Consider the following 72089-nt stretch of genomic DNA (forward strand, 5'->3'; position numbering starts at 1 on the left):
AGCAGTCACTTTCCTTTGTGTCCTGCTTGTCCAATTTGGACAGCTTATCGTTAGCAGTCAAGGCAAGGGCAGTTTCTTGCCTAGTGGCTAACTTTTGCCACAAAGAAAGGAAATTCTATGTGGAGTTTCTTTGATGCCCTTCATCTTCTTTGAAGTAGATTGGTGCTGCCAGGAACAGACAGATCTCATTGTTATAAAAAAAAAGTCTTATATTATTAAAACATCTTAAATGCCATATTCTGTAGATCTTTGAAGTGTTTGAAGACCACCTGCTTATCTAAAATATATCTATGTTTGACCTTGAAACATACCTAACACTCCTACAAGTTTGACTGTAATAGGTGACTAACTACTAACTTGCATTTCTTTATTATCCTAAACAGTAATAACAACTATCAAGGGCTAGGAATTTATATTACATTGTTAAATGAGTTGCATAGATATGATACCTTAAATAAGAGTAGAAACATGTACAGAATGTTCTAACCAAAATAACCTCAAATTTGTTTCAATATACAAAACATCTTAAACAAGTACAGAAATACATATACAGTATAACAAAATTAACCACAAATTTGTATCAATATAAAAAATCCATACCAATACAAAATATTTAAGACTAGTAGCTACTTTTTTGTTTAAAAGCAGATTCAATAATCTACCCTTTTATCCTATCATTTCTATATCCCCCTTTTTCTTTTCAGAACGAGATCCCTGAATCTAATCTCTTTTGTGTAGTTTTTTTCCCTGACCGTTACCAATAACAACTTGTAACCAAATTCCCTAAATTATAACAAATATCCACAACCCCCTAAACAACCAAAAACCACCCACTGCACCTCTTGGGAATGTGGGTGTTGTGTTTTTAAAATTGCTTCCTGTTGTCTGGGGGCAATAGCATCTTTAGGGAACCCTCAGAAAATCAGGATAATTTTCAAGTCCTGGAAGAGCTAGCTGTATCATTTGTTGTCCAATCTCTGTGTAAGGGAAAGTGAAAAGCATAGCTCAAGGCCTGGCTAGCTTAGTTGGTAGTACATGAGACTCTTAATCTCAGGGTCATGGATTCAGGTCCCACATTGGACACCAGGTGATACATTTATCTAATTATTCTTTATCAATAAAAACCAGGAGTCAGATATCAGGGTAAAGAACCTGAAAGGTCAGAGAAGCAGTGGAACAGCCACCAGTGACCTCCTAACTCTTCAGTTCCTACATCCAAAAGGATCCTCTCTCAGCCCTGCCTTACTATTTCCTATCTCCTATCTGTCCTCAGTCCTCCAAAACCTCTATGGTTAATTTTGGTCAGCTAGTGGCTAGTACCACCTTCTGACTCAAAGCAAATTTTATTGTCAGAATGTGATCAAAATATCACACAATACAGTCTGATCTATATAACAAGTTTCAGGACAACCAGTATTATAGAGAAATATTGGCAAAAAATGGATGAAGGTTCCTTATGCATAGAAACAGATTCCAAGTAATGGTTGAACAAAGGTGTATCCCAAATTAAAAATAACACTAAAGATTTCAAAGGCCTAGCTCCCTGTGAAAGGAATGTGCACATTCAAACTATAAAAGCAGCTCTTGGATTAAGAACAACTTCTTTGGGCTCGCTGTGGTGGTGAACACCTTTAATCTCAGCACTTGTGAGGCAGAGGTGACTTCCAGGCCAGCCTGGTCTAAAAAGTGAGTACCAGAGTACCAGAACAGACAGAGATATTACACAGAGAAACCCTGTCTCAACAAAAGAAAGAAAGAAAGAAAGGGAGAGAGAGAGAGAGAGAGAGAGAGAGAGAGAGAAACAAAACAAAAAAAAAACGATCAAACAAACAAACAAAAAGCCTTGAGTAGCCTCAAGTTTTAAAGGGCTAATAGTAAAGTTCTTTCTGTAGATAGTAAATACAGTATTTCACAGAAATATAATTTAAAATAAGTGGGTATATACAAACTCATTTTCACAGAAATACAAAAAAATCTATAATATAAATGAAAGTTGTTATTGAAAATATTGTAATTTTATGAAATTATAGTAGAGAGGTCACAAGTTGAATATATACATTTTCCCACTGAAACAAATGCCAACCAAAGATAGACAAAAATTAAATAAGTATTTACATTGAATACTGTAGTAGGGTATTTAAAATAATAACATTGTTGATAAATGGGTGTCTATTTCATGTGTATGCAAGTGTACACACTTTTGCAAGACACTTTCATCTTTGAAACCTACACTAAAAATGAAAGAAGTGGGCTGGAGGGGTGGCTCAACCTTTGACATCGCTTGTTGCTGTTCTAGAGTGGTTCACACCTGCCTGTAATTTAATTGTAGAGAATCCAGCACACACACACACACACACACACACACACACACACACACACACACACTGAACAAATAAAACTAGATCTTAAAATAAAATAAAGCAAGTAATGAAAGAAAATAAAATAAATGTATTTTATAGTCATAATCAGCCCTGTAGCAGACCACTTGCGAGGGCTTGTCCTCTCTCTTTGCCTCGACTCCCTGGGGACCCTGTAGAACTTTGTGGCAGACCCAGCTTTCCTCCTTCCTGTAGACCCTCTCTGGCCCCACTTCTAGCCCACCCCCATACCTTCATGTCAGCCCGCAATAACTAGATACATACCTATCCAGAACTCCCAGTGGCCGCATCTAGTGGGAACTCAGAATCATTCCCTATCAGGCAAGCTACAATCACCATTCTCCTAAGATCCAGAGAGGACAATGAAAACCTAGGAAAGGAACATGTACCAAATAAAGACAAAATTAGATACCACCCAGAATTAAAATCATTCCAATCCCAGTCCATAGCCGCTAGTGTAAAGCCACAATCATTAACACCCAAGACAATATGTCTCTACCAGAACCCATAAATCCAACTGCAGGAGGTCTGAGAAATACAATATAGCTGAAGTATAAGTCAAAGACTTCAAATGGCTATTTTGAATATGTTCAAGGGCCTTAAGGAGAATATAAATAAATCCCTTAATAAACTAAGTGAAAACACAAACAGTGGAATGAAATGATGAAAACAGTTCAAGACATGAAGGTAGAAAGAAAACCACTAAAGAAAACCCAAACTGAGATAAAACTAGACATGAAAAATTTAGAAAGTCAAGCAAAACCTCAGGGGTAAGCCTCACCAACAGAGTATGAGAGATAGAAGTGAGGATCTCAAGGATTGGAGATAAGATAGAAGAAATGGATACCTCAGTCAAAAAAAAAATGTTAAACCTAAAAAATTCCAGGCACAAAACATACAGTAAATTTGGGACATTATAAAAAGACCAAATCTGAGGATAACAGGAATAGAGGAAGGAGAAGAAACCCAGGTCAAAGACATAGAAAATATTTTCAAAAAAATCATAGAAGAAAATTTCCCCAATATAAAGGAGGTGTCTATCAAGGTACAAAAAGCATACAAAATTTCAAATAGACTAGATCACAAAAGAAATTTTCTGTGGTACATAATGATAAAAAATGTACATAACAAAGAAAGAATAGTAAAAGCTGCAAGGGAAAAACATCAAGCAACATATAATAGTAGACCTATTAGAATTACACCTGACTTCTCAATGGAGACTATAAAAGCCAGAAAAGCCTGAAGAGATGTTCTTCAAACTCAAAGAAACCACAGATGCCAGGCTAGACTATTATACCCACAAGACTTTTGATCATAATTGATGAAGAAAGAAAAATATTCCACATTAAAAAAACTAATTTAGCACTATCTACCTACAAATCCAGTTCCACAGAAGGCACAAGAAGGAAAATTTAAACTAAAGAGATTAACCACATCCAAGAAAACACAAAGAATAAATAATCCCAGAACAATAAATCAAAAGACAGGAAAAGTACATACCACAGCAATAAACAACAAAATAATAGGAATCAACAAACACTGCTCATTGATGACTCTCAGTATCAATGGTTTCAATTCCTCAATAAAAAGACAACAAGCCAACAGATTGTGTTTGCAAACTGAATCCATCCTTCTGCTCATCCACGAAACATATTAATATCAATGATAGACATCACCTCAGGGGAAAAGGATGGGGAAAAAAAGATATTTCAAGCATATGGACCCAAGAAGCAAGCTGGTATAGTCATTTTAATGTCTGACAAAATAGATTTCAAACTGAAACTAAACAACAGAGATAAGGAAGGCTATTTACTACATATTCATCAATAAGAAAATCTACCAAGAGGACACTGTAAGTCTTAACATCTATGTACCAAGCACAAGGGCACCCAAGTTCATAAAAGAAACATTACTACACCTACAATCCCATAGTGACCCTAACACAGTGATAGTGGATGAGTTCAATTACCCACTCTTGCCAATAGACATCATTTTGACAAAATCAAAACAGAAAAATTCTGGAGTTCAGTGAATTTCATAAATCAAATGGACCTAGCAGATATTTACAAAACATTTTTGGAGGTTTGGTTTGTTTGTCTCACAATAGTTTGAACATTTTTTCCTCTTTTTCTTATAGATTTTTGCTTATGTATGTTATGGTTTCTGTTTTTTATGAATTTTTCTCTGTGTGTGATGTGTGTGTGTCTTCATCTGTATCTGTTTCTAGTGTTACTTCTTTGCCTTTTTTCCTGTTTATTTGTTTTGTCCTATTTTAGTTTATTTCTATTTTATATTACTTTTAATTGCCAGCTTGTTTTTTAATGTAAGAGAGAAAGGAAAGGTATAGATTTGGGTGGATTGGGAGGAACTGAGAGGAGTAGGGGGAGGGGTAATCATAATAATATTTAAAAAATGAAAATATGAAAAATATGTTTTGACATAAAAATATAATATTTTATTGATAATATCAAGATTAACATTTTAAGTTTCTCTTACTCTTACTATAACAAAAAATACATTTTGGTTGTTGGAAATAGTTTAACACTTTAGACATTTTGCCCAGTCTTATTGAGAACAGAGTCCAAAGTCTTGCCCCAAGAAATCATTCAGTTATCCTCATTGAATACAAATGGATATGTAAAACCACAAGTAAAATGTATTAATGTGTGGGATATATATATATGTTATTAATTTATTTATTATGAATTATTTGTTTATTATTAGTCTATTCATATTTATTATGAATTTATACATTCATACATCATGATATGAAACAAGTCAATTAACTATTTTTAAATATATCATTAAATTATGTGATTTATGATCAAAAAAATTTAATAAGACAAATTCCCCCACACCATAAAGAATTATTTATAAAATTTAACAGGTTCTAATCCACCTTTGCACTCATTATTGTCAGTGTCTCTCCTCAAAATCCTTGTCCTCTCCACTAAGGAGTCGTTCAATGAGATAGAACGCACACTGTTGGGAGATCACTACAGAAGCAAACCACTGACACTCCTCTTCAGTCTCCCTGGAGAGAGACACAAGAACAAGCAATCATCTGGCAAACACTGCTTCCTTATAGTCACTGATCACCTCTGGCTCTTACCATCTTTCCTTCTCCATTTCCATATTGACCCCTGAGGCATGGAGTTAAGGTGTGATATACATGTCCCACTTAAGGCAGAGCACTCAGTGCTCTCTTATTTTATGACCAATTGTGGATCTCTGAGTTAATTGCTATTTACTGCAACAAGAAGCTTATCTAAGGAAGGCTAAGAGACTCAGTACTCTATGGAGAAAGTGGTAAGTCATTAGGAGTCGGTTTAATACTTTATCGATTTAGCAGAATAAAAGTAGTAAGTTCTTTCCTACTACAATATAACCACAGGTTCTTTGCCCCAATAACTGTGTCAGGTATGGATTCTGTGTACTAGAATAGGCCTAAAATCCAATTATAATGTATTTGGTTACTCCCATAACATTTGGGCCACTACTGGACAAAGGCCATATCTTGCCAGACTAATTGTTATGATAGTTTGTAGAGTTTTTAGCTTGGTAAGATTGGTGATTACTTTTCTCCTCCAGTACTATACATAGTACTTTCAGCAGTGTGAAAACTAAGTAAGAATGAGGCTTCTTATCTGAAAACCAGGGTAGGCCAGTTCAGGTACCCTCACCACTATTGCTAGTAGTCTAATCTGGGGTCGTTCCTAGGAATGCCCCTAGCACCAGGTTTCTCCCTTACCCCAGAATGTGTCCCTCTATCAAGATATCTCTTTTATTGCTCTTCCACTCGGTCCCTCCCCCACCTTGACCATCCCATTCCCTCATGTTCTCATCCCCCATCCCTTCTTCTCTATTGCCCCCCTCATCCCAAGTTTACTCATGGGGATCTCCTCTGTTTCCCCTTCCCAAGGTGATCCATACATCCCTCTTTGGGTCCTCCTTGTTTCGTAGCTTCTCTGGAACTGTGGGTTGTAGTCTGATTATCCTTTTCTTTACATCTAGTATCCACTTATGAGTGAGTACAGTGAATACCCTGTCATCATAGAGCCTTCATCCAGTAACTGATGGAAGCAGATGCAGAGATCCACAACCAAGCACTAGGCCAAGCTCCAGAAGTCCAGTTGAAGAGAGGGAAGAGGGATTATATGAGCAAGGGAGCTCAAGATCATGATGGGGAAATCTACAGAGACAACTGAACCAAGCTCAAAGGAACTCATGAACTTTAGACTGGCAGCAGTGGAACCTTCATGGAACCAAACTAGACCCTCTGCATACAGGAGACAGTTGTGTAGCTGGGTCTGTTTGAGGGGCCCCTGGCAGTGTGATCAGGATCTATCCCTGATGTATGAGCTGGCTTTCTGGATCCCATTACCTATGGTCGGACAACTTGCTCACCCTTGATGCAGCGGGGAGGGGCTTGGTCTTGCCTCAACTGAATGTACCAGGTTTAGCTGTCCCCCCATGAAAGAACTGACCCTGTTAGAGGAGGACACAGGATATGGGTTGGAGGGTAAGGTAGGGATGGGGAGAGTGGGAGGAGGGATGAGAGGGGGATCTGAGGTTGGTATGTAAAATGAATTAAAAAAATTTTTAAAAATGGACCACATTAAGACAACAAATCTGAGGCTTGGTATTTGACTCAGAGGATAAAATGCTTGACCCCCCAAATGTGAGGACTGAAGTTTAGTGTCTCAGTACCCACAAAAGACCAGACAGGCACGATGGTCCACCTGTAATCACAGCGCTTGAGAAGCAGAGAGAAAAGAACACTAGGGTAAGATGGCTAGGAAAACTAGTCAAGCATGAGACCCTGCCTCAGTAATTAGAGTGCAACTAAGGAAAACACTCTAGGATGTCAAGGTGACTTTTATATGCCCATGCACACACATACATGTTCACACGCTCACATGCAAATGGACATGCATATACCCATGCATATATATCACATACACATACAAAATCTTTATATAAAAAAGGAATGGTAGAAGTGTGAAACTTAAAATGTTAACATTTTGAAAATACAATGTTAACCTTTTGAAAATATAATGTTAACCTTTACATGTTTTCGATTTGTACAATAAATTCATTCCAAATGAAACAATAGAAACTACACATGAATGAAATCAACTTCAAAGAAAAAAAGAATGAGGCTTCTAGAGCAGTACAAGTTTGATGTCTCCATGTTCTGTGACTCTATTATGTAGTATCTTCATAAATGGGGTCTTACCGAGTTCAGGAAGCTAACTAAGAGCAGTGGCAATAGTCTGTAATGTCTTCCAGATACAACATGGCAGTTGCACATATAAACTCAGTGGTTATAGAGCACGCATAAGATTGGTAGAAGCACAAACCAGCAACATCCTAGATGGACAGTAGGTAGGCATGAGGTCTACACTGCTAGATGATGAGCTACTTGATAGCTTCTTGGAGAGGGAGACTCAGTTTTCTTTAAGGATGTGTCACCGATAAGTTGACTGCTCTCCAGAATAAACTTCATACCCAAGAGTCTCTAGGCAACAAAATTAGACTTGATGATTTTAAAAAAGTGATAGTGAACACAAAGTAGGTTGCTAAGGAGGTGGGAGTGGATCTGGGAAGAGATTGGAGAAGGGAGCTGAATATGGACAAAATACATTGTACAAACCAATCAGAGAATTAATAAGAATACTATTTTTAAAAATACCCCCTGAATTGGTGAGAACTTAGAAAGCTCTAATTTCTTTCACTAGAAAAAGTGTCTTTCAGAGCACATTTAGAGGGGCATAAATGCTCCTCTCTCAGTGATGGACTACTGGGTATATCCATATATTTTAAAGAAGAAAGAATTCCTCTAAAGCTCAGGAAACACTGTGGAAGGTGACATAGAATGAATATAAGAGCCAAAAGAGTAGTAGAGAGGCTGCAAAATGCTTTTCCATGCATGACACAGATATAGCCATCATTATCTCACAGTAGCCGCACAACCTGTACTAGATCCGCACAAGATTGAGCTTCTCAGCTGACGGTCTAAGATCACATAGAGGCTTACAGAGTCCTACCTCTCCTTGGTGAACTATTGGCTCTGGAAGTTTTCTGGGGGAAGGACAGTAATTATCTTCCATAGTATGCCATTGGTAATCTCATGAAATTCCAATGGATAGTTTCAAACCCAGGGTCTCCCAGAGAGCCGTAGTCAAACTCAGTGGGTCAGAACACAAGATAAAAAAGAAAGAGGCTTGTAGGAAGGAGGTGGGCGTTGACAGGGGTAAGAAGGTAAGAAGGGGTGGGGATATGAATGGTCAGAATGTATTAAATTCATGCATGAAGTAAAGGAACTTATTTTAATAATAGTTACTGTGGTGATATATTGTCTTCCCACAATATATTATGCATCCTAATAAACTTATCTGAGGTCAGAGGAAAGAACAGCCGCTAGATAGACATAGAGGCCAGAAAATGATGGCACACACACCTTTAAACCTAGCATTCTGGAGGCAGAGATCCATCTGGATCTCTGTGAGTTCAAAGCCACATTGGAAACAGCTAGGCTTGGTGACACATGCCTTTAATCCCAGAAAGTGATGGCAGGAAGCAGAAAGGTATGTAAGGCATGAACACCAGGAACTAGAGCCTGGTTAAACTTTTAGGCTTTTAGCAGTTCAGCTGAGATTCATTCCAGATGAAGACTCAGAGGCTTCCAGTTTGAGGAAACGAGATCAGCTGAGGAGTTGGAGAGGCGAGATTACCTGTGGCTGATTCTGTTTCTCTGATCTTTCAGTGTTCACCCCAATACCTGGCTCCAGGTTTGTTTTTATTAATAAGACGTTTTAAGATTTGTGTTACAAGTTACAAAAAAGATTTTAAAAAATTCTAGGAGTCTCACTGTGAGACAAGTAAGATGTTAATGTCCTTGCCTGGAGTATGCCTCAACTTGGTCTTTCTCAGACTTTTGACACCACCAAACAATTTCTTTTTACCCTACTGCCCATGAACACTCCATCCACTGATGTAGTAAACTAATGCACCATTGTCACTACTCACAAAAGTCACTTGATGATGCATTTAAATGCCTGATACTAGACCCTACTTTGTAAACTGATTCAGTCTCCAGAGACAGAGCCTAGAAGTAGATACTTTTATAAACTCTCCAGGGAATTCTAATGTGAAGGAAAAGTTGAGTTCCCAGGATTAACATAGCATCTTAGCCTACTCAGTCTTTGAAAAAAATAAAGTGCCTTGGGGAACTGACATCTTAAAAGTGAGCAACAAAGCAAGATAAAGTAATAGAAATTCAGGCATTAACTATGGGCCAAATAGAAGAAAGATAAATATAAGGAAAATAACAACATGATTACAAGGAAGTAGAACCACCCACGAGCCCGAGAATTCAAGCATAATAAGTATCAATCTTAGTATTACTAATTTGTGTCCTGGGATGCTTTATTCATTTTACCCACCCTCAACAATTATATAAATTTTCCAGACCTAGCTTCTGCCTAAGAAGAAAGTATCTACAATAGGACTTAGAGAGACTGGGATCATGCTCATGCTATTTGCAATGCACATTGTTTCAATTTCAACAAGACACAAATAATGATCAATTTGTTAACATGAGCAGTTCATTGCCATCACAGATTTGACACATTCCTCCTTGTTAAACGTAACTCAGTAACCCCACACTCTTCGACTTTGTGCCCCAAAACTATTTCTTTTGTGAGTATAGTTGCCCTTTCACAAAACTTAATGTCTCAAGTCTACTTCATATTTCAACAAATGAGCTTCCCAGATAAAATCAAGGGCTTTCTGCTATATTTGAATTTCAAAAAGAGACTAAATTGGGACAAGCTTACACTTTAAACTATTCTTTGTTATCTGGTATTCACATTTAACTGGGCACTTTCGTTCTAGTCTTGTCCTTTTGTCTTTTCTTTTCTTCCGTTTTTGTTTTGCTATTTCTGGAAATCATATACTAAATATATCCCCCCAAAATGCAGCAAAACATTTGGAAAATTTGCTTGGCTTCAGAATAAGAGAGATGAAAACCAGGTAGTATTAGATCACAAGTTAAGTGTAAAAATCAAACCAAGAAATGTAAACTTCAATGTCTAAGATTTTAATTAAAGACTTGAGGGGAAAATAGGCAATCAAGCAATCTTGATGAAAATCAGCCCATGTCAGCATTTAAAAGATCAAATAAAAAAAAATGGGCTTAGAAAGTGTAATTATCAGAATGACATTTCTTTGTAAAGGTTCCTGTAAATTACTTTTCCATTTAGTTAAAAAACTTGGATTAAATGCAAAAGTCACCTTAATCAGTGAGATTTACTTTTAAGGTTAAAACAAAAGGAAAATAAGATTGTGAAAATAACAGTCTGCATGGTCATTTTGTTTAGGTATTTATTTGTAGTCTCTAAACTCCGTCTTTGATTCCAAATTCACTATGTATTCAATGATGACTTTGATCCCTTGTCTCTGCCTCCCCTAATGCAGATACAGTAGGCAGCACCCCACCCAGTTTATGTGATTCTAGGGATTGTACTTAGGGTTTCATTCACTCCAGGCAAGGATTCTAACAGCTTACCTACACCCCCAGTCCCTCAGCTTGTTTTCTATATGCACTGAGAACCCAAAGTTGGATCTTCAATCATTATGAATCCATTGGCTTTAGTTATATTATTAAATGATTTGGCTAACAGTTACATGTTTAGTCCTAAAGCTGTTTTCAGTTTTGCATTTTTTCTAATATTTCAGAAGTCTATTATTGGGGAACAGGAATTCCTAAGAAGACTTTAAGTTATATGATGTCATATAGTCAAGCTATTTGCCTCCTTCCATCTCATGTCCCTGTGGGAATGTTTATATAGTGACTTTTGTAAGAGGATGGCAGACAAAAGTACCCAAATGAAAGTACTAATTATCATTAACAGCAGAATATTCAGAATTTATAGGTCATATATTGAAATAATATAAAGTAATTGGTGGTATATACATTTAATAGCATGCTGTAATGTTTATCAAACTTGAGAACACACATAGTGTAATTCCTACATATAAAACTCACAAGTAGGCAAAATGAAACAGCATATTCTTTAAGTTAACAAATAATTTAATGAAACTAAGAAAACAAATACTGAAAAATACAAAATCCTAATAACAATAAGCTCGAGTATAAAACATGCTGGGCCTAGAGAAGGGAGTGGTGAGCTTCGTGTAGTGGCAATGATCTCCTTAATAGCACGTGGAAGCCATCACTGTCACTATTTTATGTCTCCTATACATTTTATAAATAGTCTGACTTTTGAACCAATATTCATTATAAACATCCACAAATGTAAGTTCATCTTCTCATGGGTAAGTTCTTTCATTTTGAATGTGTGTGTGTGTGTGTGTGTGTGTGTGTGTGTGTGTGTGTGTGTGTGTATGTGTTTTGTCTATTTATGTCTGTGTGAATCCCCAGTCTCAGTCAGCTAGAATTTTAAAGTTTAATTCAGTAAATATGTCTAAATCCTTTTCTATTTTTACTGTTTTCAGTAAAAATAAGAAATTCACATCATAAGAGATTCAGAGCATTTTTATAATCAGTCATCATTTATTTTTTTTTAATCTTTGAAAAATGAAAAATAAAGATGGGAGCTCATGGACTCTTGACTGATAGCTGGGGAACCTACATAAGACTGAACTAGGCCCCCTGAATGTGGGTGACAATTGTGTGGCTTGGACAGTTTATGGGGCCTCTGGCAGTGGGACCGGGATTTATTCCTAGCACATGAACTGGCGTTTTAGAGCCCATTCCCTATGGTAGGATGCCTTGCTCAGGCTCAACGCAGTGGAGAGGGGCTTGGTCCTACCTCAACTTGATATGCCAGACTTTGCTGACTCCCCATGGGAGGCCTTGGCCTCTCTGAGGAGTGGATGGTAAGTCGGATGGGGTGAAGTGGAGGGGGAGAGGGAGAGGGGAGAGAGAAGGACCTGTGGTTGGTATGTAAAATGAAATAAAACTTTTAAATAAAAAGACAGGGATAAGAATCATTACTATACTCCTACGCTGAATACAAGTACAAAGAAGGTGAGCATAGTTCCTGAGGAGGGAAGGAGGATCGCCCACGCTTGAACAAGCTGGTAAAAGGAGGACACAGAAGAGTAAGCCTGAAGAAAGCGAGGCCAGGTGCTCTCACAGTGACAACCCACAGGGCACCAAAAGCAAAGGTTAAGAACTATGACGTCTTGGGAGAGTCGGTGAAGTAAAGAAAAAGGAGGTGTTGATGTCAAGTGTGATAGTCTTGATTACTGACTTGTTCTGTTGAGGTGCATGTAGGGGGTTTGTAAAGCACACCTGGGTATGTCTGGGAGGGCCGTTCCAGAGACAAGCAGCACCTAGGATAGCAATTGGTCAGGAAAGAGGTTCCTTAATTTGGCAACACAGATTAATAGTGTGAGTGCCTGGATCATACAAAGGCAGAAGGAAGAAGCCTATCCACAAGACTCACTGTCTCACTCCCTTAGACTCCTGGCTGCCAAGAGGTGAGCTGCTTTGTTCACAAAAGGCTCCTGGTTATAATGTTCTGCTCCATCACAGGGTCAAAAGTAAAGGAGCCAGCTGACCATGACTGAAACTACAAATTTAAATAAGTATCTCCCCCTTTGATTGTTACAGTGGCAATATTCTAACACATAAATCAAAAATGAAAGAAATAAAAAGTGAGTTTTGAGGACACAAGTTATCATGAATTATAATGTCACTGTTATGAAAAATTGGGATGATGTGGTGATATATTGTGTCCCCCAATATATTGTGCATCCTAATAAACTTATCTGGGGTCAAAGGACAGAACAGCCACTAGATAGATATAGAGGCCAGAAAATGGTGGCACACACGCCTTTAATTACAGCATTCCAGAGGTAGAGATCCATTTGGATCTCTGTGAGTTCAAAGCCACACTGGAAACAGCCAGGCATGTGACTCACGCCTTTAATCCCAGGAAGTGATGGCAGAAAGGTATATAAGGCGTGAGGACCAGGAACTAGAGCGGTTAAGCTTTTAGGCTTTTGAGCAACAGTTCAGCTGAGATTCATTCTGGATGAGGACTCAGAGGCTTCCAGTCTGAGGAAACAGGATCAGCTGAGGAATTGGTGAAGTGAAGTAGCTGTGGCCTGTTGTGTCTTTCTCATCCTCCAGCATTCACCCCAATAACTGGCCTTGGGTTTGTTTTTATTAATAAGACCTTTTAAGACTCGTGCTACAGGATGAGTTGAAAAGAAGAATTTGAATAATGGACTGGGGTTCTTTCAAGATGCAGGTGTATTTGAGGGATGATCAATCATACTATCTGTATGCTATCAGGAGAAATATTAAGGAAAACAAGATATTTCAATGAATGAAAAAATTGAACAAAGTGAATGAAATTAAAGACAAGGTATAGAGGAATGAGTTCAGAATCTAGAGGGGTACAGCAACAGGCAGAGTGCTCAGAGAGCATGTATGCTCATGTTGGTGATGCTTCTTAAGCCTGTGACAGGGCTGACTGGACTAGGGGGCAAGTAGCCAAAGTCAATAGGTAGATAAGCTTACTGGCACTATAAGGCAAAGAAAAGTGAGTGAAATTGCTCACATTGAGAATTTGGATAGTCCTTCATATTTTTTCCAGGTAAGATCCATGGAAAAGTCATTGTGCCTTACTCTGACCAATCATTAAATGTGGGCCACTGCCAGAAAGAGGGTGTAACCTTGTGAAAGGCAGAAACTTTGGTCTAAAAAGATTCCCCCAGATGGATTCATCTAGAAGCACAGCAGCAACCACTCCCCACAGGTTCATGAATGACGTCAGTGGTGCTTAACTGGCATGTACATGCATCTTGCACAGCCTGCTTTTCAAACCCCTCATCTAACATAGCACTGCCTAACTTCTGGCTTGTTTACTTTCCTGAAGAAATTTAGAAGAGGTTCAGAAATGAGCTATAGAACTCCAACACTGAAACAGGACTCAAGTACAGCTGTGCATCCTCTTCTTCCTTTCCTAATCATTCCGGATTCCTCTCTTCCATGTTTTCCACATGTGTGAGTGAGTATAGGAGGATTTCTCAGCCATATCACCTAAAACCTCATTGCCAGTGAATCTAGGTCCCTGCTCATTTACTCTTCTTATCTGTCCATTTATCAGAAAAACACTGGGGTGGAAAAAAAATTCAATAGTGAATTATCTGTGTGCTAGACCTACTATGGATGTCCAGGGACAACTCCTTCTGATAAAATGATGACCTGTCTTCTTAAATGCTTGCTTACTGCATCTGGGTGTACTGAGACAGCAACTATGTTTTAAAATGTAAAGGGCCTCTTCTTTTGCCCTTTGTTGCAAGTATTCTCAATGGCAACTAAAACATCTGGACCCCTAGGTATGAGGAACTTCCAATGGGATCACTGGAAAGGAAGTAAGTGTGCTTGCTTGTTGGCTTTTGGACCATATGTTTTATCACACATCATATAGTGGCCCTGATTCATGTTGTATATTGCTTCCTGAAAAATGGTATCTCGTCTACCCAAAGTATTTATCTTCAATCAGCCACTTTAGTTGTACCTTCAAAAAGCTGATCTTTCTATCTAAATTATCAACAGATTCTAGAAAGTGTTTATGAGATAAATCAGGAAAGCCTTATGCTTATGTACTTACTGTCACATCTCTTTCCCCCCCTTTTTTTGGTCAGATATTATGATGTGCAAAAATTTCAATTACAAATCAGATATGTATTTTTGGTCTGAGGTAGTATTACAGAACACATTTTTATTTCAAATAGTATAAAATTCTTTGTATAATAACCATAACTTAGTCCTCACAGATAGGAAAATGAGGCTTAAACCTGTAATATGTGCTGATAGAATATGGAATCTCTGAGCATTTGGCCTGTTTCTGGAAGGCTGGATGTCCCCAAGTATGGTACCTAGCTCAGTCTTAGTTGAGCAGGGTGTGTTGAGCACATGTACAGTTTCCCACTCTCCATTGTGATTAATGTGCACATGAGCTTATTGAGCTAGGACTAAATTTACCAGAGATGATGATGTCTGGGCATCATCTGAGAGCTGAATCATTCTGTCTCCTTGGTCACTGCTTGTCTGTGCCTGTTTTTAGGTGGATATTTCCTTGTGCCTGTGTAACACAATAATCTTATTTTATGCAAATTCCTCTTAGTAAGTCTCTTTTGCTTTAGTAAATTCAGGCTGGTAGAGCAAAATGCCATAACAAGATGGCTTATAAACAACAGAAATTTAATTTTTACTCTGAATACTGGAAAGCCAGAGATCCAAGTGCCAGCAGATTTGGTATCTGGTAAAGACATGTCCCAGATTCACAGAACACCATCTTCTTAATGTGTCACCACATAGTGCAAGAGATGAACTATCTCTACAGGGTCTCTTTTGTAAGGGTGCCTGCCAACCCCATTCAGGGTGATTCTCCTTCTATGATCTACTCAAGTTTCAGAGGCCTCTCTTTATAGCAGTGTCACACTGAGGGTCAGGATTTCAATACATGAATGTGAGGTGTTAGAAACACCAATTTTATGACACAATTACAAATATAGATATTATTGTTTAGGTATGGGGAGACCACGAGGTGGACAAACATTTGCCGTTGAAAAGACATTATATTCAATTTCCAAGAGAAGGAGTTGTAAGATGCCAGAGAGGCCCACACAAGGAAGTGCTGAGGTCAGTCAGGAGAAAGGAAGAGAGGAGGAAACTATGGCACAAGCTTATAGTGTGATTTCCATGTCCCAGGGAAGGTGGGCCAAGATTAGTAGGGTCAACATAGCTTTGGAGAAGGGTTCTGCTGCTTTTTCTCATACTGGGGTTATTCCTAGTTGCCTGGTACAAACTAACTGCCAATTGTCTACTCTAGGTTGGTGAAAAAAATGAGTTACTCCTCCCAAATGAAAGAAGAACGTAAGATCTTCATAAAAGCTGTAGTTCCGGCATGAACTCTAGGTCGGTAAGCTTATATACAACAGCTTTACAAGTAAGTTCTTTACCATCTCTTAGATGTCATCTCTTATTTTTACAGAAAATGTTCCTTTTAGGTCAGCAAGCACTCTGTGTGTAAAAATTTAAAATACAAATCAGATATGACTAGTCTACCAGTATGTATTTCTTCCCTGTGCTACCTGGTCCCTTATTTTCCAATGGTTATTTTTTCAGTATCCTAAAAATAGCCAAGCTGTTCACCAAAGCCAGTGAATAAATGTACGTTTTTATTATATGCCACCTATCCCAGAAAATAGATGGTGAATTCAGGACAAAAGAGGAGACCAAAATTCTCAGTTTATTATCTACTTTTGATCTGTCAAAAGTCTCTAGGTGGGTGGTGACAGTGTACACCTTTAATCCCAGCACTTGGGAGGCAGAGCCAGGTCAATCTCTGTGAGTTTGAAGCCAACCTGGTCTACAGAGCGAGATCCTGGTCAGGCACCGAAGCTACACAGAGAAACCCTGTCTCAAAAAAACAGCAACAACAAAAAACCAGTCTCTACCCAGCCCCTTTCCCCTTGCTTGCTCATCTGACTACACTGATTTTGATCAATAGAATGGAACCTGTTTGAAATATGTAGGTGATTCGAGTCCTTTCAGATTGTTCCCTGAAAGTCTTGAGAATTAGCATAGCACTTCAGCAAGTGTGAAAGGGTAAACTAATGGTTGTCCCTCATGAATTCAAGTGGTTCCCTTTTTTCTCTCTCCATCTCATCAGACCAATGTACCTAATCAGACCATTGTACCTAAGGCAGCATTGACCTGCTTAGAGAGAAATACCACACCTAACACAGCAGTTGGAAATGCCCAAATTTGCCACCTACACCTGTGTTCCTTACATCTGCTTAGTATAGAATAGGCTGGTATATCAAATAAAGATGCAGTGGGGTCACTCTACTAGAATCTTCAACGTTTTTAAGGGTACTATTCTCAGACCTTACTTTTGAAATGTGACTAGCATAGTCATTATTACTATCTAGGCTTTGAATGAACACAGTAGATGGAGAACTTACTCATTGCAAAGCTTCCATTTCACTTTCCTTACTATGGTGACCATCATCAGCTCTCAGGGTAAAGTATTAGTCTATTTTCCATTACTGTAGCAAACACCTGAGATTATACACTTTTGAAGAGAAGGGGCTTATTTTGGCTTACTGTTTTTTAAGAACCAGCCCATGATTGGACAGCCCCAGTGCTATTAGGTCTATGTTGAGACAGTGTATCACAATGTGGCATGTGGAAGAGAAATGCCATTCAACCTCTGGCTCGAAAAATTCCAAAAGGAAGAAAGGACTGCAGCCAAATAATTTAAATTGAGATGCCCCTGCCAAAATAAGCCCTCTCTTCAAAAGTGTATTATCTCAGGTGTTTGCTACAGTAATGGAAAATAGACTGATACTTTACCCTGAGAGTTGATGATGGTCACCATAGTAAGGAAAGCTAAATGGAAGCTTTGCAATAGGTAAGTTCTCCATCTACTGCATTCATTCGAAGTCCAAATAGTAATAAGGCATACTTTAAAGCTACATCTCAAAGGTAAGGTCTAAAAAGAACCATGCCCTTATAAACTTTAAAGATTCCAGTATAGCGTGTAGCTGAAGGTTTCCTGGTCCTGCCTGGCCCACAGTCAGGACAAATCTCTCTCATCTGCCAGTCCTGTAGCCACTCGGACCCGATCAAACACACAGAGACTTATATTACTTATAAACTGTATAGTCATGACAGGCTTCTTGTTAACTAGTTGTTATATCTTAACCCATTTTTATAAATCTATGCCTTGTCATGTGGCTCGTGGCTTACCAGCATCTTGCATCATGTTTCTCATAGCGGTGGCTGGCAGTGTCTCCCCCTGCCTCAGCCTTCCACTTTCCAGAATTCTCCTCTCTCCTTGTCCCACCTATACTTCCTGCCTGGCTACTGGCCAATCAGTGCTTTATTTATCAATCAATCATCCACAGCAATAGAGTCCACCTTTTAATGTCTCTATTACCTCATCTCAGTGTCATGGGCTGGGGACCACGCCTTCAACACCTGGGCCAAACTACAATGATAACAAAGTAAAGTAAGAAAAGTAACATAATGACCAGATATTGACTTAGAAGAGTGGTTGACCCCTTTATGAGTTAAGACAACTCTTCCACTGGGTTCTCATATCAAATATACTGCATATAAGATATTTACATTACATTTCATAATAGCAGCAGAATTGCAGTTATGAAGTAGCAACAAAAATCATTCTATGGTTGAGGGGTCACTACAACATGAGGAACTGTATTAAAGAGTTGTAGCATTAGGAAGGTTGAGAACCACTTGCTAAGATTTGGAGAGCTGATTCAGTGTTTAGTCTAATCTACATACTTGTTCCTCCTCCCAAAATGTTTGTGGTATCTTACATCCCAAGGTATCAAATTCTCCACCTAACCCCATGTCCAACAGTCCTCATGTGACATAAGTCCCCTCACTTATAGAAAAGTATAAATTGACTTAGGGAGAACATTACAGATATCTACCATGGTATTACAAAGTGTTTCCTCATAAATGACCCATCTTTCTTCAAGGAAGTGGCTTAGAATCTGAAAATAAACTCTGAAAGTTGGTAAAGCATCATAACTTTTTTATTGAAGTGGCTTTCCAGTAAATCTCCCTTCCTTTGTTTTTATATACTCATAAACTGAGTGATACTCTTGGTGGCTGTCCATTTATTTTATTCCCAGGAACATCACGTTCTCTGAAATCTCATAGTTCTCTGTAGACTGCATCTTTCAGGCTGCTCCTAAGAACTTGCTGCTAATTTTGATCCCTGTCCCTATATCGCTCCTGATTCTATCTGACATCTCATATACTGGAATATTTTGTCCTCATTCTTGCAAGAAAATCTCCTTCTGGAAAGTGCTTACCTCAACTGCTGACTTGTAGGGGGGTGTCTATCATTGGCATACTCAGAAATACTCTTGCCTGCCATAGAGCATTTCTTACCAGTTTCGTAGGGGGAGTTTCTTGCAGGTTCCCTCACAGCGATCTGGAGTCTAGCCACAAATGATGAACTTCTACTAGCCTCATGCCTGCCACAGTAGTTTTAGCATCTTTGAATCTTTTCTTAGGACACACTACTTTCTAAAAAAAAATGTATCTTTATTTACTTTTATTATATGGATGTTTTGGCTGCATGTATGTCTGTTTGCCACATGTGTACCTGGTCCCTGGTCAGAAGAGAATATCAGATCCACTAGAATAGGTGTTATAGGTAGTTGTGAGCCACTGTGTGGGTGTTGGGAATTGAACACAGGTACTCTTCAAGATCAGCTAGTACTCTTCAACTCTAACACATCTCTCCAGCCCCAAGGTGTTGCAGGAATCCTAAATGATCTTTTAATAAAAACCTGGAGCCAGATATTGTGGTAAATGCTGAAAGATCAGAGAAAATAAGCCATAGTCACTTCTCACCTCTATAGCTAGAGTTTTCCTGCCTGGCCCACAGTCAGGACAAATCTCTCTCACCCACCAGTCCCACAGCCACTCAGAACAGACCAAGTAAACACAGAGACTTATATTGCTTACAAACTGTATGGCCATGGCAGGCTTCTTGCTAACTGTTCTTACAGCTTAAATTAATCCATTTCCATTAATCTATACCTTGCCACATGGCTCGTGGCTTACCGGCATCTTCACATGCTGTTTCTCATCATGGCGGCTGGCAGTGCTTCTCCGACTCAGCCTTCCACTTCCCAGCTCTATTCTCCTCCTTGTCCCACCTATACTTCCTGCCTGGTCATGGGCAAATCAGTGATTTATTTACCAACCAATCAGAGCAACACATTTGCCATACAGAACATCCCACAGCACACCTCACCAACTCCTCAGCCAAAAAGAGAAGAGCCTGTCTCCAGGAATCCTCATACTGAATGCCTCTGAGTCCTCAGCCTAAAGGGCTCTAGTTTCTGCCTCTTCCTGCCTTATATGCCTTTCTCTACCCAGCCATTTCACTTCCTATCTCAACCTTCCTAGTGGTGGGATTAATGGCGTGTGCGCTGCCCAAATACTGAGGTTAAAGGTGTGCACCACCACTACCTGATTTCTCTCCTAGACTAGATCAATCTCATGTAGCCCATTGTGGCCTTGAACTCACAGAGATCCAGATGGATCTCTGCCTCCCAAGTGCTAGGATTAAAGGTGTGTGTGCCTCCACTGCCTGACCTCTATGTTTAACTCTGTGGCTGGCTCTGTCCTCTGATCTTCAGGCAAGTTTTATTAGAGTAGAACAAAATATCACCATACCAGGGTCCACTACATTTTAAAGATTGTAAGAATGGTGGCATGGTTTTCCTATTTCCTAAGGTGGTGTTCAACAAGCCCATCATGAGTTAGTGCTTGCATACTGTGCTTGTTAGTGTTCGTCAATTTAAGACAAATAGAGACACCTAGGAAGAGAGAAGCTCAGTGAACAGACTGATTCCATCAGATTGGCTTGTAGGCATGCCTATGGGGGCAATTTCTTGATTACTAATTGATGGGAAAGGGTCCAGCCCAATATGCATGTTGCCACTGCTGTGCAGGTAGTCCTGCAGTGTTTAAAGGAGAAAGTTGAACATGAGTCTGGAAGCCAGTCAATAAGCAACCCTCCTCCATGGTCCCTGCTTCAGTTCCTGCCATCAGGTTCCTGCATGAGTTCTAGCCCTGATTTCTCTCAATGGTGACTATGACTAAGACAAATTAGGCAAATAAATGCATTCCTCCCCAAGTTGCTTTGGTGGTTTTTTTACACCAACAAGAAGCAAACTAGGCACATAGTGATGTTTTTTTTAAAACCAATGTCATGCTCCCCCAACCCCAGATGTTTAGTGTCCTCCAAATCTGCTCTTCAAATTCTCTACACTCCTCTAGCTCTTCTGCACAGTCACAAGTAGAACAGTGCTGTAAGCTGACTCTGTCTACTTTTCTCATGCCAGTGAGGCATTTCCAGTGTTTCCTGAAAGAGGATTTTATGAAAGAGATCTCTACACTGTCCAAACAGAAGATAGAAATCCCAGGCTTCAAAAGCAAGTATAGGCAGCTTCTACAGGCCCTGAACTCACAGAAATCCAAAAATTAGCCAGGCGGTGGTGGCGCACACCTTTAATCCCAGCACTCGGGAGGCAGAGGCAGGAGGATCTCTGTGAGTTCAAGGCCAGTTTGGGCTACCAAGTGAGTTCCAGGAAAGACGCAAAGCTACACAGAGAAACCCTGTCTGGAAAAACCAAAAAAAAAAAAAAAAAAAGAATTTCAAGTACATTAAGTCAGAGGTTTCAATCTCATGTCTTAGGGCCAAACAATTTTGCCATCAGGATCCTAAGTCTTGCTGGTAGTAGGCTGGAACACTCTCTGAGTGATTCTGTCTAATAAAGTGGGTCCCATGCTTTATCTTTGGTGTTCAAGTTGCTGAGACAAAAGTCTTTAGATATGCTGATGGTTTTAAAGACCACCTAGAGATCAGATGACACCCTAAATTACCTTCTCACTTCCATTTCTTTCTCCTAATAACATCCAGAAGGAACCAGATAACTTTACACTCCTTATATGAATTTCTTCAAGCTTCTGATTTCAAAATATTACTTTCTAAATATGGGTTTAAATAAATACTTAAATTTAATACTAAAATGATTGTATAACTTAGGTCATTTTCACTCACTTTAATTATAAATATCTCTAATAAGCTCTGCTGAAACCTTTCTATGCTTTCTACTAGGAATCCTCAAGTGTTAGAAGTATAGAATGATGCTGAGGAAGCAACTTTGTGGAGAAAGAAAGGACTACAGATAACACACACACACACACACACACACACACACACACACACACACACATCTTGTTTCCAAAAAAGTATATTTATTTAAAATATATTTTTATGTATTCAGCTTCTACTGAAAATTCTATTTGAAATCAAAGATCATTGGAAGCCACTTTTACCCAAGCCCCCAACATTTTGGCTAAGGAGGAGAATGAATTGCATGAAAAGTAAATGTGCTTCTGGGTAGCCAAGAGAGGACTAGATCATCAGGCTGAGATGTAAGAATGGATGTTCTTCTCCACTCAGGTGTTTCAAGATGTTTTCTTATTTTTTATTGATTAGTCTGACAACGGTTCAAAATTATTAAAATGTAATAAGTTCATGGTCTTTCTATTTCTTAAATAAAGTGTGTTCCTTGGAAGAAACACTATGTCCTTTTGGGCTAGCCTGGAACCTGCCTGCTATGCAAACCATGCTGACCTTGGACTCACAGAGATACATCTGCATCTGCCTTCCCAATGTTGTAATTAAAGATGTGCACCACCGCAACTGGCAAAAAAAAAAAAAAACATATCTTTAAAAATCTGTTTCTTAATAATCATCTCTATAAGCTTGTCTTCAAGCCCAGTGACTCCAGTCCTCAGGCACACTTTTGAAAGAAACTCATTGGAATGGAAGGTCGGCTGTTATGTACACTGCCTTGGCTTTCTACTGCTGTTTACTGGGATTCACATTTTCTTTCTCTCTTAAATACTGGATTGCTAATGTTCTCTAAACAGTGGCCAGTACATAATTTAACACATCATGATTTTCTGATTGATTTGTTTGAGGAACTTCAGCTTGCTCATTCAGTGGTTGTATATTCTTAGCACAGAAAACACCTTTCTGATTCAAGTTTTACATATTTTAGTAATTGTTTTCGGTTCAGGGAATTTTGCCTAAAGGCAATTTCAAGAGAGTCTAATTTTAAACATCTAAAGAGAAACATGATAAAAAATTAAAATCTGAACCTCAACCTCAGGAATAATAACAGTTTTTGTATTATAAAAGCAATCTTAATTATTTTGTTTATTCAGCTTTTCTATTGTTAGTCTTCATCTCATTCAACATGTCAGCCATATCACATGATTTACACATATAATTTTTGTGAACCTTCTTATGCTAATTAATTTGGATTCTTTCTTCCATTTAATCCTTTTATGAACAAATATTTACGTGGACTAGAGAAGCTTTTGTTCCATTTATGGATACAGAAATGGAATTTTAAACAGGTGAATGTCAAAAGATCGTTTAAGTCATGCGTTGCCTCTTTCTAGGAATCAAGTTTGAATCAAGAGGATTTTGTGTTCTTGTGGTACAGAATTTCTTGAAATTAAGCTTCAATTTCAATGGTGTCTTCCTGTACCCTAATAATACTTCAGGTTACAGAGATTTTTATTAAACAGTGAAATTTACTTAGCATTCAGAGAGGAATGCTTAAAAGCTTGGCATGCTAAACATATTTTTATTATAGATAAAGTAGTATAGATAAGTAGTTGGTCACTAATTTTTTAATATTCACTAATTCCTTAGGACATGAAAATCAAAGTGTGGAACCATGAAATTTATAAAATTTAAGACACTCTCTACTCCCTTCTGCATATGTCTTGATTTCATTCTAGTTTTAATGATCAGATAAAAGTTCACTGCTGTGGGATGTTCTGTATGGCAAATGTGTTGCTCTGTTTGGTTAGTAAATAAAACACTGATTGGCCAGTGGTCAGGCAGGGGGAAGTATAGGCGGGACAAGGAGGAGAAGAATTCTGGGAAGTGGAAGGCTGAGCCAGAGACACTGCAAGCTGCCGCCATGACAAATAGCATGTGAAGATGCCAGTAAGCCACAAGCCACGTGGCAAGGTATAGATTTATAGAAATGGATTAATTTAAGATATAAGAACAGTTAGTAAGAAGCCTGGTATGGCCATACAGTTTGTAAGCAATATAAGTCTCTGTGTTTACTTGGTTGGGTCCGAGTGGCTGTGGGACTGGTGGGTGAGAGAGATTTGTTCTGACTGTGGGCCAGGCAGGAAAACTCTAGCTACAAATGGCACCCAACGTGTTGGCAAGAGTTTCCACCTAAAACCTGAGTAAAAAGATACTAAAACAGAGCTAAAAACAGTTCCTAGTTGTCTCTTTCAAGTTAGCGGCAGCCTGCGTGTTTGACCTGCTATCTACTATGGCAGGTTCCTGGTGTGCGTGCTTGACCTGCAGTATGGTGGGAATGAGGCCTCTGCAAGTGGCACATTAAGCTGTGTGGTGGATTTAGCCTTTGCTAATACAAAACAAAAAAAGAGATTTCTGGGCTACACGCTGCTTGGATAAAAGCATAGAGACCCACGATAGCTCCCAGAGCTGGTGGTAAACCACCACATGTTGGGAAGCTGAGGTGGGCAGAGCCAGCAGCCATAGCTGCTGCAGTTTAAAGCAAGAGATTCACAATAAGACAGATTCAGATGTAATAGTTTACAATGTGTGTAAAATAAGCGTAGGCTTGAAAGAGACAAAAAAGGTGATATATACAGTTATATAAACAAATGCATAGTTTTAAAAAATAAAGTCTTTAAAGAGACAGTAAAATTAATATAAAAAATAAGCCACATAAAGATGAATATTACACAGAGAATCTGGATTGTGTTGTCTTTGGGACTTTTAACTGCAGAAAAACATTTGATTGTAAAAGCTGTTGAGTTATGCCAAAATGTATATTTTAAAGGTACCTTGACTTCAAAATTTGGATATAAGGATATGTTGCTTTGGAAAGGAGACTCTGCTTTTGTTTCCACAGAAAGCCAGAGGCTATGGATTTGTTCCAGATTAAGATACATCAGATTTGACCAGGCAAGACCCCCTGAAAGTTCTCTGCTGACACCATGGCCCAGATGATCCAACATCCAGAATGGTTTCAAGGCAACTGGCTCAGACGATACAGCCTCATGGACTATTCCATAACCCTAAAATTTTATTTGTGTCTCCATAAGATACAGTGCCCCCCTCCAGCAGGAAGTAGTAAGAGAAGCTACGCCCAAATTCCCAAATTATATGTAATTTTACTTTGTTAAGGTTAAAAACCTTCCTTTTTGGAAAAAAAAGGGGGCGGGAAGTGCTGTGGGATGTTCTGTATGGCAAATGTGTTGCTCTGTTTGGTTAGTAAATAAAACACTGATTGGCCAGTAGTCAGGCAGGAGGAAGTATAGGTGGGACAAGGAGGAGAAGAATTCTGGGAAGTGGAAGGCTGAGTCAGAGACACTGCCAGCCGCCGCCATGACAAATAGCATGTGAAGATGCCAGTAAGCCACAAGCCACGTGGCAAGGTATAGATTTATAGAAATGGATTAATTTAAGATATAAGAACAATTAGTAAGAAGCCTGTTACAGCCATACAGTTTGTAAGCAATATAAGTCTCTGTGTTTACTTGGTTGGGTCCGAGTGGCTATGGGACTGGTGGGTGAGAGAGATTTGTCCTGACTGTGGGCCAGGCAGGAAAACTCTAGCTACAGTTCACTGTGTGAATATACCACATTTTCTTCATCTATAGATCTGTTAATGGCTACCTAGGTTAGTTTCATTTCCTCACTCTTGTGAATAGTAAAGCAATAAACACAGATGCCTAAAAAATGGTTAAACAGGCCGGGCGGTGGTGGCACACGCCTTTAATCCCAGCACTCGGGAGGCAGAGGCAGGTGGACTTCTGTGAGTTCGAGCCCAGCCTGGTCTCCAAAGTGAGTTCCAGGAAAGGAGCAAAGCTACACAGAGAAACCCTGTCTCAAAAAACCAAAAAAAAAAAAAAAAAAAAAAAAATGGTTAAACAAAGTAGCCTACACTCAGAAGAAAAATATTGCATATTTTCTCTCATGTACAAATGTTATATATTAATTTTCAGATATATAGGAACTATGAGTATAGGTCACAAACTCGCCCATGAGAAGTGACAAAAGAGTCTTAATGTAGGGGATAGGATAATAGATATATGTGATATGAAGGTGGAAAGGAGCTCAGGGGAGATAACTGTCAGTAAAGCACAAACACAAAGCTCTAAGATCAGAGCTCCAGCACTTCCCAACTTAAAGGAAGAGGCCATGTGCTGTGGTTCATGTTGGTAACTCAGAACCTAGGGGGATTGGCAGGTATATTTCTGGAACACAGTTCCCCAGCCTAGCCAACCAGTGAGCTCTGGGTTCAGTGAGAGATCTTATTTCAAAATGTAAAGTGGAGAGGGATTGAGGAAGTTATCCAGTGTTGAATATTCTGGGGTATGCACAAACACACACACACACACACACACACACACACACACACACACACGGTGGGGACTACTAAGGCGAGGATGGGGACAGCAAGTATGGTGGGCGGGAAGAGGAAATGGAAGATGGGAGTTAGAGGGGGGAGAATCAAAAACGCAAGGTATGTGAATAAATAAAAGCAATACTTTATGCCACAATGACATAATACAAGTGTCAGCCATCCATCTCAACTTTCTGTTTTATTGTGCTCCAGCAAAACATGCCCACTTAATTTTCCAATACACTCTAGGACTGACTAGCCCCTGGTTAAAATGAGTATTCAAAGTTTCAAGACACTAAGCAATTGCACCTTGGCATTCAAATCCCCTTATAGCTCGTAATACAAATCTGCAATCTAAGATTGCCTACGTTCCTCACCTTGGCATGTCAGTTTGTAGGGTTTTAAATTCTAGATGCTGCCTGAAAACATTACCACCTTAATTGATAAATTCTGATTTCATGATTACTTTGTAGCTGAATAAGTTTAATTCTGTTGGTTTGATAACTTAAATGAGGTAACTCAATGTGCACTCCAAATCAAGACTGGATTGACACACACAATTTACAATCAGAATGTCAACTCTTCATCTGTCAAAAGTTTCCCTTAGTCTTGTTTTCAGGATTGGTCTCACCTTCCATACTTCCTGCCTCTTTTGGAAGAGCAGATTACTGGTTTATTAAGAAACAAGAAGTTGACATCTAGAGATTAACACTAAGTTTGGGGGATACACAAGACTAATAATGTGTGTTTAATTATAATAAAAATCTATGATAGTGAGGTTATTAAAACCATCTTAACACCTTCAAAAACAAAATAGAATGGTATGTACTCACTCATAGGAGGATACTAGATGTGGAACAAGGATGACTGGACTGCTACTCACATCACCAGGGAGGCTACCTGGAAAACAGGACCCCAAGAAAGACACGGGGATTGCCCAATGACGGAGAAATGGAAGAGATCTACATGAACAGCCTGGACATGATTGGGGGTAATGAAGGGTGAGGGTCAAGGGAAAGAGAGCTTGAGGGAGCAGGAGATCCCAGCTGGATCAACAACAGAGAGGGAGAGCAAGGAATAGGAGACCATGGTAAATGAAGACCACATGAGAATAGGAAGAAGCAAAGTGCTAGAGAGGCCCACAGAAATCCACAAAGATACCCCCACAACAGACTGCTGGCAATGGTCGAGAGACAGCTCAAACTGACCTACACGGGTGATGGGATGGCCAATCATCCTAATTGTCGTGCTAGAAACCTCATCCAACTACTGAGGGATCTGGATGCAGAGATCCATGGCTAGACCCCGGGTGGATTTCTGGGAGTCCAATTAGCGAGAATGAGGAGGGTTTATATGAGCAAGAATTGTTGAGACCAAGATTGGATAAAGCACAGGGACAAATAGTCAAACAAATGGAAACACATGAACTATGAACCAATGGCTGAGGGGTCCCCACTGGATCAGGCCCTCTGAATGGGTGAGACAGTTGATTGGCTTGATCTGTTTGGGAGGCATCCAGGCAGTGGGACCAGGTCCTGTGCTCATTGCATGAGTTGGCTGTTTGAAACCTGGGGCCTATGCAGGATCACTTGGCTCGGCCTGGGAGGATGGGACTGGACCTACCTGGACTGAGTCTACCAGGTTGATCTCAGTCCGCGGGGGAGGCTTTGCCCTGGAGGAGGTGGGAATGGGGGGTGGGCTGGGGCGAAGGTGAGGGGGGCCGGAGGGGGGAGAACAAGGGAATCCGTGGCTGATATGTAGAACTGAATTGTATTGCAAAATAAAAATAAAAACTAAAAAAAAATAGAACAAAACAAAAATGAAGGTCAGAAATCATACATAATGTGTCATAACAAAATATCCAATAATAAATCAGTACATGGTGATATTTCTGACTCCTCTGAAACTTCTCTCACAGTGACCACAGCAGAACTCTACAGTAACATCATCAATAAGAAGATGCCTGCCTTCATCTTTGCCTTGTTCCCTTGTACATTGTAGAAAGAACCACTCCATTGGTTTGTTTGCTTGTTTTCTAAACAAATCTTTGCTATTAAAATCAGAATTTTCTGGACTCGATTGCTCACTGGATCCCACATTATCCATACATTCACCCTGACCATCTTGACTTTCAGAGCAGTTAGATGAGGAAAGACCATAATAGTTAACAGTGTTGCTCTGGACAAATGTGAACTCAAGTTCTGGCACCAGCTTTAGGGAGTATGTAACTAACTTGGGTCTAGTTACTTAACATCTCTCCGTGAGGCTGTGCACATAAAGCTCTCAACTGGGCCTGTGAAGTGAGGAAAAATAAGTGTTCAATAAACATTAAATACAGCGGGGCTACTATTTTGTAATTACTACCCATTATTATTATGTTCCTCCGGTGTACCCTCCTAATCTTGCATTCTGAGCTGATGTCAAGCAGGGAGAAGGGCAAATGAAAGTTAAGTAAGCAACATTAAAAATCCAAGACTAGAAACAATAGTTATTTCTTTTCTTCATAATTCTCATTAGAACTGCTTGTCAAGGGATAGAAGGTGGCTTAGAGCTTAAAAAGTGGGGATACAGAATCACACTCAAATTAGTTCTGTGTATTCAAGCCATCTATTACAACTAGTAAGCCCTGTGAAATTGAGGAAGAGCAAATGATTAATTGACTTAAATGCAAAAGTTACTTGAAACAAGATTAATGAATGGAAGGTGAGCCAGAATTTACTAATGAAATGAGAAATATCTCCTCTGGATTACTTCATATTTACATCAGAATAATTTTAACCACAGTGCCAGAGTCACTTTGCTCTCAATGGTTATTTAGGTAGACCAGTCCAAAATTCATTTTTGGAAATCAAGTATGTTATTTACTTAGTGACTATGGGTAAAACTCAGACTATGTAGCTTGGTTATTGTCATCTAGAAAGCTGATGCCTAGTTAACTAGTGAGTGGTGTGTCCAAAACAAAAAACTGATGAATGATTCTGAGCAAAAGTCAGTGGACCTGCGCTCCCCTTATCTCAGTGTTTTGTGACCTGAGGTAGATTATATGCCATCTTTTCTTATCCATCAAATAAGAATTCTAATAGTATCATTTATATGGTTTTGTAGTTAACAAATCACTCTCCCATACATTATCCCATTTCATATATCAGCATCTTTCTAGCCCAGTTCCTTAGGTTGCTGTGGAGATAAACACATTAAAAAGTATAAAGGCTTTTGTGAAGTTAGAGGCCAGTAAAACTCATGTTTTGACAATATAATTAGAAAATACTACACAGAAGAACTATATTCCCAATGCTTAATGGGAATGTTCTTAAACCATTAACACAGACCTTTGCTGGATATTTATAAACGTTTAATTTGCTCTGATGAATTCATCATCAAGCCAGCCAGCCAGCCAGTTTTCTGTAACACAGAGGTCAGAACCTTCAATGGAGAAGATCTCTGTTAGCTACCCTCTCCACAGCATTCTCTGGCTCATTCTGAACAATAAGAATGTGGTGCTTTATTCCTAGGAAGCCACGCTGTATGAAATTGCTTTGTTTTTACCCTTCCCACTGGTATAGTAAATGGGAATTCTTTGCCAAGCATTCATAAAACACTATGCCACACACATCTAGGACTTATTTTGAGATTAACTGTGATGTATGCAGTCATTATAACAGCTCAGTGCTTTCCAATTCTCACCTTTTCTGTCTAAGCTCAAGATTTAAAATATTTATATAATGAAAAGCATATAATTGTAAGCAGTTTTCTCCAAAACATGCAGCAAAAATAGAGTTTGAGAAGTCCTAAACTTGGAAAGGAAGCAGTCAACTTTGTTATTTTAAAAAGCTTATTAATATAACAACCAATTTTTATTTTTATTTTATTATTATTATTATTATTATTATTATTATTAGCATACATGATAGCAGTGTTAAATAGTCAATGCCATTTGGGGTTGGTAACTAATGCATTACAGATTTGCTCTCTGTTATTGCCATTTTTTATGTTTTAAAATCACTTTTGTGTTTGTATGTATATATGTGTATGTGCATGTGTGAATATGTTTGTCCGTATATATGAGCGCATCTATGTTTGTAAATGTGTCTCCATGTATCTGTGTGCACATGTATGTATGCGTGTGTGGAGGCTGGAAGACAGCCTTGTAATCCCTTATCCATGTTAATCCACCATCTCTCTTGTTCCTATAAATCATCCCAATAAAAGCATTATGACATCAAGCTGGAGTTTGACATAATCCTGGTTTTGGTTTATCTTTGCTCCCCATATCTGGAGTAAATAAAATGGTCTCTCCTGGAAAAGTCATGCATTATCACAGGATATGATATATGACCCAGGAATGAACTTTTGAAAATATCTTAAAAGGATTCAAAGTCAAAATGCTGAAGAAATGGTTACATTCCCATTTTCATTATAGGATTATTTGTGACAGCCAGGATGTTTAAGCAAATTAAATAACCATGAATAGATTAATGGAGTAAACAAATATAATATGTATAAATACATAGTACTATTCAGTTTTTAAATATCCATAAAATGTTGCCATTTATATGGAAGAGTTCAGTGTATATTATGCTAAATGAAATAAGGTAGACACAGAAAGACAACTAGCTCGTAATCTCACTTACATGTGGTATCCAACATAGTCATACTCATTGGAATAGAGTTCAGTGTGGTGATATTGTGTTCCCCAATATATTGTGAACACTAATAAACTTATCTGGGGTCAGAGGACAGAACAGCCACTAGACAGACATAGAGGCCAGAAAATGGTGGCACACATGCCTTTAATCCTATCACTTGGGAGGCAGAGATCCATCTAGATCTCTGTGAGTTCAAAGCCACAATGGAAACAGCCAGGCATGGTGACACATGCCTTTAATCCCAGGAAGTGATGGCAGAAAGCAGAAAGGTATATAAGGTGTGAAAACCAGGAACTAGATCTGGTTAAGCTTTCAGGCTTTTTAACAGCAGTTCAGCTGAGATTCATTTCGGATGAGGACTCAGAGGCTTCCAGTCTGAGGAAACAGGATCGGCTGAGGAATTGGCAAGGTGAGGTGGCTGTGGCTTGTTCTGCTTCTCTGATCTTTCATCATTCACCCCAATGCCTGGCTCCAGGTTTGATTTTATTAATAAGATCTTTTAAGATTCATGCTACAGTGCAGAATTTTGCTTTCACAGAGGCTAGGTGTTGTAACATGAATTCCTAAGTGTTCTTATTAATAAAAAACCCAGAGCCAGGTATTGGGTGAAAGCTGAAAGATCAGAAAAACAGAACAAGCCAGCCACGTTCTTACCTCTACAAAATCCTCAGCCTCAAGAGAGTGAGTTCCTGTTTCCTCATGCCTTATACACCTTTTTCTGCCCAGACATCACTTCCTGGGATTAAAGGCATGTGTGCTTCTCGGTACAGGATTAAAGGTGTGTGCTACCACTGCCTGGCTCTGTTTCCAGTGTGGCAGAGATCCAGACAAATCTCTGCCTCCCCAGTGATAGGATTAAGGGTGTGTGCCACCACTGTCTGGCCTCTATGTCTAATCTAGTGACTGGCTAAGTCCTCTGATCCCCAGACAAGTTTATTAGGGTACATAACATATCACTACAAGGTGTGGGCAGGGGAAAGGGAGAGTTGGTCCAAGGTCAAAAAACCAAACAAATAAAACCAAGAAACTTAGATAAGAAGGATAAATCTAGCATTTATTTAATAATAAGGTATTGTGTATTTCAAAATCCTGGAAGCATGATTTATAATGTCCTAATCACAAAGAAACAGTAAGTCCAGTAATAGACACGCTAATTTTACCTGAACTGTTCATGCATAATGTGCATCTGTAAAAGACATCCCATGGTAGCTCCTAAATGTATGTGCATAAATGTCAATTGAAAGTAAAATAAAATACTTATATCTCATTTCAGTTATTCAGGACAGATTGGACCCTAAATCCATCAAGAAAAGGTAAGGCTTAGAGAGGAAAGGTTTCTCTCTACACCAAGAAGGGAGCAAAAATGCTGTAGAGTGTGTTTACAGGGCCAGTATGAATGGAAGGAAGAGAGAAGTTGTGTTTGTTTGTTTTTATCAGAAAGCTTCTTTCTTACAGACACTAGGCGTGAGAGCTGAAGTGAAGCAGTAGAATTGTTGAAGACTAAAAACATTTGCAGTTGCTGGAGCATGGTGGGAGAGGAAGTTGATGAGCAAGTCCTAAACACTGAACTCTACTCAAGTTGAGATCATAAATTTTATAAGGCTAGTCTGGAAAATTATGTAACTTCATTAGTATTTATCTGACTGTACTTGGGTGAGGAGAAAGATACTAAGCAATACTATTATGGGGTGTGATTTTTCTAGAAGGGGTGTGAAAGGGAAATGAGGCAAAGATGCTAAAGATGATAATAGTTTCAACCTCCAAGGAGGACACTGGCACTTAGTGTTCTTGGAGAGATTAATGAGAAACGGTCTGAATGTAGTTTGGGGCTTATACACTAGCTCTTTATAGTCTTCATACATCAGCTTATCCATGAACAACAACAAATATGTTTGAAATAATATTATTTTCATTTTTTTAAAGTTGGGGTTCTCAGAGAGGAAGGACTGGATATCAAATACAATAAAACTAGGACTAAGTAGAACCAGGACTCAACCAAGATGACTATTTGAGTTTAGGAAATCCAGAGGACAAGTGAAATTAATAAGCCTTGATGAAAGTAATGGGTAAAGAAATGATTTCCCTGCAAAAGTCTATCTCCATAAAACATGTACATACTTTTGAAGATGTGAATTCAAATGACAAAATTCATAGATCAAGACTAAGGACACTGTTAATGGGATATTATCAGATAGTAATATTTAACAGCTGTGCAAACCCTTATTGAATCCAAATAAGTTTTATAAATGTTATCTCAATAATCAAAACAACTGTCTAAAGTAGATGATCATTTGTGTTTTCTTGGTTCCAAAGTTAAGGGATTTGCAGATTTCTAACTACTGGGTTTTGCCCTTTGGTTTTTGTTTGTAAAAATCCAATGAAAACTCAAACTGGTGACAAATATACTTATAGAAAGTTTATGTTTTATATATGAGTAACACCCTGAAAAGCTAGGCCCAGTGTTAATATTGTTGCTTTCACTATTTTATTGTTGAAGGTATTAGGACAACACATTCAATGTTGAAGTTACTTGTTCTTTACTTTTGGGGGGGAAAAGTTCTGCTTCCTTCATATAAATCAGCTGGGCTGACGCTGGCATATAGTCATCTCTCTCATGTGAGATTTGGCTCCCTTTCAGTCTCTTACTCCATAGTGGTCACAATTTGATTCTTGAAGATCTCCCTTCCAAAACATCTGACACAAGCTTGCTTACTCCCATTTCTCTCTGGACACCACAATTCTCTTTTTCATGATCAAATACAGATGCACAGAAGTAAAGAAATGGGGGAAAGGCAAGTTTAGTAATGCCTGTCTATGGAATAGGATATAAGAAGAGTATAAAATGTAAGCTGAGGAAGAATCATGAAGACAGCCAAGAAAAAAGGGACATGTTACCCCTTTCCACCACAGACTTTGGCTTTAACGAAGTTGCTAATCCAGGCACATTACTGTAACATCTCCTATTCCTTACTAATAAGATATTTTGATATGTACAACCTCTCAATAAGGCCGAAAGGTTTTAAACCGGTATTTCAAATGAGTATTTTTTATTAATTGAATTTATATTTTCAGTTCTATCTAAAAAAATCTGAATGTTACTATGTTTTTTAATAGAATTTTGAAACTTTTGAAAGAAATAAAGTTGATATATCTGAAAATATCTTATAATAAATATTTCACTTCATGGAGCTAATGAGCAAATGAGAAAGCAGAATTGTGTCAAATGATAATGTTAAGAATGTGATACCTAATGAAGCAGAAATGACAGTTATTAGAAAACCAGTTCCAGTAACCCCAGCTCCTGGCTTGCATCTCTGTAATTTTAGTGTAAGAATACAGTCTTGATTTAAATGGAAGGGCCTTGGGCTTCTATATATCTAAGGTTTCGTCTAGTAGTAGTTGATGAGAGGGAAAATCAGGATTAAGAGAATGGTAAATATAAGAAAGAAAGAAATGGGAAAAGAACCATTGAACATTTTCTATTTTTCCTCTGTGAATTTTTTTTATTTTTTGTTCAACAGACGTCTTTGTTTTCTTTCTGGTTTTTTTTTTTTGTTTTGAAAATATATTCTTCTATCATATAATACATTCCAACCACAGTTTCCCCTCCCTCCACTCCTCCTAGCTTTCCCCATTCTCCTATTCCCTCCTCTTGCCCAATCCACTCCACATCTGTCTCTCTTCAGAAAATAGCAAACCTTCAAAAGAACCAAGCAAGGCAAAACAAAACACAGTGAAACAAGGAAAAGGCCCTCACATCAAAGCTGGACAAGGGCACCAAACAGGAGGAAAAGAGTCTCAGGAGCAGGCAAAAAGTTGGAGACACACCTGCTTCAATTGTTAGAAGTCCCCCAAAAACACCAAGCTAACAGACTCAACATATACACAGAGGACCTTATGCAGACCCCTGCAGATTCAGTACTTGTCACATCAGTCTCTGTGAGCCCATGAGAGCCCTGCTTAGTTGATTCAGTGGACTATGTTCTCCTGGTGTCCTTCATCCCTTCTGGCTCCTATAATCTTTCCTCCCCATCTTTCCAGGGGTTTCTCCGGGCTCCAAGGTGAAGAACACTGTGGAGACATCCAATTTAGACTCTCTGCATAATGTCTGCTGTGGGTCTCTGCATCTGCTCCCATCTGCTGCCAGAGGAAGCTTCTCTGATGATGACTGGACAAGGTACCAATCCATGAGTATAGTAGAATATCTTTGGGGGGGGGCAGTTATTTTTGGTTCTACCCTAGGTCTCTGGGTCTCTAGGCTTTCCTGACTCTGGTTCCTGGCCACCCAGGTTGTGTCAGACATGGGCCCCCTCTCACGGAGTGGGCTTCAAGTTAAATCGAACATCAGTTGGCCAGTTTCCCAAGTTCTGTGCCACCATTGCCCCCAGCACTTCTTTCATGCAGGACAGATTATAGGTCAAAGTTTTTATGTCTGGGTTGGTGTCCAGATTTCTCTTTTGGTAGCCTGCAGAGTACCTTCCCACACTAAAGAGATTAGAACATAGTGGTGAAGACCCCCCATGTAGTCACCATCTCAACCTCTCTACATTCGAAGAGCTGTGTGGATGATGTCCTTAGCAATGGGGCAACACTCTGTCCTAGCATCAGCCTGGGTTGTTTGGAAATCTCCATGGGACCTCCTCAGGCAACAACACAAATGAATGCAACCCAGTACTGCCATTTGAAACCTTGCCTGGCTACAAGAGATGGTCATTTGAGACTCCATACCCTCCCTTACTAGGAGTCCTCACTAGGATCAACCAGATAGATTCCAGAAAATTCTACACCACCCCCAAATGCCCTCCAATCTCAGCAGACTCTCACTTCACTCTCTTCCTCCAAGCCCCCCATCCTCCACCTTACCCACACATACCAACCTGATACTCCTTCTCTGGTCCCTATCCATCCCCAGTTCACCACAAAATCTATTCTTTTCCCTCATCTCAGGGAGATTCATGCATCCCCACTAGAGCCCTCTGGGTCTGTGGATTGTAGCTTGATTATCATTTACTTTATAGCTAATATCCACTTATAAGTGAATGCCTACTGTATTTGTCTTTCTGGATCTGGGTTACATCACTCAGGATGATTTTTTTCTAAGTTGTATTCATTTGTCGACAAACTTCATTATGTCAGTTTTAATTTTAACAACTGAGTAATATTCAGTTGTGTAAATGGACATTTTCTTTATCCATTCTTTGTTTGAGAAACATCTTGGTTGTTTCCAGTTTTGTTCTGTTATGAATAAAGCCACAACGAACGTAGTTGAGCAAGTGCTCATGTGGTAGGATGGAATGTCTTTTGGGTAAATCCTCAAGAGTGGTATAGCTGGGTCTTGATCAATTCCCAATTTTCTGAGGAACCACCGTCTTAATTTCCATAGTGATTGAACAAGTTTGAACTCCCATCAGCAATAGAGAAATGTTTCCCTTGCTCCATGTCCTTGTCCAGAATGAACTGCACTTGTGTTTTTGATCTTAGCCATTCTGACAGGTGGAGTGGATGAAATCTCAAAGTCAATTTGATCTGCATTTCCGTGATGGCTGAGTGTGTTGAACATTTCTTTAGATGTTTTTCAGCCATTTGAGAGTCTCCTATTGAGAATTATCTGTTCAGATCTGTACCCCACTTTTATTTGGTTGATTAATATCCTGTTTCTTGAGTTCATTATATGTTTTAGATATGAGTCTTCTATTGAATGTGGAGTTGATAAAAATATTTTCCCATTCTGTAGTTTGTCACTTTGGCTTTGTTTGATTAATGGTGTCCTTTGCTTTACAGAAGCTTTTCAGTTTCATTTGGTCCTATTTATTTGCTGTTGATCTTAGTGCCTGCATTATTAGTGTACTGTTCAGAAATTTGTCTTCTGTGCCGATGTGTTCAAGGCTATTTCTCTACTTGTAGTAGAATATTTTAAGGTGTGTTACTTTCCTTTATATTGCATTTGTTTAACTCTGTGAAGCTGTGCTACTGTGCCTGTTTAAAATACCTGATGGTTTAATAAAAAACTGGGCAATAGCAAGACAGGAGAAAGGATAGGTGGGGCTGGCAAGGAGAGAGAATATACAGAAGGAGAAAACTGGGAGGAGAGATTTAAGATCAATGAGCTAGAGAAGGGGAGGGCATCGGGGTCTAGCCACCCAGTTACACAACCAGCAAGCTGTGGAGGAAGAGTAAGATTTATGGGAGTAAGACAATGAGAAAAGTCCAGAAGCAAAAGATAGATGGGATAATTTAAGTAAAGCTGGCAAGAAACTAAGCCAGCTAAGGCCAGACATTCATAAGTAAGAATAAGCCTCTTGGTGTGAATTTATTTGATAGCTAGGTGGTGCCCCCCCACAAAAAAAGAGTAAAATACAAATAACAGCACCCACTTTTTCTTCTATTAGGTTCAGTGTATCTAGTTTTATGTTGAGGTCTTTGATCAAGTCCTCATTTTCACAAAGGGGAAAAAGCAATATAATTTACAAATGACTCAAACTAGTAGAATGACATCTCTACAATTTTATCTGTCATCTAGATATTATTTTCATATTCAAATTTTAAAATGAATTTTCAGTGTCTGTTTAACCACATGAGCTGTCTGATAACAGCTTTCAGTGAGAAGCTAGGCAATGTCCATCCCCCAGCAGTGCTGTCTACTGCAGCTAGCCGCATTGTCTTCTACAGACAGATACAAATATCCGAGTCATTGAAGTGTGTATCTATTTGAGTGAAAGTGTCTTCTTTACTTTTTATTTTTACTTAAAACAGGATATTTTATTTTATAAATATATTTTGATCACTTTTCCTCCCACTTCTCCTCCCAGATCCTCCCTACCTCCCTACCCACCCAATTTCATGTTATCTCTCTCTCCCCCTGCCAAAAAAACCCCCGAAAAACACCAAAAAAAAGGTCAAAACAAAGAACAACAAAAAATCAATTAGAAAAACAAATAAACAAAACCAACGATGGGGTAAATTTTGTGTTGGTCAAAAGTTCCTGGGCATGGGCCTGCCCTGGAGTGTGGTTGATATTCCCAGTAATACTCCATTGAAGATAATGAAATTTTTCTTGCCCAGAAAATATCAGTTGCAATAGCTTCTCGGTAAGGTGTCGGACTTTATGTCCATTCCCCTTCATCAGTACTGAGATTCTTCTCTGGCTTGAGCTTGTGAGGATCTTATTAGTGCTGTCACAGTCTCTGAGTTCACATGTGTGTCAGTCCTATTGTGTCTGAAAGATGCTGTTTCCGTGAAGTCATTCATCTCCTCTGACTGTTACAGTTTTCCACCTTCCCTTTTCATAGATCCCCAAGCCTTAAGAAGAGAGATTTGATAAAGATATCTTATTGGAAGCTGAGTGCTCTAAAGTCTCTCACTCTCTGTGTTAATTACCATGTATTACAAGAATAAATTCTCTGATGAGGGTTGAGTATTGTACAGATCTATGGGTATAGCACCACGACACTAGGAGTAATTTTATTTCTGTGTTCCATTAGCATAATAATAGTATTATTATTTTTTCCCTAAAGCCCATAACTACCTAGTCTCAGATTTGGCCTCTTTAGAAGTATCAGAGATGAGTTTCATTGCATGGAGTGGACCTTAAATTCAATTGAGAAATGGCCTGTTTGTTTGTGTCACACTGTAATATTTGTGCCACTATTGCACCAGGGTGTGTGTGCATGTGTGTGTGTGTGGTGTGTGTGTGTGTGTGTGTGTGTGTGTGTGTATGTATGTATGTATATCTTTCAGGCAAGTTGCCATTGTAGATCTCAGGCTTTACAACTAAGTGATATTGCATGAAACAAGACAAATTTATCAACAAAATAAAATTGCAGACCCAGACATAATGCCACACATCTACAGATCCCTAACTTTTGACAAATAAGCCAAAAAATATCCCTTCAATAAAAGCACAAGTATCTTCAACACATCGTGCTAGTCAAACTTGATAACTACATGTAGAAAAACAAAAAACAGATTCATATACATATCATATCTGCATAAAACTTACTTCAAAGAGATCAGTGATTTCAACATAAGACCAGAGACCATGAATTTCATAGAAGAGAAAGTGGGGAATGTGCTTGAATTCATTGGCACAGGAAAGAACTTGCTGAACAGATCACTGACAGTACAGGAATTAATTAAGACTTGCAATTTATAATTGATAAGTGGGCCCACATGTAGCTAGAGTTTTCCTGCCTGGCCCACAGTCAGGACAAATCTCTGTCACCTGCCAGTCCCACAACCACTCAGACCCAACCAAGTAAACACAGAGACTTATATTGCTTACAAATTGTATGGCTGTACCAGGCTTCTTGCTAACTGTTCTTATATCTTAAACTAATCCATTTCTATAAATCTATACCTTGGGATGTGGCTCGTGGCTTACCGGCATCTTCACATGGTACTTGTCATGGTGGCGGCTGGCAGTGTCTCCCTGACTCAGCCTTTCACTTCCCAGAATTCTTCTCCTCTTTGTCCCGCCTATACTTCCTCCTGCCTGACTACTGGCCAATCAGTGTTTTATTTACTAACCAAACAGAGCAACACATTTGCCATACAGAACATCCCACAGCACTTCTCCTTTTCTTTTTTTTTTTTTTCAAAAAGGAAGGTTTTAACCTTAACAAAGGAAAATTACATATAATTTGGGAATTTGGGCATAGCTTCTCTTACTACTTCCTGCTGGAGGGGGGCACTGTATCTTATGGGGACAAAAGAAAATTTTAGGATCATGGAGTAGTCCATGAGGCTGTATCGTCTGAGCCAGTTGCCTTGAAACCATTCTGGATGTTGGATCATCTGGGCCATGGTGTCATCAGAGACCTTTCAGGGGGTCTTGGCTGGTCAAATCTAATGTATCTTAATCTGGAACAAATCCATAGCCTCTGGCTTTCTGTGGAAACAAAAGCAGAGACTCTTTTCCAAAGCAACATATCATTATATCCAAATTTTGAAGTCAAGGTACCTTTAAAATATACATTTTGGCATAACTCAACAGCTTTTACAATCAAATGTTTTTCTTCAGTTACGAATATCAAAGACAACATAATCCAGATTCTCTGTGTGATAGCCATCTTTACGTGGCTTATTACCTTTAAAGTTTCTTTAAAGACTTTATTTTTAAAAACTATTTGTTTATATAATTGTATATTTTCCTTTTTTTCTCTCTTTTAAGCCTACGTACATTTTACACACATTGTAAACTATTCCATTTGAATCAGTCTTATTGTGAACCTATTGCTTTAAACTGCAGCCTTCTAAGCCTGAAACAGCGCTGTGGCTGCTGGCTCCGCCCACTTTAGCTTCCCAACATGGTGATGGTACGTTTTCTGCCAGCTCTGGGAGCTATCATCTCTCAGAAATAGTGGGTCTATGCTTCTATCAAAGCAGCATGTAGCCCAGAAACCTCTTTTTTTGTTTTGTACTAGCTAAGGCTAAATCCACCATGCAGCTTAATGTGCCACTTGCAGAGGCTTCATTCTCGCCATACTGCAGGTCCAGCACACATGCCAGGAACCCACCACAGTAGCTCAAACACTCAGGCTGCCGCTAACTTGAAAGAGACAACTAGGAACTGTTTTTAGCTCTGTTTTAGAATCTTTTTTCTCAGGTTTTAGGTGGAAACTCTTGCCAACACGTTGGGCGCCACCCACATGAAGCCAAAAAGCCTCTATATGGCAAAGGACACCATCATTCAAGCAAAACAGAAGCCTACAGAACTGAAAACAAAATATAGTGCTTATACATATAATTGATGTTTAGTATCTAGAATATAAAAAGAACTAAGTAAACTGAACATCAAAAAACACAAAAGAAAGTGAGGTACATAGCAAAACAGCTCTCTCTCAAAAGATGAAACACAAATGGCTGAAGGACACTTTTTAAAAAATACTCAACATCCTTAGCCATCATGGAAATGCAAATGAAAACTACTTTGTAATTTCATTTTATCCCAGTCAGAATGGCAAAAGTCAATAAAACAAATGACAATACTATGTTACTGTCATGGCTAGGATGTAGGGAAAGGGAAAAATATTATTTATTGCTTGTGGTAATGGAAACTTGTACAACCAACGTGAATATCAGACTACAGGTGCCTCAAAACCTGAAAATCTATCTACCAAAAGACCCAACTATACTCTTTGGACATATCACCCAAAGACTCTGTGTATCTTACTCCAGAGATACTTGCTCATCCATGTTCATTGTTGCTCTGTTAATAGTAATCAGAATTTGAAAATTCACTAGCTGTTCATCCACTGATGAATGAATAATGAAAATGCAGTACATTTACACAATAGAATATTATTCGGCTATCAAGAAAATGAAATTATGAAGTTTGCAGGTAAATGGATTAGACTAGAAACATAATGACTGAGGAATCTCAGATCACAAAAGACAACTATTGTGTGCTTTCTATTATATGTGGATGTTAGCTTTTAAACATTAGATATGTGTATTTTAATAAGAATAACCACAGAAGGTAAGTAGCTAATATGGAACCAGGAAGGAAGAGGGACTCTTCCAATGAAGAGTAAACAGAGGATTATCATGAGGAGATATAGGGGTAAATAGACTAGGATTAAATAGGGAGAGGGATAGGAAACAAGGGACAAGGGTTAAAGAAGGAATATAGGAAGGGAAATTAACACCAAAGACTTTTTGAAAAGCCATATGGAAGCCTACTACTGTAAATATTACATATACATGGAATTTAAATGGAATCACCATGTATTGGGGGAAACAATGACCCAACTATGTACCTTATGCCACTAAATAAAACTTCTAGTGTCAAGAGTGGGTTAAACCTTGTTGAGTCGCTGGCCAAAAGGATGTCATAGACCATCTCCCAAGAATCACAGGCTACTATCAAATCTATTGGTTACTCTCCACAACCATAGGCCCTATTGATGAAGACATCACTTATTTACATCATCAAACACAGAGAAATCAAGCTGGTGTCCAGTTAGAAGCTCTACTCCTAGTGACTAGTGTTCATGGAGCTAGAAGTTGCTTTGCATAGTACCAGAGGAGAAGAGTGATGAAGCCCTCTTTTTATCAAAGGTTTCTACCTTGCATCATATAGAATATTCTCAATGAAGGGTAGACAAACAGTAGTATCTGTTATCAACACATACTCATTTTATTCATAAGTGATTAGTTGTTTCTATGAAACTTCAAGGATGAAGTCAGAAGAATGGGTTCCATGGTGGATGGTCGAAGTGGATTTTCGATTGTCTTGAAATGTTCATTTAAACCATCCTAATCAAGTATGAAAACCTCTTCCTCTAAAACCATCAGTCACTCACAAGATGATTTCTTCTCTGTAAGCCAGTCCTGTCACCCACGCACTTCTCAAGGGGTAAAGGAATATGATTGAAGCATTTATGAACCACAGCTTTCATCCTTTCACTCTAGCAGTGCATCTACATTTAAAACTTTAACACCTCAAAGACACAAGAGGACCATTTAGTTAGCAATTATACATAGCAAAAGCCAACATTAGATTATCAAAATGAAATTTCTTCTCTTAAGTAAGTATTGTTCTGGTAAAAAATGAGCAGACCCAATTGGACAGTCAAAGAGTAGAACAACTGAAATGAAATAATGGGAAAACTTTGGGAAAATGTAGGTTGCACCGATTCTCACTGGTGGTGTTCACTGGACAATGAAAGCAGAGAAAAATTCATCCAAGAAAGAGGTAAGATACCATAATGAGCCCTAGGAAGGACTTTCAGCATTTTAGTAGTTTTAAAAAACAACGTAAGTTGTTAAAAAGAGCTTGTAAAAGATAATCTATAAGGAGAACAGAAATTCTAACTTGAAGGGGCTTACTTGAGGAACCAAGAAGCTTGAAACCCTACCAATAGGCAAGGGAGACACCATCTGATCATCCTTTAAGGTCATCTAGCAACCCATGGAAGACTGGACAAAGGCAAACAATAATGAAGGCAAGAAAACACTGAAGATGGAGGCCACAAACAAAGCAGGGATGATGGTGTGTTTAAATGTAGGAAACAAATCTCAGGTACGTTGGGATTGACCATTGATTGATTGATATGGGAAGTGGACATGGCAATGTACATGAAGTACAGTTCATGTACTGAAATACATTTTTTTTTTTTTTTGGTTTTTCGAGACAGGGTTTCTCTGTGTAGCTTTGCGCCTTTCCTGGAACTCGCTTGGTAGCCCAGGCTGGCCTCGAACTCACAGAGATCCGCCTGGCTCTGCCTCCCGAGTGCTGGGATTAAAGGTGTGCGCCACCACCGCCCGGTTGAAATACATTTTTTTTTTTGTTTTTGTTTTTTTTTGTTTTTTTGGTTTTTCGAGACAGGGTTTCTCTGTGTAGCTTTGTGCCTTTCCTGGGACTCACTTGGTAGCCCAGGCTGGCCTCGAACTCACAGAGATCCTCCTGGCTCTGCCTCCCGAGTGCTGGGATTAAAGGCGTGCGCCACCACCGCCCGGCTTGAAATACATTTTTAATGTTACAATAATACATGATTGTACTACTTTCTTGCTAAGGGAATAATAATTCCTTTGTATAGAAAAATGGCAGCCATGAAATTAAGGGATATGTTACAACATTATTGAAACTTTGGTGTTTAAGCCGTTTCATAAAAGGTATGTGGAGACACGATCAAGTAAAGCTAGAAGGAAAGAATCAAGGCAGCTGATGTTTTGCTGAGGCCACAGATTAAGTATGAAGTACAGACCTACTTCAGATTTGCTTAAAAGATCTGTGAATCTTTTAGTTGCTCATTGTCCTTTTTCAATCTCAGAGTCTGTTCTAAGTGAAAGTTACCATAAATGGTCAGCCATTAAAATGATCTATCTTCTATATCCATTTCAGTCAAGACTTCAGATTACTGGGTCTCTATCAGGCATATAACTGAACACACACAAGACCCTGTTGATAAGAACCTTCTATCCCCACTCATTACAATTACATGAGAAAATGAATAGTTTCATTATAATAGGTTTCAGTGCAGTTTTTTATGTAGCTGTGGCTAACTGGGGAGAAATCTACTTTGTGTTCAATTTCAGTTGTCTCTTTCTTTTTTTTTTTGGTTTTTCGAGACAGGGTTTCTCTGTGTAGCTTTGCGCCTTTCCTGGAACTCACTTGGTAGCCCAGGCTGACCTCGAACTCACAGAGATCCGCCTGGCTCTGCCTCCCGAGTGCTGGGATTAAAGGCGTGCGCCACCACCGCCCGGCCAGTTGTCTCTTTCTTAAATGACTTTCTTTTTCAGCTTTCATTGTCCAATGAATACCATCAATGAGAATCAGTTCAACCCATCTCTCTCCCAAGTTTTTATTCCATTATTTCATCTCAATAAAGTTTTAGTAAATACCTACTGTCAAACTCCATCGTAAAGAAGGGAACCTTTAATCTTCTCTATATTCCTTTACAGGATGATTCAAATCTCAAATAATATTTGTTTTCTAAATTAAGCATCATCTCTCCTTTACGCCTTAAAATGATATAAAAATCAAGTCAGAAAAGCAAGACAAAAACCATCACTCACACAAAACTACTTTTAAAGAAAAACATCTTTAAATTTAGCACAAGACTGGATTATAACAACCCACAAGACACCTCTCATTATATGTATAGCATGGCACATGTTGGAAATTGAGTATTTAATTGGTGTGGATCTTATTGTATTATTACCAAAAATTCAGAGACAACTGCACTGAAATTGAATGCTTATATTTATTGTCAATTGTCAGCACTTGAATCATGAGAGTTCCCATGATTTGATCTGTAACACAATAAATAATGAAGTCTCCTATTAATCCAATTGTTTTCTATTCCTATTAATGACAAAATAATGAATATGCTTCATTATAAAATCACTATTTATAAAAAAGGAAAAGCGGGTAGAAGGATAGGTGATAGGTAGATAGGCAGATTTATAGATGATAGAATTTAAGAGACAAATTCATATTTAGCTGAAAATATTTATTTGCTGCTTTCATTAGCATCCATATTGTATTAATTGGTCACCATAAGACAACAGCACTCGGAGATTGTAGAAAACTGTCAACAGCCCACAAACTACTAAATACCTAGTAGAACAGCATAATTCACATAAATGAGATTAAACATTCAGAGATCTTGCTTCTAAGAGTAATTCTAAGAAGTAAAGTTCATAAACCTGTGAGTTTGACTCTTTCAAATTGCTTTGAGTTTATAGCCATATCCTATTGACATTATGAAGGCATAACGGTGTATAATAACACAGACAAACATTACTTCGTGCCAGTTTCTCAAGGATAAGCATTTAAATTTTTTTATTTAAATAGCAGTGAAGTGAGAGCTGGAAAGATATCCCAGCAGTTATTGGTACTTCTTTTCCTTCTCTTTCGGAGAACCTGTGTACAGTTCTATTAAGATAAAAATAACTGGAAAGTATAAGTGAACTTTATGCACAGACACCATGGAGAAAAGACGCTCAATGTCCAAAGCACTATACCTACAGGCAAGGGAGACTCAACAGACAAATGTGTACAGTAGAATGAAATATACATTTCTAGAGAACAGTACAAGTAAAAACAGAAAAGTAGACACCAAAAATAACAATATAAATTTAGAACTAAATCTCAAAGTGTTTTATAAAAGAATAGAAGGAAAAGGAAAACTAAAGCATTTCAGAAATAAAGACAATAGTTGGAAGATCAAATAACCAAAATCAAAGAAAAGAAAAATTATAAAGCAAAACTAGAAAAAAATAGCTCAGAAAACACCAATAAATGCTAAATGTGGAAGCCACCATATAGTGTGCAGATCAAGAGAAAAATATTAAACCAGTGGAATATATCAAACAGTAATAAAACAACTCTGAAAAGTTCATTTTAAAATTATCTATTTTATTTAATGGAGGGAAGTGTATTTTTTTAAAAAAAAGAAGTGGGTTGGGAACCGAATAGAATAAACAAATTAAAATGCTATATACTATATTTGAGAATATTAATTCATAAGAAACAACAATGAAAATTATTTTAGTCTTACTTAGCTTTGGGGGAGGGGAACAGGATAACTGAATTATTATACATTTGAACCTCAAAGGAAAAACAATGAACCCTACATTAACTCTGCATCAGCCCTCTCTGTAGCATCCTACTGTGTGTGTGTGTGTGTGTGTGTGTGTGTGTGTGTGTGTATGTGTGTGTGTGCAAGTACCACTTCTTGTTGATCCATTAATGTGTTCATAGAATTCCATGTTAATTGTGTGCTTTGACTCTTGTAAATAATGCCAAGCTCCCAATTTCATTGCACTTCACTTACCATATACCACCGAGTTTGATTGGTGAATGTTATGATACTTCTATCCTAAATATATCCTAAATATAATAACTTATAGCCATATCTATACTGTATCAGGGTTCCCTTTTGCAAATGTGTTTTCTTCCTTTCCTTGGGTTGCCTTTCACTCTACTCTTTATTTTCTTTGATGTATAGAAGCTACTTGACCAGTTTTGTTTTTGTTGTGCATGCTTGTATTATCACAGCAATATATTACCCAGATCAAAGTTTTGAAGCTTTACCCCTGTTTTCAACTGAGTATTGTAGATATTCTTGCCTTTGCCTTACACACTGATCCATTTTTAATAGAATTTTTTTAAAGTGTGAGAAAAGGTTTGAAATCACTCTTTTACCTGTGGCTATGCAGTCTTAGCAGAACCATCGATTGACAACAACCCTTTGTCCATTCCTTATTTTTATAAACATTGTCAAAGGTTAGTTTTCCATATGTGCATGCATTATCTGTGCTTTCTATTCAGTTTAACTGACCCACTTTTTGTGTGAGACAAATAGGAGACTCAAGACAATTATTAGCCGGGCGGTGGTGGCGCACGCCTTTAATCCCAGCACTCGGGAGGCAGAGCCAGGAGGATCTCTGTGAGTTCGAGGCCAGCCTGGACTACCAAGTGAGTTCTAGGAAAGGTGCAAAGCTACATAGAGAAACCCTGTCTCAAAAAGCAAAAAAAAAAAAAAAAAGACAGTTACATAAAATTCAAGAGCAAGAAAAAAAAACTCTATCTGAATTACTACTTTTATATTTTGTGATACTTACTCTACCTGAGTCAGTGTTCATCCACACTTGTAATCATGAGAATTAAATAAGAAGAGAAAAAAAACCTCCATTTATCTACCAAGTAATAAGACATGCAAAACAATATAAATCACCAAGAGAAAAAATAGCAGTGCAATAAAATTGTCTAATAATGGGGGGACAGATCCCCAACTGGACATTCTGTGTCACCAAATCAAGCTTCCAGTGCCAGGAATGAGTTACATCTTATCAAATTGTAGGCCAATGTGGTCCAATAGGAATTCCAGAACACCATGCTGTTGCCAAGACTATAGGTTATGCTCAACAAACTGAATACAAGGCCCCATTGCTGAAGACAACACTCCCACAACTCACTGAACATGGAGCAATTACTATGGTGCCTGCCTAAAGTCCTCACCCCTACTGCCTAGTGTTCATGGTAGTGTAAAGTACTCTGCACACTACCAAAACAGAAAAGTAAACACCAACTCAATACAAATCCTTTGACCTACAGTGGTGATCTGCCTGCAATATATGCTGGTGCAATAATGGCACAACGTTCATGGGAGTAACCAACCAAAATCTGATTTGTTTTAAGGATCATTCCATGAGATAGAACCCATACTGACACTGCTTGGGTGGCCACAAACCTGAGACTAGCTAGGGGAAGGATCTAGGAGAAAACCAAAGACTACCAGTCCCCTAAAGCAACATGACCAAAAAAAAAATGACTCCTATTTATATTCTGCTATGCTCATAGATCAGTGTCTTGCTCAGTCATCAGCAGAGAAGTGTCTTCCTGCAGCAGATGGGAACAAGTACAGAGACCCACAACTAGACAACATGCAGAGTGTGAGAGACCTTGGAACACTGAACCCTAAACGGGATGTTTCCATAATATCCCTTCCCTTGGGGTCAGGGAACTCAGCAGAACAAGAGAAAGAAATTGTGTAAGAATATAAGAAAGAGTTTAAGAGCCAAAGGAGATGGAAGACATCCTTGAAACAAGCCCTTTACACATGGTACAACTGATGCACGTATGAACTCACAGAGACTTGGGTGGTGTGCACTGAGCCTGCGTGGGTTAGCACCAGATGGAGTTCTAGAGCTGAGATGAGAAGTTGACACAGAGCTTCCATTCCTAATCCTGAAGCTAGCAAATAAAAAATTTGCAAGTAGAAATCTCACTGGGGAAACAAACCATTCTTAAGTACAGGCTGCATGCCCCCACCCAGTAGATGGTCAACACAAGAAAAACTCAGTGGCATCTTTGGAGGTTTTTTGTCTCTAAATGTTGTATCAGGATATTTTTTTCTGTTTTTGTTTGGTTTGGTTGGGTTTTCTTTATTTTTTTCTTTTAAATTTCACAGTCATTTTCTTATATTATGGCTTCCAGTTTTGTGCTTTATGGGATTCCTGTGTGTGCGAACGAGTGTGTCTGTGCATCTGTATGTGTTTCTCCTGATTTTTCATTGGATAATTTTCTTCTGTTTGTTTTCTCCTATTCTGATTTGTTTGGTTTTATATTATATTATTGTACTTTACTACTATTTTTGAGATGTCTGTCTTTTTCTTCTCAAGAGAGACAGAAATGGTGTGGATCTGGTTGGAAGGAGAGGTGGGGAGAAACTGGGAGGAGCTGGTAGAAGGGAAACAATGATCAGAATATATTGTATGAAAAATATTTTCAATAATAGAAAAAAATCAATCAGGGTTGAATAGATAGCTTAGTTGGTAAAGAGCTTGTCCTGAAAGCATGAAGATCTGGATTTAATGTGCAAACTCAGGTTAAAACAAGCTTTCTTTTCATTAGGCTGGTATCCCTCTGGATGGTCCAGTGACTTCACTAGAACCTGGTGTTAGAGTCCAGGCACACTCTCCCCCACCACAGGCCCTCATGCCAGTCTGCATGAGACTGTCTCAATGACATCCTATTGCTGGGGAGTTGTGGAGTCCTTTTCACGAAGTGAAGGCTTTGGACTTTTCTAGAAAAGTCCTTTAGCCTTCATTTTCTCTAATTCTCTTCCCCACAAACAAATGAAACACACTAAATTGCATTAATAATGCAAACCCAAATGCCATTTGTTTTAGCTTTTAATTTATAACGCCCAAGTTATTCCTTACAATTATCAAGTTAAACACAATTGGGTTTGATGATAAGCTATTGACCTTGTTTTTAAATTTTTTCTTATGGTAAATGTATATCCAGATTAATGTATCAAAATCTATTGCATAAACTATAAAATCATTTTCAAATCTCAATTCCACAAATAAAGTTCTATTCTAATTTTTTTAAAAAAAATGAAATGAAGCATTATACACCTGTAATCCAAGCCCAGGGGAGAAAAGGACAGGAGGATCCTTGGGGCTTCCTAGCCAGTTGGTCCAGCCAAATCAGTGAGCTCCATGTACAACAAAATATTCTTGTTCAAAAAATAAGGTGGGAAGCAATTGAGGAAGACATCCTATCACAAATCACAGTCTCCAGGAATATCACCAAAGGAGAGTGCACTCACATCTACTTGTACACATGCATGCACCGTATGCGCGCGCGCACACACACACACACACACACACACACACACACACACAGAGCAATAAAATAATTAAAATTTGAAAGCACACTGAAGCGCAGCTGTTACTGCTGAGTTTTAGTTGATGCCACCATCAACAAACGTTTCCCTCTGCTTAGTTATCTGCTCTCTCTGTTGTGATTATGTGTAAATTTTCCATGTGTTTCTGTAAGATTTTCCTGCTATGTATCAGCAATTACAGGCTTTATAAAAGGAGAAATCCACTTTGTAATTTGACTCCCTGTCTCTATAAAGTCTCTCCCTCCATGTGCTTAAACGCTGGGATGAGATTCATCTTAACTAATTTGATCATATCTTTGTAACTCAAGCATGAATAGGAGACTCAGTTCTCCCAGTTGCTCAATATCTTCTTAGTTTCATCTTCTTGCCATTCTCCTCACTGATTTTCACCCCTTGGTCAGTGTTCCTCATCACCAGTTCCACTTTGTACCCGGGGTAGAAGCCTCTGAACTCTGCCCTCCCACCTCAATGGCATCATAGATACTTATCTGCTAGGCTTTCCTCTCTCCTCCCCCATTTCACTTCCTTCATTGAAAAAGTCTTAATCCAACACTATCTTCTTGTCAAATGCTCAATAAAAAACCTCATAGTGTTTTAAATTGTTAGTTAATGTCTTCTGTACTCTACCAGCATAATTTTCCGCTTAATATAATTCTAATTCTAACCTCTCTTTAGATCAGTATGTACTAGTCTATCAAACAGAACCTCCTCTGTTGCCAAGAATTAATTCTGATGTGTACCTCACCAGCACCATGTCTCCAAGGACCAAAGAGACTTATAAGACCCACAGACATTCTACTCTGGAGAGGTAAGAGACACATCCAGTCATTAATTGCCTGAGGGAATTCAGCTAACTCTTTTCTGGTTCTTCTGGGAAAGAGAGACTAATAATCATGAATTCATTTGTGCATCAAAGACTCTTTTAAAACACATCATACAATTAATAAACAATGCATTTGCATGTGAATAGGAACACCATGACCCAGAAGACAAGAACAGAGTGAATATTTTAAAGAAGGTCACTTAGCCCATGCCAAAACAATATGACTTAAATCCAACAGTGACGTGAGTCAGAGGCGGCATGACAGCCTGAAAACACAGTTTCCTGGCCAGGCTAAGGTTGTATCACACTTTCAGCAGACACTTCTAATAATATTCACTCAGAAATAGCACAGTTTCCAAATGTTTCCCCAGACACACATGCTTTGACATCAAACACACTTTTTGACGGCCTTTCCTGAGGAGTATCACTCTACTAACAGACATCTAACATCTGATTTCTTTAGCTCTGTATTTTCTGTGCAACAGTTAGAGTTTGCCAAGAAGAAATAAAGGAAAAACAAACAAACAAACAAGGGAAAAACACCTTCAATGAAAGATGGAACCGAGAACAGAACATCAGTTAGTAAAGCAACATAGCTCTGATAGTGTTATAGTATAAAGATCAGTCATCAGGGATAATAAAGAAATCCAGAGAGAGAAAAAAAATCATGTGTATCTTGAAATTCTGTTTCCTTAACCATAAGGACTGAAATAAATAACTTCCAGATCTAAAGTTTTATGTAAAAACAGTTGCATGAGAATACAAATAGGAAAGGACTCTAAATTTTAAGGGGATTTTCTTCTATCAGTGCAAAGACAAAAGACTGTGTTCTCTTTCTGTACAAAAATGGCATAAGTTTCTCTTGTATTTTAGTTTAATTATTTAACTTGGCCAAATAAGCATTCATAATTATCAATAATATATTCCATTCCCCAAAATTAGAGATTTTTAAAACTCAAAACGTTTTTAAAGAACAATATTAAAAATTAATCTTAAGGGACAAATATAAATACAAGCACAGTATTCCTTTGTAAGTTTCAATAAACATTTTTAAAGGGCCTTGAATAAAAACAGAACCCATCCATTCGGTAAACATAGCATCAAACTGGAGAGCTTTATACACAGACATCTGTTGGCTTGTTGCTAAGGTGTCATATGTAAGTGTATGTGTGTATGTAAGCAAATATGCTCATAACCCACTTAAACTTCCCTCATCCATCATTCCAAAATGATTCTCCATTATATTCATATATATTACTATTCTCTCCATAAGTGTTCACTGGGTCACCCTTGAAAATATTCCTATATCAATTTTATTTTAAGTAAGGAAATATTTTATCATAAATGTATGTATATAAAAGATATTTTAAGTAACACTTTAAATCTACAAATTTCTGAATAGTTACTGTGTGCCATCATCTGTTGAAAGTACATCATTTACTTTGTGTTACTGTCGCTCACAGGTTAGAGACTGCCTTGGTCTCAAAATAAATTTGAGCATTTGAATAATGATGGAACTGGTAGATTACAGGGACTTTTAGTTGAACTTCACGCATTTTGAATTAGGAGATGGTCATGCCTACAGTGTCTATAAGAGGAGGGCTTCAGTCTGGATATGAACTTCACCTAGAGACTCATGTGTTTATACACTTGGTCCCCAGTTGGTGACGCTGTCTAGGGAGGTTGTAGAAACTTTTGGATATGGAGTCTAGCTGTCATATGTGGTAGTACCATAGGAACAGGATTTCAGCCTTATATGCCATCCTGCTTCCCATCTAGCTTTTTATTTCCTGTTTGTGCAATGGAATCATTAGCCACACACTCACCGCCAGACACTCACCCACTTTAGCCTCCATGCCTTTCCTTCCATGATGGACTACATCCCTATAAAGTGTGAGCCAAAATAAATCTTTTCACTCTTAAGATTCTCTTACTAGGTATTTTGTCACAGCCATGAGGAAATTAACTAATTCTTTATTGAATTTAGTATATTTGCAAAATTTGGTAACAGAAGTTCTAATGAAAATAATTTGCACTAGGAATACACCATTATTTTCTACCAAATAACAATGTATCACCTCTAAAATCTATTACAAAGTACAAGCTTCTTTGCATGCCAAATAATGCTTCAGATTCCACTATAAAGCCAGCAAGTCAAATGGAATACATGTAAGATAAAACATTGTAATGGCTTTTTTGTTCACCCCATGCTAATCTCCTCTGCCTTCCAGCTGCTTGGCTCCCCCTGACTCCCATTTTAGAATCCATTAGTAAGAAACCTGCTTCTTTTCATATCTTAACAAGTCATTTTATACTGAGTACATCTCATAGCCACAACTAATACTCAAAATGTTACCCATCTTATAAGTAGTTCTACTAAGTATACTTTAAAGCACTGCTGTCTTTTATCCTGTTTATTTCCAGCTTGTCTACTCATAATCAATTCTCTTAATACAATTATATAGTTGGCAAAATTTCTGGAAATTCCTGCGGACTCCACCAGCTTATGGGATCATCTTTCCTGATAATGAACCTCACATATGATGTTAATTTTCACAACTATGAAAGGAGGAAATGCAATTGAACATTGGATTGATTCACTACTCTCTTCATTCTACTCTTCTGAGCTTTATAACTGCCTCATAATTCTAATCTTTGCTGGTTTTCTGACCTTTATCCAAAGCTTCCCAAATTCATGAGCTCCAGGCCCTGCCCTCTTACCATGCTGTGTGCTGGCTATCAGATCCTGCCCTACCATATCTGATGGACCCCTGGAACTCTGCCAGTTTGAATTGAAGCTGGCTGTGCTGCTTCTCCAGTAGGTTCTTCTAAGGCCCTCTATTGTCTTATTGCTCATCCGGTCGGCCAAGTTTAAATCTCTGGGGGAAAGGAGCTTTTCCTTTTATTGCCACTCACTTGCTTAGTACTGAATTTTGTTTGGTTCAAGCCACTCAGTATCTCGTGTCTTTTCCCTTTCATTATTAATCAATGGCTCAGGTCTGGGTCTTTATAAGACAAAGTCTGACTAGATTCCCAACTCCACCTCACTCCCCAGCAATCACTAGCTACCACTACATTAAGCTTCTCAGACCACAAAATCAAGGGCATGAGTCCTTCCTCCTATTACATAAAAACATTAAAATTCTTCAGTTGAGATCCACAGCCTTCCAAGCTATAAATCAAACCTCCATTTCCAGTCCTAAGAAATAGCATTGCTATCCATCTGTCCAATTGCCCACTTCTTAAAATGATACAATTGTTAAATATGTGAAGTGTTTTGCTACATGTCACATGTTCTAGTTATTAATATGACCTACTCTCCATCCCAACATTAAAGTCCTTACTCTCAAATTAAACCTAATCATTAGAAAATCATCTTAATTTATTCATTAAAACATGTTTCAATCTGCAGAGCCATATACACATTCATTCTATACATACTACAATGTATCTACTTAAAGCACAACAATTAAATAATAAAATGACTAATGAACATGAATAAAGAGAAAACTGCTAGAAGTCAGGATTCAGAGAAGTGAGAAAAGTATGTGCTATTAAATACCAAATAATTCTGATTATTTGCCATAAAATGTAAATAAGGTTTTTTTCTTTTCATATCTTTTACATAGTTTACCATGATGCCTTGCACCTGGGAAGAGATTAATAAATGTTTTCTAATCAGCTTAATTGCCTTTAATCATTTAAAAAGAAATAAACCAAAAGTCTTGAAACGTATTATTTTTGTCCCTAGCAAACAAACTTTATTTCTTAGAAAAATCAACTTTATTTCTGAATATTAATGCTCATGAGTATGTGTGGGTATTAAAATGAATAGAATTATAAGCAAGTTATATTCTAGCAGATTTTTAGAAATATAAAAAAGCAGACTGGAAATACTCAAAGGAATCTGCTGTGATGTGATGGAAACTCATGTTTGTTTTGTGAAGCCAGTTCCTGGCACACAACACCTGAGATCTTTGGAATCTCCCAACTGCTAAGTGTTTTATGAAATCAGAAGGATGCTTTAGAACCCCATGGCAACCTATGGATAGGGGCCCTGGTGCCAAGGAAAATAGCCATGAGGTTAAATAACTGGAACTTTAATCCCCATCCCCTTACCTTCAAGGAAAAGAGTGGGGCTGAAGCAATGATCAAAAGTTTAATTAAGCATAGCAACATAATGAAGCCTCTAATGAAGCCTCCACAGAAACCCAAAATGCTAGAATTCAAAAAGTCCTCATATTACTGAAAATGTCAGTGCCATTAAAATGACACATCCCAGCTCCATGGCGACAGAGGCTCCTGTATTTCAGTACCCTTTACTTCAGCAATTCATTAGAACCCTTTCAAGTATTAATCTATACTACACTGGTATCAAGCTGGGTATTTCCCCCAAGTTCCACGAGTCATTCTAGAACTAAGAGGGAGGCTGTAGGAATCCCTGATTTATGGTCAGTTAATCAGAAGGACCCAATGCCTGAATCCAAAGTGGGGGACAGTTCCGTGGGACTTAGCTCTTCCCCTGTGGAATCTGATTCTAAATGTCTGAATTTAGTTATTGAACAGTAGCTTCATCTGGTGTTGGAAAACTGACTAGTGAGGAAAAGAGCCCACAGAACTGCAACCACAGAAGTTTTACACCACACTGAGTGTCAGTAGTAAGGGACAAAGCATTTTTTTCCCCTGATATGTTCGTATGTGGGCATGTACCTTTTCATGCTGAGGTGTACAATTATTTGCTCTTCCAACAAACATATTCAGGGCCTAATGCTCAGGGAAAAGTATATGCTGTCAGGTTTTTTTTCGAGACAGAAGTACTCTACTTATTTAAAAAAAAAATAGCCAGTTGAGCTAGTCATGGTGGCACATGCCTTTAATCGCAGCACTCAGGAAGCAATGGCAGGTGGATCTCTGTGAGTTTCAGGACAGCTTGGTTTTCAAACAGAGTTCCAGGACAGCCAGGGCTGTTAAACAGAAAACCTCTGTCTCAAAAAGTCCAAATAAATAAATAAATAAATAAATAAATAAATAAATAAGAGTCAAGATGAAAGATAGATTGCAAACAGCTTGGGTGAAATTCTATTTCCTTGGTCAAACTTTCTAAAACTCGGCATCTACTTCTCTAACTTCACCTTGACTCTTCTTTGAACAGTCCTGTTCTGTGGCAAGATCTGTCTTTCGCTGCTGCATCTTTCCCATTCATAAGGAAGGCTAGAATAAGAGCAAAGTGGGTTTTCTTCACGTAGAAAATGTTTAGTGACATATGTCCAGCTGGACAACAGACAAGCATCCTGCCGTGAGCATGGAAGGGTGGGTTTTCAGGAGGAAAGGGCTGTTGACAGGAAGGCAGCAAGGTGAAGTAACTTATTTGAACAACTTTCATTTACCCCATTACACAACTTGTTTTGAACGGATAGGTCTTGGCCCTGGGACCCTGTTTATACATTAAGCTATACGTGATTGGCTCCTCGGGCTCTTTCGTAACCTTTTCAGTGAAGAATGCCTTACTGAGTCAATCATGCGCTAGTAGAAGCTCTGCGGCTACAAACTGATAAAAATCTGTTATCTTGCCAACGCTGTCTTTCCAGTCACCATACTTACCTGGAAGTTAAAGATTGAAGGACTTTTATCTGAAAGCAAACTGCAGCCTGTCAAACGTGATCCTTGAGGTTCACAGGTAAACTGTTCTCTCTCTTGGTTAAATTCCAACCAACTATCTTCAATTTTATGGCCATACCTTCAGCACAAATCAATGTTTTATACCCTCACTTTAAGTGAAACAGCAAAAAAAAATTTCCTAATTTTTTTCAATTAATTATTTAGGTTAGTAAAACAATTTTTCTTCAAAGCTTTTTTCTACTTTTTTGCTTTCATTCGCCCTCCCACCATAATCTTGTTCCTGTCTCAGTCAGGCAATCAGAAGCAAACTATGCCTATTGGGGATTAGCAAGTCCTTTGTGTTAGTCAGCTTTTGGTCATTATGACAAAATGCTTAGATAAATTAATTTTTAAAAGAATGAAGGTTCATTTTAATCCATAGCTCAAAGGATTCAATCCATGGTCACATAGCCCTCTTGATGCCTTTTGGCATTTTGCAAGGTACTGCTTAACATTAGGATTAAATGGTAGGAAAAACTGTTTTCCACACAGCCATCAGGAAGCAAAGGCAGAGACAGAAGGAGGCAGGGTTCCAATATCATTTTCAACAGCATGCCACCCGTGACTTCACTTCGTTCCACGAGTCCCTACCTCCCGAAGGTTCTGCCATTTTCCAATAATCCCACAGACTGATGTCCAAACTTTCAACATGTGGGCCTATGAGAATACTAAACCAAACACACCATTTTTCTTTGTTCATGGCAAAAGAGAATCTTTCGGTTTTGTATTGTGCTGGATAGTTTTAAGTCCACTCAGCGTAGGCTAAAGTCATCTGAGAGGAGGGAATCTCAATTAAGAAAATGCCTCCATAATACTGGGCTAGAGGCAAGCCTGTAGAGCATTTTCTTAATTAGTGATTGATGGGAGAGAGCCCAGACCACTGTGGTTGGGGCCATCCCTGGGCTGGTGGTCCTGGGCTTTATCAGAAAGCAGGGCGAGCAAACCATGTGAGAGCAAGCCAGTAAGCAGCAGCTCCTGCCTTCAGGTTCCGTCCCTGTTTGAGTTCCTGTTCTGACTTCTTTCAGTGATGAACTATCATGTAGACATATAAGCCACATAAGCTCTTTCTTCCTCAACTTGCTTTTTGGTCATGGAATTTCATTGCAGCAACAGAAACCCTAACTAAGACATATATATCATCTACATCATAAGCTCTTCTCTTTTGCTATTCTCCCATTCTCTAAATATTTTCATATTACCTAAGGTCAATTCCTTATTTCTATGTCTTGACTCAAAATTACAGTGTAGGAGTTTCCTTAACTCTAAGAGTTGATGCTGTGAAACTATAAGGAGAAAAGCACATGAGAAAGAACCATGACATTGGTCTTGGCAATAATGTTTTGAAACTGACCCTAAAAGTACTCCTAACAAATTAGATGGTCAAATTATGTTGAACAAAAAGGTTATTGTAGAGAAATAGAAACAATTGAAAAGGAGAAATAGGGGTGGAGTGAATGTGATAAAAGACATTTGTATAATCCTGTGGAAATATAGTGAGGTAAATTATTTCGTACTGCTAAGATATGATATTAAGAGCAAAATCTAAGTAATTTAAAGAATGCGGTAAAATATTCGCAAACTATACCTAGGAAAGTTAATGTCCAAAAGTGTATAAGGGCTCAACTTGATAGCAAAAAAAAAAAAAAAAAAGAGAGAGTGGGGGGGGGAGGGGAAGAAAACTGAGAGCATAGGAAATGGGTGGAGAACTTATATAGACATTTTTCTAAATGTGTCATCCTAATGACCAACATATGTGTTCAAAATACTGCATATCACTAGTCATTAGGAAATACATATTAAAATCATAAGGGCACATCACCTCATATCTGATAGCATGGCTGTCCCCAGGGAGAAGAATAGCAAATGTTGCTGAAGATATAGAGAAAAGATAAGCCAATTGTTCACTGCTGATCAGAAAGTAAATTAGTAAAGTCATTATGTATTACAATTAAAAACTAAAAGTGGAACTACCATTTGGTTCGGCAATTCTTCTCCTCGGTATATATCCAAAAGAAAAAAAATCACTGTATCAATGAGATATCTACGGTCTCATGTTTACTACAGCATTGCTCATGATATCCATTCAGTCCAATGGTAGATGGGCAGAGTAAAACTGAAAGGGGCACATATATACTGTGCAATACCATTTCACCAAGTAGTGAAGAAATAAAGAAAGAAAGAGAAGGAGAGAGTGAGGGGGGAGGGAGGGAAAAGGGAGGGAGGGAGGAAGGGAAGAAGGGAGGGAGGGAGGGAAGAAGGGAGGGAGGGAGGGAAGAAGGGAGGGAGGGAGGGAAGAAGGGAGGGAGGGAGGGAAGAAGGGAGGGAGGGAGGGAAGAAGGGAGGGAGGGAAGAAGGGAGGGAGGGAAGGAGGGAATGAGGAGGGATAAAGGAAAAATGCATCTAAGTACAAGGGGCACCCCTATAATCTCAGCACTAGACTGAGGCAGAAAAGGACAGAATATCAGAAGTTGAAGGTCAGTTTTTGTCCGGTTAGTTTTTGTCAGTTTGACACAGACCTCTTCATCTGGAGAGAGGAAACCTCAATTGAGAAAATACCTACATAAAACTGATCTGTAGACAAGTCCATGGGTGGCATTTCTTGATTAATAATTGATGGCAGAATCCCAGCTCACTGTGGGCAGTTCTACCACTGGGCAAGTGGTGTTGGGTTGTATGCAGAAGCTGAGCAAGTCATGGAGAACACACCAGTAAGCAGTGATCTTCCATGGCCTCAGCTTCAGTGTCTGCCTCCAGGTCGCTGTCATTAGTTCCTTTCTTGACTTCCCTTTGTGATGGATTGTTACTTTTGGCCATGGTCTTTATCACTGGCATAGAAAACAAACAAAGTGAACTGGGACAGTAGGCTATGTGGGATCCTGTCTCAAAACCACAAACACAGGCACAACCAAACCAAAAAACCCCTGTCATTTGCAACCTCACACATGTTAGCTGAAATATGTCAGACATGTAAGTAAAAACCCTTCATAAATTTGTATACTTTTAATCCAAAAATGTCACACTCAGGGGTAGAAAGCAGAATGCTAGCTAACAGGGGCCAGTTAGTAGCATAGATATTGGGAAGATGTTTAGCAAAAGATTGATGATGGCAAAAGAGAACAGATATTCTGTGGTATACACATGTTTTAAAACATTATGTGCCACACCTAAACTTCAGTATTATATTTCATAGTTGATAATCATGATGATGGGGAAAAATGCAGGCAGTAGAGAACACTGTCCATTTGTGCTTCTAGTTTTACATAAGACAGTTTAGTGTAGAGATAAAGAAGATCAGAGGCTTCATATATCTGGGAAAGAGAAGTAGCAGGATTTCCTGACTGAACCTGAGTAGAACAAGGTGCCTGACATTCAGTCCTTTTTTTCTCACTCTACACTCTTTCTGTTGGCAATAGTATTCACTTGAAATATTAACCATCCAGATATTCCTTGCTAGCCGATATTTCTCTAATAACCTAGACCTGTGTCCCCCTGACTGTATGAAGTGAATCTCAAACTTAGCACATGCCAAAGTACTCTTGGATTCTCATCCTCAGCTCTGGCCCTAGTTGGGACTCTGTGGTTCAAGCCCACTAACTGATAGACAAATTCATGCCTTGATTTCTTCACAGTCAACCAGCAAATGATGTCTGTGTTTTGTCTCCTCTACTAAACTGTGCTAGATCACACCATCCTCACAGGTAGACACTTCTCCATTGCCTCTGAACTCACTGTTGGTTTTTGTTTCCTTTTCTCATTTCTCTGCAATTTATGTCTCATATAGTAGCTAGATGGTCAAAGTAACCCTTCCCCCCATCAACTCTAAAACATCTTGTGTGTCCTCCAGGGGCTCTATCATCTTGGTCTACCTATTCTTCCTATTCAAACTGGCCTCTTTCAGTTCCTCAAATGCATTTGTATCTTCCATAGTCTGACCGTTCCCCTGATGTTCTTCTTTCTGCTCAGAATGATCTTTGTGTATCTCTCTACATAGCTAAAACTCTGCTGGGTTTGACTTTTAGTGTTGACTAAAAGATATATTTTCAGGTTCTGCCAGGAGCTCTTTGCTTTGTCTTCTAGTACATTTTGCATATTTCCAACTGGATTAAATCATTAAATAGTTAAATAGTTCTCTCTCTCTAACTCGTGAGTTCCATGCAGGGAGCTCACTTTTTCACTCACCTTTGTCTAGATCACCTATCACAATATCTGGCACACACACACATACACACACACACACACACACACACACACACACACACACACACAAATACACTTTTAAGACTGGAGAGATGGCTCAGTGGTTAAGAGCACTTGTTGCTCTTCAAGAGGACCCAGGTTTAATTCCCAACATCCACATGGCAGCTTACAACTGTCTGTAACTACCGTTTCAGGGAATCCAACATCCTCACACAGACATACATGCAAGCAAAACACTAATGCACATAAAATAAAATTATATTCTTCTATATTTGTAGATTTGAGCCTACCATAATCATCATCAGAAAGGATTCATTCAGCAACTGAGCACATGCAGAGACTCACAGCCAAACATTAGATGGAGCTTGGGGAATTCCATGGAAGAGAGGGAGGAAAGATGGTAGGAGCCAGAGGAGTTGAAGACACCACAAGAAAACACAGCCCACAGAATCAACTAAGCAGGACTCAGGGGCTCACAGAGACTGAAGTGACTTTCAGGGAGCCTGTATGGGTCAGAGCTAGGTCATCTGCATATATGTCATGATTGTGTAGGTAGTAAATATTTTTATGGGACTCCTAACAGTGGGAGTGGAGTTATGTCTGATTCTTTTGCCTGCTTTTGGGACCCTTTTCCTTCTACTGGGTTGCTGCTTCCAGCCTTGATATGAGGGTATGTGCCTAGACTTATTGTAAGTTGTTATGCTTGTTATCCATGGGAGGCCTGCACTTTTCTGAAGGCACCAGAAGAGGCATGGATCTGGTGGGGAGGGGAGAGGGGAGGAACTGAGAGGGGTTGAGGAAGGGGAAACTATGATTGGGATGTAACATATTGAGAGAAGCGTAAATTAAAAATTAAAGTAATTATTTTAAAAATACACTTAAAATAACCTTTAAAAAGTCATCAGTTTATGTAATTATAAAGGCCTTAAAAATAATTATCTGATGGGGCAGCAGTGGTCCACTGGATTTCCTATGAAAGTCAGAATTTATAAACCTTTGATTGATCAGAAGTAATAGCTCCATCGATGAAGGCCAGAAAGGCAGGAGTCAGTCTTTAAACAGTGCTAGCCCTGGTGCGCCAGCCTGGGAAAATACTTGTTCTGTTGGTTTGTCTGATGAAAAGGTTGGAATCACTGTCCTAAAATATGGAAAAAAAATGGGGATAGACTACAAAATACATTATCTCAGTAGTCCCCTAAAAACCCATCTCTAGCCTGGACCTTATTTTACAAAGTAGTAGCAATTGTGAGAACTTGGGCTAAGGGCTGCCTGCTAACAGCGAAGCTCCCAAGTGAGTCTGACGGGAGGACTTCATCAGCTGCAAAACACATGCTTCTATCTCACTCAGAGGCTGAGCGCCGCATTTGCACAGGGACCTGCTGGCCCTTGGTTCCTAATAGGTGCTAAAAACTGAGCTGGGGCCACCAAGCCTAATTGATTTTAACAGTAGAACAGAATGTGAAAATTCTAAAATTTCTACAAATGTTAACATGACTTTCCAAAGGCTCCATTCTACATTCCAGAAGATATCTGTTCTAAGTATTAAATGAAACTATCTGTTCTTAGCATTAAAACTTAGCACACAGATATCTTTTCAAAACATTTTAGAATAATTTCATCTTTCAAAAAAATTTCTCAATCAATATTTGGCTACCTTTGAAGAACCTGGCAATCTTTCATTATTTGGTCATAATGAGGATCGACCCACTCACTTTCCTTCTGCTTTTGAAACTAAATCTCGAGAATATTGTTTTTTTCCATTCCCCAAAAACCATCTGGTTAAGTCTATTCTCCTTCTCAATTGGGTTGAAAATTGGTATGGTCACATAGCAAGACAATCATATTACTAAATAAGCCCAAGCAATTGTAAGCATAAAGTAAGTGGAACAGTAGAGAAAGATGGCTGAAATGTATACTGAATCAGAGTCTTAGACATGTAGTCACAGCACACACTGTGGTAGCTGGTGGCTATTTGTTCCTCTGAAAGTTGCAATATTATTCTATGGTAATAAAGCACTCAAAGGGGTGATAACACATTGCTTTCTATAAAAAGTTCATTGCTGAAACATCATAAACTATGATTATTAATGCAAATGTCCTATCCTATGGTTAGAGGGAATAAATAAAAAACACTGACCTTCAAAACAGTAGAAGCTGAGATATTTATTAAGATTATTCATGTTTGACTTAAAAAAATTACTATACTGATTAGTCATGGAATATGTATATATCTTAAATAGCGAATTTCCTGTTAATTTTTGAAATCCAACTATGTTTCCTTTAGATAACAGTTGAGTCCTTATAATTAGGGTTAACTAGTTTAGTCCTGCGAATGACTCTCTGGGGTATTTTATTAGAGATTTGAATGATCAAAACAGTGAAAGAAATAAAATAAACAGAAAATATCCCAAGATATAATTTGCAAAAGCATTCCAGTAAAAAAAATAAAAATAAAAAGGTACACCAAAATATGTAATTGTAGAGAGAGCAGGTAGAATTAGTCACTTCCCTAGCTTATCATTTATATCCCATGTATTACACGTATCGTACTCACAGGAAGTTTACAGATTGGTGGGTAACGAGTTAATCCCATTGAGAGAGGTAGAAACAAACGATGTTATAAGGACATGTAATTGCTAAGTGACTAGAAGTCACCCTAGAATGGAAATAGTCCATACAGAGAATAGTGACAGATGCCAAGACAATCATAGGTAACTACCTAGATGTAAAGAACAAGAGTTGAATGTCTGCTTTAGCCTTCAGATGAGTGACAGTCATCTTCCTTTTGACAGTCGCTTTGGTATGATCATAGTTACATTATTAACCTGGTACTGATGGGTCCTGTCATTTACTGTGAGAGGAGCCAGAATCTTACACCTGAGAAGAAAGGTAGTCCTTTCTGACATCATTTTTCTCATATAATTTTTAGTCCAACACCTAGAGGGCAACCCTCTGAGTGCAGCATCACGTAAGGGCTTTCAATCCTGTTTCAAGAACAATAGTCACAAGCTCCTCCAACAACTTATGCTGTCCCACTGTAATGCTACATCTTCTTGCTTCTAGCAAGATGTGAATGGACGTGTTCCCTGTTCTGGGTGTTCTCTGCACGCCTCAACCGCTGTTTCTCTGGGAGTCTGTGGAGGAAAACTAGCCAGGACTTTTCCTTTTCTTCAGTACATCTGTCTCTTCAGATGCTGATGAATGGCCCTACTACTGGAAAATTTCAGACTCCCTGGAAAAACAGCAAATGACATAAATCCAGAATATATTAGTAGGTAGAAGATTTACACTCTCCTTCCTTTACTTTGGCATATTTGGGTAAAACATCGAGACACTGTAAAGTCTAAGAAAATGGAAATCTTAGTTTGAAATTACTGTCTCTCTCTCTCCTCAGAATCCAATCCTGTTTTCTTCCACAGTTGGATGCACCATCAAGTCTCTGTGAACTTGGAAATAACACCACAATGTGAGGGCACTTATGCACGTTTTTTTCTTTAACATGTGTTTCAGTGGGTTGAGCAATGGGATCAAGCAAGACTTGGTTCTTGCAGTCCCGGGTGTACCAGTATAAATTAGACAGCAGGGACACAAACACATATAGAGACATTTAGACAGCTGTGCAAATGCAGAGCAATGAATAATGCATAACATTTCAAAAGGTTAGTAAATATGGGTGTTGTGGGGAAAATAAAATTAAAAGTGAACTGGAAAGCCTTTGGGCTGGTAGAGGTGGAAGTGGCTTGGAGACCAGAAAGGTTTTCGGAAATGAAATTGCAACAAAAACCAGCAGAGGACCAGGAAACCATAGTACATCTGCCTGATTATAGAAGAGGTCAGGTCCCCTTTATAAAAGGCTAAATTTCTTCAGTACCCTAAGTATAGGTTAGACTCTCTTTGTTAAACCATTAGACAAATGACAACCTCATATGATGACCAAGAAAAAGAAGAAATGTAGTTGGAGAAAATGCTTAGCTGCTCTTCAAGAAGAACCAGGTTCAATTTCCACCACCCACAACAGACAGCTCCCAATTCTACTTCCAAGCAATTTGATGTCTTCAGGTCTCCACGGGGACCTTCATATACCTGTTGCACACACATACATGTGGACACACATATACACATAAAATAAAAAAATAAATCTTAAGACATTTAAAGTGATATCGCCAAAAAACCAACCCCCTTTCCATTCCCAAAACCATGCCAAATCAAGAGGGCAATTGAAAGTAGGCCTAGACCAGAATGCTAGATAAAGAATATCTGGAGGGCTGTGCATTCCCTCCCATGTATACTGGGATTTTGGGCAAACTACTGTTACATTGAAGACAACCTGCTTCCTGCACAGATGCTAAGTCATATATTCCTTCAAGTGCTGGTCATCTAAGAATAAGGCAAGCTGAGCTAATGATATCACTTCTTATTTAGTCTAACTTTTAAAACCTCCTCCCTGAAGTAATTAGGTACAGTAAAAATCACCAGTAGATGAAAGGCCATTGGTCTAGCAAGTGGCCACTGGACCTTTACCATGGATGTGGATGCCACTCCAACTCTTGATATGCTTTTTTCCTGTCCAGCTCATTGCCACTAGATGATTTGGGGAAATTCCCATCTAATCCACTACCTCTCTGCTCTGCTTAGATGTCACTAAACATTTAATCTTGTCAGTCAGTTCATCTCCCACATTAGCCTCATCCATTCAGCCTTGTCTCAGGGGCCTCCTGTTGGCCTTTATTTCTCTCTCTGGGTAACCCACCACTTCTGCCACAGAACAGCTGCATCTACCAACTTGTAAATGGACATGTTTATCTGAATGTATTAAATGAAAGCTGCTAAATTACTCTATCAGTCTGGGAACTTTCTTCTGTACACCTTTAACACAGCCTTTTCTCAGAATCGGACATTATATGTAAACCTTGTGCTGCCATCCTAACTAACTTCCCTGGGTATTTGCTGGATTTTTTGTGGTTGTTGTTGTTTTTCTCAAATACACAGAAAACAGCCTCTGGCTGGGATGGATTTCAAGATTTCTTTCCAGTCAATGTTTCCAAGGAAGTGTTCCTCACTTCCAGAGTAAAGGTTGGTGATGCCTTGTACTTCTGCTACCAAACACTGTTTTTTATGGTTATGCATGATTATGATGCACACGTGTGTGGGAAGGGGAAGAGAGAGAGACTGGCAGAGCCAGAGAGAAAGACCAGATCTGTGCATGTCATGTGGACATCAGCCTACACCTTCTATTATGTTTGCTGTGGGGTCTCTGTTGCTCACCACTGTATCTACCAGGTAGTTAGCACACAAGCTTTCCAGGCTTCTGTCTCTAGTGTTCCTCTCACCATCAGAGCACTGGGATTAAAGACACATGCAGTGGTGCCAGGCTTTCCAGGAGCTCTTTGGATTGGAACTCCCATTGTCAGGTTGTACAGTGACCACTTTACCCAATAACCATCTCCCAGTCCCACCCCTTCTTTTCTAATGGCCACAGCCAATTTTATACCACCAAAGATAAAGACCATGATCCTCAATTTTAACAAGCCAAATTCAAGGTATCTAGGTTCAGAGGACAACAAATAACCTATTTTACTCTAAACTTTGTATCTATACATGTATGTATGTATGTATGTATATATGTGTGTGTAAATAAGTAATATTTAAAAATTACTTTTACCTGACCTAAATGCAAATTGAATTTTTAAACTATAGCACACTTTTCTATGTAGTAGGATAAGAAGAATTTGAAAGGAAGTTGTAACAGGAAAATGTAGAAAGAGGTCCCATTTTGGAAATACTGTAAAATTCATTCACTACTCAAGGTTGTCATCAGCATGAATCCTGACAACACCATCCTTAAAATAGCCAGCGAGGAGTCCTGCAGCACAGCGTGCTCTGTCAAGCTTACTCATCCACTTCCTGACTCACAGATCAGGGCGTTGTGTCATCAGTCTAAAGCATTTTCCTCTAAAAATAATTTGTGGCCATCCATGGACCTTGAGAATGGAAAGGCACAGCATGTTGTTTTAGAATCTATCATCCTGTTTTCCCTTATAAACATTCAAGTGGCAAATTAAGCCACTGTAATTGTCAGTAAAGTCCTAATTCATCCTTCTTATAAATTAAGCCACTGTAATTGTCAGTAAAGTCCTAATTCATCCTTCTTATAAGGTGCCTCCTCTGTATCTCAGTTTATCACTTCTCTTTGGGCATTAATAGAAAGCTTAAATATTTCATTCTTTCATGAGTTCTTACTTGATCCTATTTCTCCATAAATAGCATCATTCTATCTAAACAACTAAATCATTAAAATTATGGATTAAAAGTTTTTGCTCTGACCAGCCTGTCATATAAAAGCTGGAGGAGTGCATAACGTTATTTTTATTTAGTTAGCTGAAAAATATGCAATCTACTGCTTTTTCTATTTTGATGAGAAGCTAAATATATTTATCTGCTTAATCATATTCAATGATCTGTGAACTGGAGGGAGTTTGACGTCCATCCCAGTAGAACATACTCAGAACAAATAAAATACTGGGAATAAAATGGAAAAGAAAACTTAAATGAGAACCAAAGATGTGACAAGCTTGGTTTAACTAAACTGAGTAAAGGAATAGCTTACCATAGCTAGGTTTGGTTTTTTTTATATACTTTTAAATTTTATTTTATTTATTTATCTAGAATGAAGCTGTCACTGTGTACTGCAAGCTATCTTTGAATTTGCAATGTATCTCAAGTTAGCCCCAAATTATCATCCTCTTGCCTCAGCCTCCTGAATGCGTGAGTCCTAGACATGTGTTCCCTACCATACCTGGCTGTCTCTGATGTTCTAACATTCAATGCAAACTTCTATTATTGCATCAAGAAAAGGATTAGTGAGGTCTATCACCTCTGTAAAGACTCTCCTGAGTCCCTACGGTCAGTAGTTACTTCCATTCCATTGTGCTAGCAGTCATGAGCTAACATTGTGGCTAGCATGTAGAAAGCTCTAGCAGCCATGTTCCAAGGGTGTACCTCTACAAGAGAGCCCTGCCTAGCTGCACAGGGGCCAAGTAGCAATTTAACCTAAACCAATCTTTGATTTATTGCTATGTTTTGCTCATAGAATATTTTTTCTCAAATTTCGCAGTCAAGAACCACTGCCTTCCTTTATTTAGTTATTATAGTTAAATAATTAATTAGCATTCTACTAGCTTGTTTTCATTTCATTCTGGAAATATTTGCAAATCTCTAATTTTCTTTGAGTTCCGAATTTTACCATTTGCTTGGCTTTATAAGTCTAAACTCTGGCTTTGCCTTTCTTTGATTAATAAGAATTTTCTTTGTTGTTGTTGTTGTTTTTGTCTTTTGTTTTTTGTTTTTGTTTTGAGACCGGGTTTCTCTGTGTAGCTTTGGAGCCTTTCCTGGAAATCACTCTGTATTTCAGCCTGGCCTCGAACGCACAGAGATATGCCTGCCTCTGCCTCCAGAGTGCTGGGATTAAAGGCATGAGCCACCACCACACCCAGCTTAGAATTTTAATTTTTTAAATATTAAATAACCTCTATGTGTTTTTATGTCCATAGTTTTTCAAAAACTATAAAAATATCAGTTACTAAATTGGCTTTTCAATTAATTATCATATCAAACTTTTTTCTTAAATTCTTGTTCTATGCTTTATGTTTATCTATCTCAAATTTAATAACAGACCATTAATTTAGTATATAAACTTTCTATTGCTTTTCATCTCAGTTTTTTTTTCAGAAAAGGTGTTTATTGTAGAAAAAAACTTGCTTGACTTGGATAGTTGTCTTTTAAGCTAATTTTTTGTTTGTTTGTTTGTTTTTACTTCTATTTTAAGGTGACTGATGTGCATCCAAATATCTCTGAGAATATGATCAATGTATGTTTTTACTTTTAGCTTTTTTACTTTTGTTTGTTTTATTTTTGTATATCTATTTGTTCTTTGAGATTTTTTTCAATGTATTTTGATAGTATTTGCACTCCATCCCCTCTCTACCCAAGTCCATTCCCCTTCTTTATCCATTCAAATTTGTGTCTTCTAAAAAAAAAAAAAAAACTATCAAGTACAGTTTTAAATCTGCCAAATGTGACCCATATATTCTTGGATGTATGACCATCAACCTGCTAGGAACCATATCTATAAAGAAAAATCCCTCTCACAGAACCAATCAATTGCCAGTATCTCCTTAGACAGGGATGGGACTTCATGCCTACTTCCTTCTTCTATGCTGGGATTTTGTCTGGCTTGAGTTTATGCAAGTCTTGTGTGTGGTAACACAACCACATATGCTTCCTTGAAGTCCTCTACTGTCTCTGGCTCACACAGTCTTTCTTCTCCATCTTTCAAAATGATCTCTGAGTCTTGGCAGGATGGGATTGATATAGAGGTCCTGTTTAAGCATTCTGCCATCTCTTATTCTCTTCATTTTGGCCAGGCTCAGAGTCTCTGAAGATTCAGTTCAAGCCCAGTACAAAAGATACAGAGACCATTGTATCAAAGTCTTTCCAACGGAGGGGAAATATTTGGTTTGACTCTGCATACAGGATAAACAAGACCATTGTAGCCAAGGAACAGGGTGGTAGTTAAAGGATGGAAAATTGCTAGGAAGAAGAGCAGTGGGAAGGCAAGAAGGTGAATGGTTTCTGGCTAAACCAACCTACCAGGATTCTTGCTGAAAATACCCGGGGGTGACTATATACCTTGAAGGGGATGATCTGAAGGGGATCAGAGGGTAAGGACCCTTATTAGATGTCCGTATTAGTCAGAGATGAAGAGCTGCCGGCTCTGGTTAAACTATACAATACACTTTGGATTTTACAAGGAAATGCACAGATGGGTCCATAAGAAGGTTTAGTGCTAACTTAAGTTTGACCAAGCAATTAATCTTTGTCAGGAAATAAGCAAGATTTGCCAACTGGTAGGAATCATTTAAGATGTATGGCCAGGGAGAAAGTGAGTAGGCTGCTCAAAGGTCAAAATAACACTATTACTCCGGAAATTGATGTAGTTTTTCCATGTGCTTTTTTTTCCTAAATTGAGGGTTATTTATTTTTAAGTGAACCCTGTATAAGTATAAAGCCCTGACATGCCTGGAAGAAAGATCTGCTCTCTCAAGTGGCTAATGTCACACTGAATATGCTAGCCCAACTTAATAACTTTACAAAGAGGTTCTCTGTTTTGAGCAAGGGACTAAATGTCATTGCTGTCATTCACAAAGGGGAGGTTCTAAGGAGCTACCTCGGTCCTGTTATCTCACGACCAAGTCATGATTCTGATTACTATTGTACAAACTTTCTTTCCACCTGTCTCTCTTTCCTCCTTCTCTGCAACTGGAGCCTTTCCCATCAAAGCTGTGAAGTCTCCTTTGAGCACACTTGGACCCTTCCAGGCTCCCTCTAATCTGGATTGTCTATCAGAACAGTTTTGTCTTCAATTAATAATTCAAAAGTTAAAATTCACTTCTATTGGTCATTTGCTATTTGCAATGAAACAGTTTTCTCACAAAGGACATGAACCTACTTGATATATGCCTTTAGTTCTTAGCTGAGTTTCAATTTAACTCTTCACTTGGACTGTGGACCTGCAAAGCATTTGTTATCTACTGTATATTTAAATATTTATTTAAATGATTTGCCCTACACTAAAGACCCTGAAATGTCTAATTATTAATCTTTAGAAATCTTCTATTCTTACTGAGACACTTACGAAAACAAAATTTATAGAGATTGTCTTTTGTGAGCTGTGATAATTTCCAAGCACATGAAAGTCAGTTAAATTCAGGTGTTGGGCAGAATCTGATGTCTATATCATGGATTTTAATGTGGTTATTAAGATTAAAGTGGAGGAAAGTTCCATTAATACCTATCATAACAAGTAGTCTTTTAAATGTTTTTAAAATCTTCTAATTAATTTTAAAAAGTACATCTAAAGTTCGATAAAATCTGAACAATTGTGATCACATAGCATATAATATAGTTAGCACAGATTATGTATAATAGTATTATGAATCATACATTAATATGCATATTTTAGTTGTATGTCAATTTATCTTTTTTTTTTAAAAAAAAAAGCAATGATTAAGATGGTTTTCTCCTAAAGCCCTTTCTACCTCTTGCAAAATGTCCTCCTAAATCAGAGACCTCTCCATGTTTTGTCTGGAGTTCCTGACTCAGTGTCTATTTAATCTTACAACTAGAGGCAGTTTCCTCTTACTTTGCAGCCCTATGGAATGAGCAGCTCCACCTTTTTTGGGTGCCCTGGAATTACAGGACATGCTCTTTGGAAGACGGTTGCTCCAGCTTTTCTCTCTTGTCTATTATTTAGGTTTGATGTTATTAAATAATGCAAAATTAAAGCACTATTGGCTTTTACTGCATCAGAAAAGAAGGTGGGCACTTTCTTTTGTTTGCTAAACATAGCAAAGCAATACATTACTCAGAACTTTTATCTTTTTCTGTTTCTAACTTATGTTAAATCTCCTTTCACATGCTGAGAAGATATTTTAACTTCTATCTAAGCCAGATTCACTGTGAAATTAATTCTAATTCCCACAATCAGCTAGCAAAAATAAAACCAATGTGGGACAACAATCTTAGATTTTCTGATGAAAAGGGCAATTTATATCAGTCAGATAATATAAATTTTGTAGATCATAAACAATCCATTTTACAAGGCAAATTAAATTAAACTTAGATTGAATGTTGTAACTAATACTATATACAGTAGCTTTTGAATGTGAAATAAAGAAAAGTTTCAGTGTGTTGGGGTGAGCCTAGGACCTAGGGCCAACACTGAGGAAAAGATGTTGTTTTTAATATCTCATTTTCAATTTTGTCAACTTTAGGACTTAATACAATTTTTAATTTCTTAATCTTGAATAATAAAGTTAAAATGGCTAGTTTATATTCGTCACCATTAGGGTACTGTGAATAAATTCTGTGAATACCCAACTTAATCATTCCTCTGAAAAAGAAAATGTTTTCAAATAGATGACAGTGCTTCTGCAAATCATTGCCTTGTTTTTTCTCCAAAAGGAAGACTAGAAAGTGAAGAGTATGGAGAGAATTCAGACTATAGTACTAAGGTGGTTTCCATGCCTCCTTATGAGGACATACAACTATTGGATGCTTGGTTATTAAAATAATAAACTTTTTAAATCATTAATTAATGGTGATATTAAATTGCAATTATTACATATAGTCATTTCAACTATCAGATTAGATTGTCCCTCCCAAGAGAACTAAGCTATGTTAACATTGGTTTACTTATTAGTTTACATGATTTCTTCTACTAGTCTGTGGTATTCCTAAAGGCAAGAATTTTGTATTAATTATATTTACATTATCAGTGTCTGGTAGAGTTCAGGCATTGTTAAATGATCAGTATTTTTTATGTGCATCTAAATGAAATGTACTGGCTTCAAAAAAAAAACCCTAATTAAGAAGTTTAGGTAAATCCTTGGCTCCATGGGCTGCTAAACATGGTATTTCCTGGGAAAAGTGTTTAGAGATATTAATTTCACAAAATCTGCCATTTTCAGATGATAAACTCCATTAAAAAAAAAACACAGCTCAACACTTGAATCTTCCATAGTCATATGTTGCCTTACAGATCTGGCTCAGTGCTTTATAATTGTGAAAGTTCTATTCGTCTCTTCCTTAAGTT

This window comes from Peromyscus californicus, unplaced genomic scaffold, assembly GCF_007827085.1.
Source record: "Peromyscus californicus insignis strain IS unplaced genomic scaffold, ASM782708v3 Scaffold_11__1_contigs__length_118956290, whole genome shotgun sequence".
In the NCBI taxonomy this organism is placed as follows: domain Eukaryota; kingdom Metazoa; phylum Chordata; class Mammalia; order Rodentia; family Cricetidae; genus Peromyscus; species Peromyscus californicus.